This window comes from Aphelocoma coerulescens, chromosome 1 (genome assembly GCF_041296385.1).
Source record: "Aphelocoma coerulescens isolate FSJ_1873_10779 chromosome 1, UR_Acoe_1.0, whole genome shotgun sequence".
Classification (NCBI taxonomy): domain Eukaryota; kingdom Metazoa; phylum Chordata; class Aves; order Passeriformes; family Corvidae; genus Aphelocoma; species Aphelocoma coerulescens.
The window spans coordinates 1,503,879-1,573,357 of record NC_091013.1 but is presented as its reverse complement, the minus strand read 5'-3'; the positions used below and the strand labels follow the sequence as shown (position 1 = coordinate 1,573,357).

At 50.3% G+C, this 69,479-nt stretch overlaps 2 protein-coding genes across 3 annotated transcripts; both read left to right on the top strand.

The window, feature by feature from the left end:
• The first annotated feature begins 24,920 nt into the window (after nt 1-24,920).
• SLC5A3 (solute carrier family 5 member 3) lies at nt 24,921-46,074 on the top strand. 2 transcript variants are annotated; one of them, XM_069007757.1, is made up of 2 exons: nt 24,921-25,008; nt 38,420-46,074. In XM_069007757.1, the coding sequence occupies exon 2, from the start codon at nt 38,714-38,716 to the stop codon at nt 40,853-40,855; it is 2,142 nt and encodes a 713-aa protein (XP_068863858.1). In that variant the 5' UTR covers nt 24,921-25,008; nt 38,420-38,713; the 3' UTR covers nt 40,856-46,074. The 2 variants fall into 2 exon arrangements, with proteins under 2 accessions (XP_068863858.1, XP_068863938.1); XM_069007837.1 differs by lacking the exon at nt 24,921-25,008 and adding an exon at nt 32,960-33,677.
• MRPS6 (mitochondrial ribosomal protein S6) lies at nt 24,925-68,155 on the top strand. The gene is made up of 3 exons (XM_069007971.1): nt 24,925-25,008; nt 54,972-55,111; nt 67,537-68,155. The coding sequence occupies exons 1-3, from the start codon at nt 24,964-24,966 to the stop codon at nt 67,715-67,717; spliced, it is 366 nt and encodes a 121-aa protein (XP_068864072.1). The 5' UTR covers nt 24,925-24,963; the 3' UTR covers nt 67,718-68,155.
• Nucleotides 68,156-69,479: the final 1,324 nt, after the last annotated feature.

The following is a 69,479-nucleotide window of genomic DNA, read 5'->3' as shown; positions in this document are numbered from 1 at the left end:
CTGTGCCCGTGCATGAGGGGCATCAGGAATTTCTGTCCTTAGAGCTCTTAAACCTGAGCATAATTCTGCATCCATGGAGGGCCTGTGTGTTTTCCCAGCCCCAGAGGCTCTTGCTATATGAAAGCATCATTGTTTCTCCAAATGTTATGGCAAAAGCATGACTGGAATTGCAGCATTTCTAAATATTTTGCCTAATTAGTCTGTTGGGAAGAATTTGAACTCCACTTGTCCTGGATGTGAATGTGAAGTGTTGACTAAAACCCCACACATGTTTGCTGGCCAGCAGGGTCAGTATCCCCAGACAGCTGCAAATCCCAAGGGACGCTTTTCAGGGATCCTTCCTTCCCAGCCTTTACATCTTGGTGGGGTTTTTGGACTCTGAACCAGGAGTGACTCGAATTCCAAGCCCAGGGCTTCCTCCCCTGGCTTAGAAGCAAAACTGAAGGCATTTCCATATTCAATAACCAAGGGAAGGATTATATCCTGAAAACCCAGCTGTTCCCTCTGCTGGCTCTGTCAGAGGAGCATCCCCTGACAGAGGGGTTTATAAGGTGTTATTCCTCACCTTTTTCAACCCAAAATTTACTTTCTGTGGTAGAAAAAGCAGCTGCTTTCCACAGGAGAGAAGGGCTGGAGCAAGGGGCTCTGCCTGCCATTCCACAGGGATTACTGGGAGGGCTGGAAACGGTGGAGCAAGGGGGTATCAAAGGGTTTTGTCACTGTGCTGGTCTTTAAGGTCGCCTCCAACCCAAGCCATTCCCCTTCTGCCCAGAATTGTCCTGGTCAGCTGAGACAGGGGCTTCTGCTCTGTGAGATCCTCACAGAGCTCTGGGCACCAAAACCTTTCCAGGTCCCCCTTCTGGGTGACTTTGGTTGCCTGTTACACCACACCTGGATTGTGCTCACCTGCAGATGAATCCCGCCCAGCTCGGGCAGCTGATCCAGGCACTGATCCCTTCCAGAGCAAGGAAGGCCCAGAACTCGTCCCACAATTTCCTGTCCATGGGTTAAATTCCTGTGAAAGCTAAAATTCCCAGTGCTGAGGTGTGTGGGTATGCAGTGAGCACAGGATCATGGAATCATGGAGTGGTTTGGGTGGGAAGGGACCTTAAAGCTCATCTTGTTCCATCCCCTGCCATGGGCAGGGACACCTTCCACTGTGCCAGGCTGCTCCAAGCCCCAATGTCCAGCCTGGCCTTGGGCACTGCCAGGGATCCAGGGGCAGCCCCAGCTGCTCTGGGCACCCTGTGCCAGGGCCTGCCCACCCTGCCAGGGAACAATTCCTGCCCAATCTCCCATCCAGCCCTGCCCTCTGGCACTGGGAAGCCATTCCCTGGCTCCTGGCCCTCCATGCCCAAACCCATGGGCTGAGCTGCTGTCACCTGGTGAATGAATTAACAAATTCCTAATAAATTCTGTTCCCATTAGGTTCACTCCTGCCTCCCACTGCTGTTCCCTCCTCCTGTTGCTCCCAGCCAGCCTGACCCCCCTTTGCCTCTCTCTGTCTCAACCCTTTCCCACCTGAGGAACACAAAATCCCAGCCTCCCGCCTCCTGCTTCCCGTTTTGCCCTCATCCCTCACCACGAGGGTCCCACTCTCCGGAAGCAGGACCTGCTGCTGGCTGTGTCCCTCTGGAAAAGCTGGGACAGGGCAGAGTTATCTCACTGATAGCGGGGGACAAGGTCACCTGGAAATCTCAGCTTCAATGAGCAGAGGAAGCCACAGGACCTCACTGGGCCCACAGGAAGTTTTCCAGCTCCAGGGTTATCTTCTGCTCCCATTTTCACACCTGGATATGGATGGACTGGCAGGGCAGTGACGATTCTTCCAAGCCACCTTTTTATGAGTCTCTGGAAACACTTGGGGACAGAGGAAATGGGCCTGCCTGGCTCCCAACTCGGAAGCCACAGCATTTTTACCTCAACAGCCAGCACTAATTCCAGTCCCACAGCCCAGCTCTAATTCCAGTCCCACAGATGTGGGGAGGGAAAAGGAGACAATGGGAGCTGCTGCTCCAGAGGGGAGAAGGAAGAGCTCGCAAGAGCGCGAAGGGCCTGGTTTGTAATTCCAGCTCTGGATACCCCTCCTGCCCCCACTGGCAAACCAGAGCCATTCCCAGCTGCTTTCACCCTCAGTGAACTTTGGCACCAGCCTTGGGCCACATCAGTCGGTCACAAGTTGTTACCTTGTTCTAGAAAGGTCCAGAATCCCGGGATGGGTCAGGCTGGAAGGGCCCACAGTGGCCACCTGCTCCCACCTCTGGGCCATCCCAGAGCCCAGGGCCCAGGAGTGTGGATATTCTGGAATATCCCCAGGGAGGAGGCTCCAGCCCCTCTCTGGGCTCTGTTCCAGCCCGGGCCCTGCCCAGGGCAGCAGTTCTGCCTCCTGTGCAGGGCAATTGCCGGGCTCAGGCCCTGCCCGTGGCTCTGGTGCCGCTGCCGGGCCCCGGAGCAGAGCCCGGGCCCTGCCCTGAGCCCTCCCTGCAGCCAGGGACACCCAGGGCTGAGGGCCCCTCTCAGCTGGGGCTCCTCTCGAGGCTGAGCAGCCCCGGCTCCCTCAGCCTGTGCTGGGCATTCCAAGAGCCAAACTCCTGTAATCCATGCTGGGGGTGTTTGGAATCCTGTACACCGTGACGATGGATTGGTCGGTCACACACAAATAAATAAATACCTTGGGAATCAGCGTGTGGGAAATCCAGAAAAAGGAGAGTGAGGCGTCAAAATTAGCAAGGAACTAAAACTGGGGGAAATTCCTCCTTAAGGGGGAAAACCAGCCAAGAAATCATGCATTAGTGCAGCTTGTTAAATCAGCAACCTGTTGTGCCTGATCTTGTAAGGCTAGGAGCAGCTTTCCCACTTCCCTGGGCTCCCCTGGGCTTGTTAACACAAGCTTTGCCATTCCTTTTCCAAGGAATTTTAATGCATTAATTTCTTCTTCATTTTACTGTGGTCAGGGTTAATTCTCTGAGAAGAGGGTGCTGCAGGTAAAGCATCTTTTAGCCCCATCAGGGAATTTTATCCATAAAACATCCCTGGGTTTTACGCTTGGAGTAGGAAATAACCATGAGCTCTCCGAGGTCTCCGGGAGGTGCTGCTTAACAAACGCAGGAGAATTTCTGCCTTCAGAACCTCTTCTCCTCGAGTCAATAAAGCACTGAGCGGTCTCATTTCTGCACAGAGCTCATGTTTGTGGTCAATTATTCTTTGGTTATGTTCTCATGTGCCCCAAGGCTCCTACCCAGGAGCTGCAACAGGCTCTTTTCTTTCAGGAAGTTTCCAGAGAGGGTTGTAGCAAATGACCCGTGGCAACTGCTCCTGCTAATCTTTCACACGCTCCAGAACTTTGGGTTAAAGGGAGGACAAATCCCTTCCTCATGTAATTGATAAGTTCCTCCTTTCAATTCCCCAAACTTTCTTCATAAAAACCAGAATTTGGCCATTCTGCACAGCTTTGTTACAGCTGTTGGTGGCCTTGCTGTGGTCAGTGCCACCGGGTCTGTGTGAGTCTCATCCTTCGCGACAACACTCACCAGTTTCTGCTCCCCATGTTCTTCAGGATTCCTCAGCCTGGGATTGTCTTTCCAAGAGCGAACTGGGGTTTAGGATGCCTCATTTCTGAGGGGTTGTGTGGAGGTAGAGGATGGAATGGATGGAGGATGGAAAATGGACAATGTGATGGAAACGATTCATCCAGTGATTCCCAGACAGCTCAAACTCCAACAGAAATCCTGGAGGGACAGGACACAGGAAATGGTTTTAAACTACCAGAGGGTGGGAATAGATGGGATTTTGGGCAGGAATTGTTCCCTGGGAGGGTGGGCAGGCCCTGGCACAGGGTGCCCAGAGCAGCTGGGGCTGCCCCTGGATCCCTGGCAGTGCCCAAGGCCAGGCTGGACACTGGGGCTTGGAGCAGCCTGGGACAGTGGGAGGTGTCCCTGCCCATGGCAGGGGTGGCACTGGATGGGCTTTAAGGTCCCTTCCATCCCAAACCCTTCCATGGGTCTCTGAGATACCTGGGATTTTAATTTTGGACCAGAGGAGTCCTCAGATCTGCCCAGCAGAAATCCAGGCTGAAGTGAACCGTGCTTGTAGGGCTGCAGAGTGGGTGCTTATCCTGAAACTTCTCACTTCCTTCTGGCTTTTCTTCTTGGAAATCACTGCAAATATCGATACATCTCATCAGGGAAGTGGCACTTGGGGACAAGGTTCAGGGTGATGCTGGTGGTGCTGGGGTGACAGTGGGACTGGATGAGCCTGAAGGGCTCTTCCCACCCTGATGTCTCTGGGATTGTGTCAGATCATTTGGCTGATCGTGGTTTAGTCTCCTTGGGGTGTTTCTGTTTGATAGGCAAGGTGCCTGAGAGTGGCAAACTTCAGCAAATTTACATTTTCTTACTCAGTACCAGCCTGGCTGTGAGTTCAGAGGGGCTCTTCCAACTCCTTGGATGTGCACCTGAGTTCTGGAGCACCTGCCTACAAGCTGGGAACAGGGAACACAAATAGACAGCAAGGGGAGGCATTGATTCATGTTAATTTGTAAAACAGAGGCTTTAACGAGTCTTTGATAGCAGTGATTCCTGGGACCGAGTCCATCTGGGATGATGAACTCATAAATAACATTTGGGGTCTAAATTAAGAGCTGGATTGTGGCGTTGGCTGCCCCTGAGTAAGAGGGCAGGGCAGCACAGATGGTGGAGATGCTGAGTGAGAAGTGGTGACCCTTCCTGCAGCCTCAGAGCCCAGCTGGACTCTGCTCCTCCCTGCGAGATCCTGCTGGGAGCAGACTGTGCTCTGAGGCAGCTCTTGGCACCTAAAAAAGAGCCAGTGGGGCATTTCTGGTGTTAGATGTGTGTCCTCAGCAGGGCAGGGATTGTCCCTCTGTGCTGGGCACTGAGAGGCCCCTCGAGGGCTGTGCCCAGTTCTGGCTCCTGCAGGAGAGCCCTGGAGGGGCTGGAGCATGTCCAGGGCAGGGAAGGGAGCTGGGAAGGGGCTGGAGCCCCAGGAGCGGCTGAGGGAGCTGGGAAAGGGGCTCAGCCTGGAGCAAAGGAGGCTCAGGGGGGACCTTGTGGCTCTGCACAAGTCCCTGACAGGAGGGGGCAGCCGGGGGGGTCGGGCTCTGCTGCCAGGGAACAGGGACAGGAGGAGAGGGAACGGCCTCAGGCTGGGCCAGGGGAGGCTCAGGGTGGACAGCAGCAGGAATTTCCCCATGGAAAGGGAGCTCAGGCCTTGGCAGAGGCTGCCCAGGGAGGTCTGGAGTGCCCATCCCTGGAGGGACAGTGCAGGCAGCTGAGTGTCCTCGCAGGGCAGGGCTTCCCCAAAGTGGGAATGAACAGGAGGGAAGGAATATGTGACCTTCCAGCCTGAAGCTCTTGTGCCATGGGGCTGGTGGGAGGCTTTAGCAAGGCTCCACTGTCCAGGGCTGTGGGTGTCTTTAGGAACGCTGGGAACAGAAGCCAGTGGGCCAGACAGGCACCAAAATCCACATTAACACTTCTCCAACAGCAGGGAAAACACGGGAAGTGACTGCTCTGCAGAAGTTCTGTGTGGAAGCCGGGCTGGGAGTGGAGGGATTTGGGGCCACGGTGACATAAAGCACACCAGGGAGGGGCAGAGTGTGCAGGGGCTGTGCACAAGCCAGCCTTGGGTGGGCTTAAGCTCGGCCTAAAATAAAAGTACAGCTCATCTCACTTCTTATTCTGGGAGCAGGGGAAACAGAGCGAGCTCAGCAGCAGCCTCAGCGTGGCCCAAGCGTATGAGGATTCCTCCCACTCCCCTCCCGGCCATTCCTCCCCTCCTGGCAGCTCCCAGGGCTGGGAGAGGCAGAGTTTGGGAATGCAGGGACAGCGTGGTCAGGGCTTGCTTTGCACCCTTGTTGCTGCTGGGGTTCCAGCTGCACCTCAGGACAGCTCCTGGGGGTGCAAATTCCTTGTGCTGGGGAAGAGAAGGGTGAATTTATTGGCTGAAGGCCTTGATCCAAGCTTAGAATCCTGCAATCTCCTGAGCTGGAAGGACCCGCAGGGATCATTGATCCAAGCCCTGGCCCTGCACAGACACTCCAACAATCCCAGCCTGGGCATCCCTGGCAGCGCTGTCCAAACTTTCCCCATCCTCGTGTCTCTCCTTTGGACACTCTCCAGGAGCTTCAGACCTGTTTTATATTGAGGTGCCCAAAACTCCTGACAGTTCTGGGCACCGAATCCAGCTGGAATCTCTCTGGGGGTGCCACAGCCCAGGTGTTCCAACCCTGGAGACGGCAAATCCCGAGTGGAAAACCCGTGTGATGCTCACCCAGCAAAGCTCCAGCCTCCCTCCCCTCTCCCAGTGCCCCCATTCTCTTCCACAGACAAGCTGGTGGAGAGGAGAAAAAATAAATATTTTGGGCTAAGGCTGCTGAGTCATTAACCATGTGATGGAAACAATTCCTGCAGTTCTCACCCGCCAGCTCCACCTCCAGCCTCCCAGGAGCTGGGGGCTGCTGCAGTGCTGTCCCTCCACCTCCTCCTCCTCCTCCTCCTCCTCCTCCTCTTCCTCCTCCCAGCCTTTTGTGTTCCAAGTGCTCTGTCCACAGGCAGGACTGGGATTCTGCTCCATGACTCATCCCCTGGGCACTGCAGTCCCTCTGATAACGCTCCCTGCTCAGACCTTTCACATCTAACACAGTTGGGAGGGTCTGAAATAAGGGTTAGGGGCAGGGGAGAGAGATTAACTCCCAATGCCTTCTCTTTTAGACATTTCAGTCTATAAAAATATAAATATAAAAGATGTATTTAAATGAGGAGCTGGAAACTAACTTGAAAAGGGACCTCAGCTTGGCCTCTACAATTGCAAATCTGGATCTTCCATCTCTCCCTGCCCTTGCACCATCCTGGATGGAGGTGTGGACATCCTGCAGAGGTGGTTTGCATGGAGAAAAGCTGTTTGTGCACTTCAGGAGGTGCAGGAAGAGCTTTTGTGCATGCAAACCACCAGCTCCATTTGGCAAATGTGTCATTAAGTGGTGGTTTGTCACAGCTTTTTTGCCTTCCTCCCTTCCAAACGCCTGTGTACACAGGATTGGAATGCTCTGGGAGCTGCTGGGTGCAACAGGATTTTCAGATGCTTCAGTAATTTATATTTACTGCCATCTAACAATGAAAATGCCTTACAGTGCACAACTTCCAGCCTACTATGGATTAAAATGCATTTTGGAAATCTCCCCAGATTCCTGGCACATTTATTACGACAACTCCAAAGTACAGAGCGTTTGGGATCTTTAATCTTCCCATTCCTGTAATAAGAAAAGTTGTATAATCCATCTCTGAAGGACAAATCCTTGTGAAAATACTGCGAGTGTATCCTGAGAGCAGGATTTCTCCCTTTGAAATCCCTCATCCATATTCAGCCAGGAAAAGCCTCTCATTTTCTCCCATTATCACATTTGCTTGTTTGTTGAAAAGCACTCACGGAACTCAGCAGCCTCTTCCAGGTCCATTTTCCCTTTCCACAGCCCTTTTTCCTCCCAGCAGCTGCTTTGGGGTGGGCAAAGATGGGACCAGCGTGGTGCCCACAGGAATGAGGAGCTGGTGCTCCCCAGAGCAGCTGGGGCTGCCCCTGGATCCCTGGCAGTGCCCAAGGCCAGGCTGGACACTGGGGCTTGGAGCAGCCTGGGACAGTGGAAGGTGTCCCTGCCATGGCAGGGGTGGCACTGGATGGGCTTTGAGGTCCCTCCCAACCCAAACCAGTCTGGGATTCTGGGATTCTGTGAAAATGCCATTAAACTTCAGCACTTCAGAAGTTTGGGACGGAAATGGCCCCTAAGGCCTCTGCCAGAGAAAGGTTCCTCCTTCTGGGACCTCAATAAGTTCAGCAAACAGGGAAGAGGAGGAAGCTCCACTCTCTAACCCTGCCTTTCCACCTGCTTGTCCATCCCTGGGCTTCAGCTCTCTTCCCTCTCCCAGGTCGTAGAATCATGGAATGGTTTGGGTTGAGAGGGACCTCAAAGCCCATCCAGTGCCACCCCTGCCATGGGCAGGGACACCTTCCACTGTTCCAGGCTGCTCCAAGCCCCAATGTCCAGCCTGGCCTTGGGCACTGCCAGGGATCCAGGGGCAGCCCCAGCTGCTCTGGGCACCCTGTGCCAGGGCCTGCCCACCCTCCCAGGGAACAATTCCTGCCCAATCTCCCATCCAGCCCTGCCCTCTGGCACTGGGAAGCCATTCCCTGGCTCCTGGCCCTCCATGCCTTGTCCCCAGTCCCTCTGCAGCTCTCCTGGAGCCCCTTTAGGCCCTGCCAGGGGCTCTGAGCTCTCCCTGGATCCTTTTCCTCTCCAGGTGAGCACCCCCAGCTCTCCCAGCCTGGCTCCAGAGGGACGCCGGCCCTGGAGCAGCTCTGTGGCTTCCTCTGGACTGGCTCCAGCAGCTCCACACCTTCCTGGGTGGGCCCCAGGGCTGGAGGCTCCACAGGCGGGGTCTCCCAGGGCAGAATCCCCTCCCTCGACCTGACCCAGCCCAGGATCCCTCACCCAGCCCGGCCCTCCAGGGCTGTGAGATTTTATTGCCTCTTTTCCAGCTCACCTCCAAGAACTTGGCCCCTGCAGATCCAACATATCCATGGAGGAAAATTCCACTGAACAAAGGGGGTTTCACTTTCCCCTCCTTCCCAAACTCCACTCTCAGAGCAGGTGGTGCCAGGTTACATAATTGTAGATATTGGTCCTCCTTCTCCCATTCTTGGGTCCTGCACTAAAGGCACTTGTGGTCTGGAAGGGCAGCTGGAGAGCAAGAAACTCATGGATCATTCTCCAGAGGGGAGAACAGCTGAGCTGGGCTGCGGACAAAGACCTAGGAGGAGAAGCCAGGATTTCCTGGAAAGCTGAGTTGTTCCAGGATCATCCACAGGGGGATCTTTGGATGGGACACAACATAAAAAGTCCCACTTGGATTCTCCCAGGCTTCAGCCATTGTGTGTTGCCCACTGAAATTGAGAAACCAACAGGAATCTGCTGAAAGTGGAACAGTTTCCCCTGGGTGAGGTGACATTATGGAAAAAACTGGGATTGAGCCTCCCAGGACTTCAAAACTTGGAGTGCCCTTTGCTGTGTGATATTTGTGTTCATAGTTTTATCTCGAGATAGAGCCAGAGCTGTTTCTCTCCCTGCCAAAGGGAACCATAAGATATAAATCATCCACCAAAAAGTGAGGCCTGGGGCCGTTGTTGATGTGATATGGAACAATTTCATTATTGATAATTATTTATTTTGGTAGGGCTACAAAGTGGTAAGAGCCTTCTACTTTTTTTTTTTTTTTGAAGACGGGAAAGAAAGCAAACTTAAAGCATTCCAGTTTCTTTGGCATTTTCATGCTGGTCAGTGTTCAGATTTCATGTGAAGAGCACAGGAATGGAAGTTAAAAAAGGTAAATTTTGCCTTACCCCTCTGCTAAAGGGCATTTGTTTGGTCCTGTGGATTTCTAAGGGTAATTTTCCTGCTGTTTCCAGTGGGGCTGTCAGAAGCCATCACCAAACAGGGCAGAGCTGCTGGTTCTAACAGGAAATGAAATTCTGCTTTGTTTTCTCTGTTGCTGTTGCACTGTGTGCTCATCCCCAACCCACACTCACCTTGCAGCAGGTGGAACGTGGCTCCACCTCAGTTAAAGCCACCAAAACCCCAAATCCCAGGGGTGCTGGTGTTGCAGTCCACAGGTGACGCTGGTGCTGCCACCAAAGCCGTGGTGGCTCCTGGTCTGTGCTGCTTCTCCTTCACCCCCTGTTCATTCCGCCCATCTCTGCTTGCAGTGCCAGCACTGAGTGGTCCTGAAAATTAAATAAGGCCCAGAAATCCTCCATGAGCACAGAACCATGGAATATGCTCTGCTGGAAGGGACCCACAAGGATCACCCAGTCCCAGCCCTGGCCCTGCCCAGACCCCCCAGCAATCCCAGCCTGGGCATCCCTGGCAGCGCTGTCCAAACGCTCCTGGAGCTCTGGCAGCCTTGGGGCCGTGCCCATTCCCTGGGGAGCCTGGGCAGTGCCCAGCAGCCTCTGGGGGAAGAACCTTTCCCTGCTCTCCAGCCTGAGCCTGCCCTGGCCCAGCTCCAGCCGCTCCCTGGGTGCTGTCCCTGTCCCAGGAGCAGAGATGGGAGCTGCAGTCCCTGATGAGTCTCTCTCAGCCCCCTGTGCTCCAGCTGGACATTCCAAGCACCCTCAGCTGCTCCTTGGTTGGCTCTTCCAGGCCCTTCCCCACCTTTGTGGCCTCCTCCAAGAGCTCTCCCTGTTCCCAAAGCACACACGTGCGCCCACACCTGCCTCGGGAATGACAGCACAGGTCCCCCCACGGGCTGTAGCCCCGGGTCATCCATCCGCAAATCGCCTGGGCTTTGTCTCGTTCCCTCTTCCCAGAGCGCCTGGCACACACAAAGCTCCAGACAAACAACGGCATTGCCATGGAAATGCCCGCAGCCAGCCCTGCGCATCGCTGGCACTCGCATCTCCCGACGCCTCCCGATCCTTGTGCCGGGACCAGGGACGTGGGAATGTGTCACCGCCCCACGTGTGAGCACGGGAGCCTCAGGAAGGCTTCGGGGTGAGGGCTCCGTGCAGCACAGACAGCAAATCCTGAGTGCGGGTTGTGCCACGGGTGGCACTGCGGGGACATCGCCCGGTGCCCGTCCCTGTCCCCTGGCCCGGGCGCAGCACGGGACGGGTTTGGTGTGGCCGCTGCTGCCGCTCCTAAATCGCTGAGGAAACAAAGCGGGCATGCTGTGGGCTCCCTGTGCTAATTCCACACCGGGGGCTGAGGGGTTGGTGGTGCCAAGGGAAAGGTGCCAGCACTGCCAGCTGCTGCCTCGCTGCAGGGGATGCTCGGGGTTTGATTCTGTGCTTTGCTGCCCCACGAACGGGAGGGAGGCATTGAGGACCTTCTGTTTTATCTGGGATTGCCATGAGAACTTGGGAATGGGGCACGTTAGGGAGGCATCAGCAAAAGAAGTGATCCCGGGAACTGCTGATTGTGTTGGATCCTCCAGTTTCGGACAAGGAGGGAACTGTGCAGATTCCGCTGCTCCAAACCCAGCGAAGGAGTTGCTGTTACTCGCTGAGTTCTGCTGAGAAGGGCACGAGTTGTTCTGCCTGGCAGCCTTGGAACATCTTCTTACACAACACACAGGGTTCCACATCCCGTAAAGCAACGCCACAAGTCATTGTTTCACTTTTTTGTATCTCATTTCAACATGGGAATTGCTAAAATACTCTCTTTTTTTGGTGTATCAGCATTCACAACATCTCTGCAAGGGGCTCTTTGGCTTCCCGCTTCCCTGCAACCATTGCTGTATTTTCCACAGGTTGTTTTCCAGATGTATTTGCTGCGGGAATTGTTCTGTTGGGAATATTTGGGACATAAATCCCTACATTTTGCTGATACAACACACAAAGTTCTGTTCTGCTTCATCTCACTCTCAGTAGCATCAAGACCATAATTGCCCTGCACTCATTGCAATTCCCACTGTCAGGTGGATCAGCTTCCACTAAAAAAAAGGGTTGGATATATCCCAGAGAGGAGAGAGAGGCAGGGGAGAGGCAGGGAGAGAGGCAGGCCAGTGACAGAGTCCAAAAGTAATTGTAACACAGTGTAGATTATAGGGAATACAAGATAAAATGAGAGAGATACAAAGTGAGATTAGATGGGATTTTGGGCAGGAATTATTCCCTGGGAGGGTGGGCAGGCCCTGGCACAGGGTGTCCAGAGCAGCTGGGGCTGCCCCTGGATCCCTGGCAGTGTCCAAGGCCAAGTGGGATGTGGAACCTCGTGGAAGGTTCGCTGTCCATTGCAGGGGGTGGGGCTGAATGAGCTTTAAGATCCCTCCAACCCAAACCATTCCATGATTCCATGGTGAGGGAACAGCTCTAAATGCAGGAGCAGGCAGAGGGAGACTCTGGGAGAAGCTGCAGAGCCACCACCTTTGGTTCCTGTGTCCCATCTTCAGGCCACAACTTGATTAAATCCCAATCAGTGGCTCATTAACCCTCCAGGGTGAGCAAACTGGGGACAGGAATAAAAGCAGAAGCCTATCAGAGTGAAAACAAATAAAATCAATATAATTAGCAATGGAAAGAGAACGTTCCAGGAAGGTGGGGCTGTCCTTTAGGAGTCAGAGCAAGACATCGGTGGAAAACTGATCTGTTCTTCCACAGGGCTGGCAGGATGGGAAGAGGTGACACAGGGAATACCAAAATGATTGATGGCTTTTCCCCTCACTCCTCAGCAAGGAGAATGAACAATGGTCCATTGAGTAACCACCAAGAACAGAAAGAGCAGAGCACAGCATTTCGGTGAGTTGGGGCTTTTCCAGTCAGCCAGAGCTGGCAGAAGCCAACTGAGAGGATGTGGAGGACTGGCTGAATCCTAGAGGAATCCACAAGGAATCCTTTGCCACACCTGGGGAGGGAAGAGCAGGGACAGGTGCTGCCAATCCCCTGTAAAACAAAGCAGCTTGGGGAATGGCAGGGGAGAAAACAGCCCGACTTGAATTCCTGGAAATTTCTGGAAACAAATAATGAAACAAAGTTTTCTTTTGTGCATGGAAAATCATGAAATGATAAGTGGAGGCCAAGAATGATTTGCCAGGAACAAATCCTGCTGAGCCAGGCTCATTTCCTCCCCTGACAAGTAGCAGCTCTTATGGACAATAGATATTGCATATCTTGACTGGAGCGAGGCTTTCAGCACAGCCTCCTGCAAGGGAACTGAAATGAAACCATTGTAGGGTGGACTCAGCTGTTTGAAACATCAAAAACCCTCCAAGAGGGTTTGATGTTGGTGTGGAAAAATGATGGAAAGCATTTTTACTGATGGCCTGTCCGGGGTTTGTGCCATTCCCTGTTTTCCTTGTGTTTTGGAGGATGGTGGATCGAGTGGGAAAGTTCTACCAGGATTAACATCTTGATCCTTGAAGAAATGGTGTGAAAACAGCAGGATTCAGTGCAGGTGTAAACTCAGTTTTAGATAAGAATAAACCCCACAGTGGAAGGAGCCAACAAGGCAAAAAACCTGGACAAAAATCCGTGGGGATTTTGGAAGGAGCTCCCTGAGAATTAACAACGGTGTGGGAAAGCAAGGATTGTCCTGGAATGTCTAAATGGGCTGGTTGGGATGTGTGGAATAATTTCTGCCCTCCCACTCAGCCCTGGGGAGGTCTGAAAGTGAAAAATGAACGATTCCCTTTGGTCCCTGAACTCGAGAAACCCCATCATGGTCTCCAACTTCCTCATGAGGCCAATTAGAGAAAGTCCTGGGAGCACAAAAAGGTGCTAAAAGTCTTTAAAAATGCTGTCCGTGGAGGGAAATCTCAAAGAACTGAGTTTGGTTGTTTTGATCTAGAGAAAATAGGACAGAGAAGAAACATGATGAGAGTCTTCAAATGTGTAACAGGTAGAAGGCAGCAGGAAACTCCCAATGCTTAGAGGGGAGCAGGCAACTTAAACAACATCCAGAATTACAAATTCTGCTGGATATGAGGAAAAACTTCCTAGTTAGGGAGTTAAGGAAGCCTTGGGATCTGTGGAGGGCTTTGAGGGGGTTATGTGCAGCTGGAAAAAGCATCACTGATTATTGGTGTCTTGGGAAGCCCCAAGGGAAGAAATTTTGAGGCAAATGTACCTGAAAAAGTTGCATAAATGGATTTGGAAGGCTCAGGTGACATCTGGAGCTGGAGACATCGTGAGGGTGCTGTCCATGGGTGAAGCATCTCTCAGCTCCCAGGAAATTCTTGCAAGCAACCTCAAAGCAGGAAAAAAACCGAAAAATCATCTCTGACATGCAAACACTGAAAGGTTTCTGAGCCCCAGATCATTTCTTGAGATCCCTTTGTGCCTTCAGTGATTGTAAACAGACACAGAATGGCTGAATTTCTGCTTTGGTGGCTTCCTGCCACAGATGGAAAAAAGGATGTTCAGCTTCGTTGGTATCTTATGCAAAATAAATAAATAAACCACAGAAATAAATTAATAAATCCAGGCAGGCTGCATCCTGTGCATTTCTGGCAAGAGCAGCCTGAAATCCCATCACCTGGGAGACAACCAGGGACTGGCCCTGCTGCTTTGTCAGGGGAAGGACAGGTTTTGTCAGGGGCCTGAGGGATGGGATTGCTTGGATTGCTCTGCAAACATCTGGGAGGCAACAGCCCTTGGCCTTGGCCTTGTCCCAGAGCCAAGGCAGGAAAATGAGAAGCAGCAGAGGTACAAAGAGCAGGGAAGGGACTGGAGCACCAGGAGAGGCTGAAGGAGCTGGGAAAGGGGCTCAGCCTGGAGAAAAGGAGGCTCAGGGGGGACCTTCTCAGTGACAGGGACAGGACACCCAAGAGGAAACAAAACGTGTTTATGGCTGATTGTTCTTTTCTATGGAAAGGGGAGGAAGGGGCATCTTCCTGCTGTTTATCCTGATGTCCCAAAAGTGTCCTGCCCACTGAAAACCTAAACCCAGGATGGTCAGGAAAGTTGTTGTGACTCCCCTGCCCCTCTCACCCTTCTCCTGAGTTTTAATGGCTCTGCCAGGTGGGACCAGGAGTCTCCAAAATTCCTGACAGGAGGGGGCAGCCGGGGGGGGTCGGGCTCTGCTGCCAGGGAACAGGGACAGGAGGAGAGGGAACGGCCTCAGGCTGGGCCAGGGGAGGCTCAGGGTGGGCAGCAGCAGGAATTTCCCCATGGAAAGGGAGCTCAGGCCTTGGCAAGAGCTGCCCAGGGAGGTTTGGAGTGCCCATCCCTGGAGGTGTCCCAGGAAGGGCTGGAGGTGGCAGTCAGTGCTCTGGGCTGGGGACAAGGTGGGCATCGGGCACAGCTGGGCCTGGCTGGGCTGGGAGGGCTTTTCCAGCCTCAGGGATCCTGGGATTCTCTAATCCAGGGAAAATGGCTGAGTTGCCACTTCAGCTCCTTCCAGAGGGTTCTGAGGTTGTGCTGATCAATCCTCCCTGTGTTGGGGGAGTGATCATGGAATTCCATGCAATTAAAATGACACCTCCCCCACGAAGCCTCTCCCTGCTTTTCCAGCTGTTTGTCCTCTTCTCTGGGCAGGAGCTGGCTGCTAATAAACTGTGTTGTACAAATAGAATATCATGAACCAACTGATCCAATTTAATCCGATTTAAACCCACATTTTTTCCGAGGAATCCCTAACCCAGATTAATTTAGGGGAGTGATGAGGTTTGATCCCTTTACCCTTAGAAATCACACATGCAAAAGCCATGTTGCTGTTCACAGTGCTGATATTCTGCAGAAAGGCTCAGAATCTGGTAAATACATGAGAAAAGCAAAAAAAAAACCCAAGGAAATGGATTTCTCCCTTGTTCCAGTGGAGCCCACCTGTCTCCTGCTTCCTGATCGTGGTGGCTCTTCCCAAATTCTAGTTTAATAAAGTGAAGAATGTTCAGCCAGGCTCTGTCTCTCCCTTTCCTACAGAGACCATTTCTGCACCAGGTTTCCCTGGACGTTCATTCCTTTTCCATTCAAAATTCCTTTTTACATACAAAAAGTGTGTCTGGGCAGAAAATGCAGATTTCAGACATTTCTTCAGCATCTTCAGGTCTCAGAGAACCCAACTGGAATTGTGACTTCGCTCCAACTCTCATGGAGCTGTTGCCCACCTGCAGGTCCCTCTGTGCTCTAGGCACAGCAAACCTGGTGCTTCCAAGGGTAGATTCCTTGTGCAGGACTTCTGATGGAACAGGAAATGTTTGGATTTCCATTTGGAGGCCGACTCCATCTAAAGATTCCACAATCCAGAACATGCACAGGTGGTTTTGTCCAAGAAATCCCCAGGAAAAAAACAAAAAGCCTCCGTAGGTCACTGTGGAGATGTTGGAAATATTCAATAAATGAGAAATCCTGGAAACACAGGGTTGGAAGAGACCTTCAGGATCACCCAGTCCACCCAGCACCACCCACTTGGAGAAGCGTTGCAGATCCCACATCATTCATTCCACAAGATTCAGGAATTCTCTCTTGGAATGGCACAGAGAGGATTCATCAAACACCTTCTTTGTTTCCCCCTTGTGCTGCCAGGTGGAGAAAAATCATCCTGGGGACAACAAAAGGCCTTGCTCTTGGTCTTGCTTTCTGCATTACAGAGTGATCATTTAAAATTCAACATTTAAAATGCTAAACAGGATCCCGTGGTTTTCCCAAAATTGGTGCTCGCTGGAGCCACACTCCAAATGAATTTAGTCCTTGCTACAATATATTAAGGATTCGGTGCCATGTGAATAATTTCAAATCTTTTGGATAATCCACTTATTCCTGCACGTGCTGCCTGCAGCAGACATCATAAAATATAATCAGAAGCCTCCAGTTCAGTTTGTGCTGATGATTAATGCAGGTGTTAATTCCTCCGATTACCATTTGTGCAAAGTTACTCTGCCTGACAAAGATCAGGAGCTTACAGGTGTTGGATGCCACTGATATCATCGACCTGGGGGTTTAAATCGCCTGGGAATTCAGGAGGCTTTAAGAACTGAATCACAGTTTTTCTCAGACGGTTCTGAAATTTCTGGGAATTGGTGTTCCTGCCTGGATGGGAATTCAGCAGTGAAATGTCTTTGAGAGGCCTTCAAGCCCCCCCCTCCACCCCCCAGGCTTCCAAATTGAACGTAAATGCCAGGAGATTTGGCTGAACCTCCCCAGATGTGGAAGGTTTGGGGGTTCAGGACTGAGCTCAGAGCTCACCACGGGCTGCAGCTCCTTCCCAGGGGCAGCTCCAATCTCTGGGAGCAGGGACAGTGCCTTGATGGCACCTGAGCTTTTCCATGAATTTCCAGGAAGTTTCCTCAGGGCAGTGCAGGAACCAGCTCCAGCTCATCTGGAAGAGGGAGAAAGCTCCAGCTCAGCTTGTGCAGTGTGGGGTTTTTATTCACTGGGAAGCAACAAAGGAAAGGCCTTGGAAGAAAACCCTGCAGGCAGGAAAATCTGAATGCCTAAAAATCAGCGTCTCGGAATCACAGAACAGTTTGGGTTGGGAGGATCCTAAAGCCCATCCAGTGCCACCCCTGCCATGGCAGGGACACCTTCCACTGTCCCAGGCTGCTCCAAGCCCCAATGTCCAGCCTGGCCTTGGGCACTGCCAGGGATCCAGGGGCAGCCCCAGCTGCTCTGGGCACCCTGTGCCAGGGCCAGAGGCTCAGCTCTTTCTGCCACACGTTGAATAAAAGCTCAGAAACCTCTCTCAGGCTCTCAACCTCAAAAAATCCCCCCAAAATCATACAGCCAACAAGGGAGAGCTCAGAGCCCCTTGCAGGGCCTAAAGGGGCTCCAGGAGAGCTGCAGAGGGACTGGGGACAAGGCATGGAGGGCCAGGAGCCAGGGAATGGCTTCCCAGTGCCAGAGGGCAGGGCTGGATGGGAGATTGGGCAGGAATTGTTCCCTGGGAGGGTGGGCAGGCCCTGGCACAGGGTGCCCAGAGCAGCTGGGGCTGCCCCTGGATCCCTGGCAGTGCCCAAGGCCAGGCTGGACATTGGGGCTGGGAGCAGCCTGGGACAGTGGGAGGTGTCCCTGCCATGGCAGGGCTGGCACTGGGTGGGCTTTGAGGATCCTTGCAAACCCAAACCATTCCATGATTGTACAGTTCCGACAGATGAAAACAATTTCCAGCATCATTTCTTATTGACACCAACCTGTGTCCAGAACCTCTCACTTCTTACCTTCCAAGAAAATCAGGATTCCCTTTCCATTTGCAGCCCTGCTGGCTTTGCTGTGCCATTTAACACCCAATTTCCCAGCCCAGCAGGAGCAGGAGCTGCTGAGCCTGAGTTCCCAAGCTCAGCAAGTCAGGGCAGGCACAGCCTAGCAGCAAAGCCCAGCTCTGCCAGGCGTGTCCTTGTGTGTCCCTGTGCCCAAACACTCCCACTCCATTGCCCAGCAAGGGACAGTGGAAGGGGACTGTCCCTCAGCAGGCACAGGGGGGATTGTTGGGGTGTCTGTGCAGGGCCGGATGATCCTGTGGGTCCCTTCCAGGACACTCTTGCTCCTCTGATTCTGTTTGTGAGGTACCACAATGATCCTCAGCAGTGCATCCTGGTAAAAATCGGATTTTCCAACTTGTTTCAGCAGCTATAGTGTCACTATAGCTGTCACTGGCCTGCCTCTCTCCCAGTTTAAAGCTTTGCTTAGTTCAGCCATGTCTCTCTCTTTTTTCTCCAGGCTCTCCTGGCACTCAGTGGTTTGGGATAACCCAACTGAGCCCCCCTGGTGACTGCACCTCTCAAACCACACCTCAATTCCCAGTGTGCCAGAGCTTTCTCTGCAAGAACTGGGCCCTGTCAGAGCCCTGGATCCCTCCACAGTCATTCCCACCATCACCCACCTGTATTTCCCTGGATCCCTGAGGCTGGAAAAGCCCTCCCAGCCCAGCCAGGCCCAGCTGTGCCCGATGCCCACCTTGTCCCCAGCCCAGAGCACTGAGTGCCACCTCCAGCCCTTCCTGGGACACCTCCAGGGATGGGCACTCCAAACCTCCCTGGGCAGCCCCTGCCAAGGCCTGAGCTCCCTTTCCATGGGGAAATTCCTGCTGCTGTCCACCCTGAGCCTCCCCTGGCCCAGCCTGAGGCCGTTCCCTCTCCTCCTGTCCCTGTTCCCTGGCAGCAGAGCCCGACCCCCCCCGGCTGCCCCCTCCTGTCAGGAATTTTGGAGACTCCTGGTCCCACCTGGCAGAGCCATTAAAACTCAGGAGAAGGGTGAGAGGGGCAGGGGAGTCACAACAACTTTCCTGACCATCCTGGGTTTAGGTTTTCAGTGGGCAGGACACTTTTGGGACATCAGGATAAACAGCAGGAAGATGCCCCTTCCTTCCCTTTCCATAGAAAAGAACAATCAGCCATAAACACGTTTTGTTTCCTCTTGGGTGTGAGGGGTTTGGGATGGGCTGGAATTACCTGCAGATGAAGGTTCTTTAGATTCTGGTTCCTCAGATTGAGACAGCCAAGAGTTCAAGTGAACATTTCAAGAAGTTGCTGCTTTCCTTGTTCAGAGCACTTCACATGTGTAGCACCAATTGAATTCATTCCATCTGGGATCATTCAGCACTTCTGCAAATGAGACCACAAAATGTCAATTCAGGCACTCAGAAACTGGGAGGGTGAAATTCACGGCCACCTGCAAGAAGTGTGGTTTAACTGACTTGTGCAGCCTCACCCATGTAGGGAAGGAGGGATTCAATCCCTTCCTAAGGCACATCCCAGCTGGTTTAAACCCAAGAGCTCATCCTTTTCCTCATGAGATCCCGTGCAAATTTCCTGCTCATCTTCTGTCTGCTGAAACAAATGTGGAAAAACTTCTGGAGACAGCAGCCTCCTCCACTATGTCATCCTGACACAGCTCCAGAGTGGCTCCACCCTGAAAAATAAATGTGGCACAGAGCCCATGGAAAAGAAAAGTAGGCAATTATCTACTTTGCATATGCAGATGCGAAGGAGAGGAAGGAGAAATAACGCTCCTCATTATGTGGTATTGATTTTGCAACCTAGTCCTCATTTAAAGCAGATTGGATGTGTGCAATTATGCAGCTTTTTAACAAGTAAACAGTGAAAAGAATCAAACTCCTTCCATCATGTCCAGCATCCCATTGTGGCAGATGGACCTGGAGCTGCTGGAGAGAGGCCAGAGGAGGCTCCAGGATGAGCAGAGGGATGGAGCAGCTCTGCTGGGAGGAAAGGCTGCCAGAGCTGGGATTGTTCCGCCTGGAGAGGAGAAGCTTTGGGGTGACCTAAAGGAAGTGCCTGAAGGGAGCCGACAAGAAAGATCCCAGATCCATGGAATGGTTTGAGTTTGGGAAAGGACCTTAAAGCCCATCCTGTTCCCACTCCTGCCATGGGCAGGGACACCTCCCACTGTGCCAGGCTGCTCCAAGCCCCAATGTCCAGCCTGGCCTTGGACACCGCCAGGGATCCAGGGGCAGCCCCAGCTGCTCTGGGCACCCTGTGCCAGGGCCTGCCCACCCTGCCAGGGAACAATTCCTGCCCAATCTCCCATCCAGCCCTGCCCTCTGGCACTGGGAAGCCATTCCCTGGCTCCTGGCCCTCCAGCCCTTGGCAATTGTCTTTCTCCAGCTTTCCTGCAGCTCCTTCAGGCCCTGCAAGGCCACACTGAGCTCACCCCAAAGCTTCTCCTCTCCAGGCTGAACAATCCCAGCTCTGGCAGCCTTTCCTCCCAGCAGAGCTGCTCCATCCCTCTGCTCATCCTGGTCCCTCCTCTGGACACATAAATCCATGATTTTTCATGTTCTCTTTCAGCTCATTCATCTCCCATCTTTCCCTGTCCTAATCTTCAAATCTACCCTTTCTTCATCTCAATCTTTTTCCACCTATTCTCCTTCCTTTCCTTTTTTCCCCTCTTTTACATCCTCTCATTAGATCCTAGTCCTAAATCCTAAACCCACCTGAAATGTGTGGTGTTCAGGGACAAACCTCCTGGAGAAGTGAGGAAATAGCAGGGAGAACAGGCCTGGACCTGTCCTACACTTCTGCCCATACCCAGGCAAACAAAACCTCACCTGGCAGGGCAATTCCTCTTTCCACAGGCAATCCCTCTTTTCTACCGACACCTCCAGAAATCCCTCGTGATCTGGAGCTGGAGATAACAAATATCCCAGTCCTAAACCTGGGATAAATTTTGATTTCATTTTGATATTGAGTGACGTGTCATAGGTAGAAATTAAAGTTTTTAATAAGAGAATTGGCTCTTCTGTGGTGCACACAGGACCTGGTGCAAAACGAGGTTTAGTCCAGCCTAACCAAGAGATTACTGAAACCCAAAATTGCTGTGGTTAGAGAGGCTCTGAATGGTGATTTTGAGCTTTTAATAGTGCCATTTTTTTTCTTTCATTTTCCTCCTTAACCCTGCCATGCTGGGCCAGCTTCTTTGTCAGGAGTCTATGAGATATTGCAGGGTATTTTTTCATAGAATCCCAGAATTATTGAGGTTGGAAAAGCCCTCCCAGATCATCGAGTCCAACCTGTGACCCCCTTCCAGTGCCTGACCACCCTTTCCAGGGAGAAATCCCTCCTGGTGTCCAACTGACCCTCCCCTGGCACAGCCTGAGGCCATTTCCCCTTGTCCTGTCCCTGTTCCCTGGGGACAGAGCCCCACTTTGTTACAACCCTCAAACATTCCAACATCTTTTCCAAAGAAAACCTGTATTTGCATACAAAAAGGGAATGCATGAGGACATATTTTTATCTTGTGCTAAATTACAAAGGGTGATTTATTAAGGGTGAAGTTATTCATCCATGCTCTCTGTGCTGCTCTCTGGGATAGGGATGGATGGGAGAGACAGCAGGATGTAGAGAGGATGGTTTGCCCAAATTCCAGCATGAAAAAGTCAGGACATTTTACATGACACTTATTACCTAAATACAGTAAATAAAATCTCTGCTAGGGGAGTTTTTATTTCCTTAATGAGGGCATGGCCACCACTTACTGTTCAGACCTTCTTCTCCAACCCTCTGCTTTTAAATATTAAATATCCTACAGTCTTTGGATGCTTTTGGAGGAAAAACCAAGCTTGTGAGTTCAAGGTAGCTTGGACTTGGTGGACACCTTACATCAGTGGTGAAAGATTTGGGGATCATCCTGAGCTTCCACAAAGGGATGGACAGGGCAGTAGAGGGCGGGGCTGGCAGGGCTGGAGTGTGTCCAGGGCAGGGAAGGGAGCTGGGAAGGGGCTGGAGCCCCAGGAGCGGCTGAGGGAGCTGGGAAAGGGGCTCAGGCTGGAGCAAAGGAGGCTCAGGGGGGACCTTGTGGCTCCCCACAAGTCCCTGCCAGGAGGGGCAGTGAGGGGGGGTCGGGCTCTGCTGCCGTGTCCCAAGGGAAAGGAGGAGAGGAAATGGCCTCAAATGGCACCAGGGGAGGCTCAGGTTGGAGATTGGAGAATTTTTTTTGGAATGAGCTGCCCATGGAGTCACTGTCTCTGGGAGTGCTCAGGAGGAGTCTGGGTGTGGCCCTTGGGGACAGGCTTTGGGGTGATGCTGGTGGGACTGGGGTGGGACTGGGTGATCCTGAAGGGCTTTTCCCACCCTGATGACTCTGGGATTCTGGGATGCTCCATGAGATGCCCACACACGTGTGACACTCAGACAGGTGTAGTCACTACCCGCATTGCTGACATGCAGGAGAGACCCTCAGGCACCCAGATGTCATTCCAGGGATATCAAACATCCACCTGGGAATGGGTTTATGAGGTCTCAGGATCAAGTGTTTCTGCCTGGAGCAAATCCCATCACAGACAAAAGTGGACTCGAGCTCAGCCTGATGTCTGGGAGGTCTTGAGACAGCCTTAAATACAGCTGGGGGGTGGGGGATTCCCAAAAAGGCAGGCGGGGGAGTTGGCCACATGCAGATAGATGTGGATTTAGGGAGATTCCATGTGGAACGGAGTCAGAAGTGAGAATGAACAGTGACTGTAAATTTATATGCAGCTGGGAATCCAATACTGGCATTTGAAAGCAGCCCTGGGAAGACAACAGGGACAGGGATTGAACGTTTCCTTTTCTTCTGCCAGAGGAGTGTTTGAAGGAGGCAGAGCACTGGGAGAACTGGGAATCAGAGCTGTCCCCACTCCTTTCTGCCCCTGGCCACAATGTGACAGCTCCAGATGTGACAAAGAGAACATCACGGGTCACCTGTGGCTGTGCAAGGAGCAGCTGGAGAGTGGGAATGCCTGAGGTGGGTATGGCAGGGATACCCGGCCATTCCCACTTCACCTGGATTTCCTCCTGAACTTGCCAGGCACACGTTCAGAACAAGGAAGAAGCTCAGGCCAGACAACACTGTATTAGAAACCAAACAGGGAAGCAAAGTAAAGGGAAGCAAACCCAGGGAGAGTTTGCATTGTGAGCACCAACAGGCAGTAAATTATCCCTGTCAGCTGCCTGGCAATTACTGCCTGAGCACGGAGGGGTGGGAGCTTGGGAATACCTGTAAACACTTCTGCACAGGCAATTTGTCTTGTAGCAGTACCCGAAACAGCTCCCAGGACTGCCACAGCCCTCGTGCCTGGAGGGCACAGGATGTGTTGGGAACCACAGGGAGCTCACACCTGCCTGAGACGAGGCAGGCCCACAGCAGTACCGGGGCTGGCTGAGCTGCAAGTCCTGCTGGAAAGTGCTGGGAGTTGTTTTCCATTTCCATTCCTGCCCTCAGGATCCGTGGCACCGACTGTGGCAGCCTCCCCGTGCAGGCAGAGCAAAGGCAAACGACCCTGGCTATGGAAAGGGCATGGCTGGAGCTCACAGGGAAGGTGCTGAGGCCTCTCTGGCTGGGCTGGGGCTGGGATTCCAGTGATATTTCATTCAAGTTGATTAATTTCGAGATCTGCCACTTTCTCTGCTTCCCCTCGAGCCTCGGGCATGGCGGGGCTGCTCTCTCATCCCTCTGTCCTGAGGATGGGACCAAGCAATCAGGGCTTCAACAGCTTGGGCAGAAACCTGTCTCTCCTCAAAGCCACATTGTTGGGCACCAGTGTGAGGGAAGGGAGGGACAAGTCTCTGCTGTGGACAAGAGACTGAGTGTTCAAACAAGCCCCCAGGCCCCTCAAACGCCTTCTTTAGTGGGAGCAGTGGTTCAGCTTCCAGCAGAGCGCAGCCGGACGCTGGTGTCGGATGTGCTGCAGCCGGAGGTATCTGTGTCACTGACCTTGGTGGCTGCACGTGAGCGCCACGCCAGGGGTGCGTGCCAGGCTGGGAAACGAAATGCGTGTCCAGAATCTCCCTCACCAGGGAGGACTCGGGCACCAAGGCCAGACACGCAGCTCTACCTCCATCCTGCTGCTCCTCGGGCCTCCAGAGCTGGGCACGGCCACCCGAGAGCTGGTCACCCCATGGCTGTGACTGCGGGTGCTCTGAGGGTGGGGAAGGTCCTGGGGGTGCACTGGAGAGCTCTCAGGATGGGGAAGTTCTGGGGGTGCGCTGAGGATGGGGAAAGACCCGGGGGTGCATTGAGGTGCCCTGAGGATGGGGAAGGTCCTTGGTGAGCACTGAGACGCGCTGAGAATGAGGAATGTCCTGGCTGTGCATCGGGGAGTTCTGAGGATGGAGAAGTCCTCGGGGTGCCCTGAGGGTGGGGAAGGTCCTGGGCCTGCACCGGGGTGCTCTGAGGACAGAGAAGTTCTGGGCGCACACTGAAGCACTCTGAAGATGGGGAAGGTCCTGGGTGGACGCTGAGAAGCTCTGAGAACGGCCAACTCCTCGGGGTGCACTGAGCGGTCCTGAGGATGAGGAAGGTTCTGGAAGGGGCCAGCTTGGACGGGGCTCGAAGCAACCCGGCGCCGTGGGAGGTGTCCGTGCCCACGGCAGGGCGCTGACCGGGATGACTCCCGGCTCCCTGGGCACCCAGGCGGCCCGGCGGCTCGGTGACACGGGCGGGGTGCCCCACACGCGCGGCGCGGCCCGAGCCGCCCCCGCCACGCGCGGGCCACACGCGAGCCCCGGCCCCCCCTCGCGCTCCGTGCGCGGCCCCGGCCGGCTGCGAGCGCGGCGGGGGGAGCGAGGGGCGGCGCAGTGGAAATTTCCACTCCCTGCAGCGGCGGCGGCGGCGGCGGCGGCTCGGGCGGATCGGGCGGCTCGGCGGGGCCGGGGGCGGTGCCGGCCGCGGGGGCAGCGAGGGGGGGGGGGGGGCGGGGAGTGCCGGCTCGGCGCGGCCGTGCCCGCGCGGGGGTCCCGGCCCTCAGGCCGCGGTGCGGGGCAGCCCCGGCCCGGCGGGGGCGGCGCTTGGCGCGGGCAGGGCCAGCCCGGTCGAGCGTGCGCAGCTCCTGCGCCCTTTAAGCCGCGCCGCCCCTGGCCGCACGGGCGTCTGAGCCGCGGGAGCCGCGCGGGAAGGAGCCGCCACAGCGCCGGGACGCGCCTTCCTCCTCCTTCTCCTCCTCCTCCTGTCCCCCCTGCTCCTCCTCTCCGGCCTCGCCGCAGCCCCCTCCTCCCCGCCCCGTGCCCCGCTCCTCCCGCCACTGCCAGCTCTAAGATGCCCCGCTATGAACTGGCTTTGATCCTGAAAGCCATGCAGAGGGTGAGTGAGGGAGAGGAGACGGGAGGAGGGGAGGGAGGTAGGTGGGACTCGCAGACCCCCCCCCCTTTGCCCCGTGGTGTCCCCTCGGTGTCCCCTCGGTGTCCCCTCGGTGTCCCCTCGGTGTCCCCTCGGTGTCCCCTCGGTGCCCGCTGTCCCCGCCGCACCGCGTGGCCCGGCCGGCCCTGTCGCCCGCAGTGTCGCAGCGTGTCCCGGGCTCCGCGGGGCTTCCTCCGCGCTCCGGCCCCTCGCCCATCGCCCCTTCCCTGCCCGCGCCCTCGGAGACTTGTCTGAGTTGCTCCCCCCGAGCCGCAGTCCCCTCTCCCCCTCCCCTCTGGTCCGCAGGTAAGCAGATCCCACGCTTTCTGGGCGACAGAGATGCGGTTTTCCTTGCCGATCCCCTCCCTCCGTGCCTGGAGCAGGTGAACCCGGCCCTTCCCATGCCCCTGCCAGCGCATCCCCCTCTCCCTCTGCAGCACCAGCGCTTTCCATCCCCCTCCCCGCACCTGCGCTGGCATCACTGGGCACCTCCTCGGGTCCCCTCGGCTCCGGGAAGCCTTGGGGCTGGGGAAAAGGGGAAAAGCAAGGATTCGCTCCAGCCAGCTCCCAACTGCGGGGTGCCACCTAATCCCCCCGTGTGCCAGGGCAGTGCCGAGGATGGGGTTTTGCCCGCACCAGTTGAGCGGGGCCGATAGGCTGGGCCGTATCGCCCCCGGGAAGGGGCGCTGGGGGTGGCAGCAGCCGTTGCCGTTGTTTTTTGGCAGCGCGGTGATAACAGAGCTCGGTTAAATGATGCTCTTCCCATTCGGCAGGAGCTGAGTCAATACGTGGGGGAAGGAGGGAGAATGGGGGATGTGTGTGCGTAAAAATAATAATAAAATAGGGACATCTCCGTGTGGATGGGAGGTTTATTTGGTAAATAACAGCTGATACTGGCCCTTCGCTAGTACCTTCTATAGCCTTTGTTTATGTGCTATTTTCCAGCAGTGCTGGTGTTGGAATGTAGCAGCACTTGTGCTAGGCTGGAGCCCTCTGATCCAGCCCGGCGTGGATACTCTGGGATTTACCCTTCATTCCAACCAGCACAATTTCCCACGGAGCAGCAGCAGCTCAGCAGCGTGGCCGTGGTTTTTTGGGAATTACGGGAGCACGTCTGGTGTGCCGCATGCACTAGTACATTTCCATTCATTTTACATGGACCATCCACATGTCGGGGCTGGCTGGCTGCTTTTTTTTTTTTTTTTTTTTTTTTTTTAATATATTTTTCCCCGTGGTTTAGCTGCAGAAGCTGTAGTAGAGACATCTCACCTGGGTCCTCTAGTGGAGAAGCACAGCAGCAGGGAGAAAGCCGGGTGACATTGCTGCACCAGCTCACCCGGGCAAAAAACGCTGCTTTTCCACTTGCTTGTCAACATATGATTTTTTTCCGAATTTTTTGTTCCTTTCCCTGTGGGTGGATGAGGCAGAGATGCTTTTTGTAGCCGTGCTGGTGATGTGGGAGATGCTTTAAGCCGGGCAAGCACTCGGAATGCAGGGCAGGACAGCAAGCGTAGCAAATCTGCCATAATACTGAGGCAGGAATAAACTGACTTCTCTGAAAGGATGCCATGGAGTGCTCTCTGCTGGAAAGGCTCTCTGGTTTCTAGGATGTGAGCACGGAGATTCAGGGATAAGCTTTTAGCTGGTAGATGCTTCTAATGAGCATCAGTGCACTCGGGATTTAACATCTGCAACCTTTGCCTCTTTGAAGTTGGACTCTCCAGCATGTTCTTTCCAGATGGATGTACCTTTAAGGGTGTTTTTTTTTTTTTTTTTTAGCTCTGTGATTATGTCCAAACATTTCAGTTTGTGCTGATGTTTTTAACCCACCCTTGTTGTAAGTCTAAAATTTAGAGTCTGTCTGTCTGCTTCTATTTTTATGCTGTTTTCAGCACACCAGATCTGGGTGCTTTTTCGTGTCCCAATATTTGGCTGCTCCTGCCTTTCTTGTGCCATGAGAACACTTGGAAATGTTTTCTGTAGTGGTTTTATGCTCTGTGGTGCTGCTGGATCTTGCCTGGGGGGTTGCTCTAATGACCCCTGTAAGCTGTGTATAATCCTGGCTGTAATACTGAATTGAATGAGGCAAAATATGGGGCTAATAAAGCCACTCTGAAGTACTGGAGTGACTCTACCACTCCTTCCTGTAGAAGAATAAATGGTATTGCTTTTCCACACCGGTGACAGCTCCTGGGCAGGTGCTCCCTGTCCTGCCCCATCAGTCCCTCTGTGGTGGCTGTGTGTCCTGGTGCTGTCTGAGCAAGTGCTGACTCTTCTCTTGGTGTCTGTGATGTCCTTCCTCACCTGTGGCAGCTCCCTTGTCCTCCAAAAAAAAAAAAAAAAAGCAAACCCTTGTCACTTGGCTTTCCTGTGCTTTAGGGCTTGTCCTGAACTTCTCGGAACTCCCTGGCAGCTTGGTGCAAACCTCAGCCTGGAGGACTTTGCTGACTCTCTTCAGAGGCAAACTTGGTGCTTCTGTGGGGTTTTCCCCACCCACAACTTTCTTTTCATAGTTCCCTTGGCATTCTCAGAGATCCAGGCAGAAAAAGTCCCTCCAGTTCGTTTTTGTTACTTTAAACCCTGTTGCTCCCCAGCCCTGCTCGTGTCCAAGTCAGGGATCCTTTCCCATTCTTTCCCTGTGTGTGGCTTCTCTTTGGAGTCTGTTGGGAGGGTCCCAGAGCCAGCACATCCCATCCATCCTGCCCGATGCTCTCCTCAGGCTTGGCAGACTCCAGAGCCTCTTCAGCTCTCCTTTTGTGCCTTAAAAACACAATGCCCAAGAGCTTTGGTAATGGCAGGAGCACGAGGGAAAACTTTCACTTCGCACTGGTTTCACTTTCCAGCCTTTGTCACTGGTTGTCTACAAAACGTCACAGACACAAAAAGTCCACACAAAAAGTCAGGATTTTATTCTGAAATCAAAGCTGAGCAGTCCTTCTCTGTCCTGTTTTGTGAGAGGTAATGGACTGGGACTAAAACCACTGTATATTTTTAATATACTAAAACATGGGATATTTTATACTCTCTGTATATAAACAGACAGCTTTTCATCAGCAGAGCCCCCAGTTGGGAAAACAATAATAAAAGCCCTAAAAGCACCCCCAAAATAAATAACCCCCCACTACTCTGTGGTGTGTTTGGAAGGTGAGGGACTTGTGTTGCTGTGTGGTGTGAGCACAGTGAGGTGAAATGATTCATTTTGCCCATTGTGTTGCTTTCCACACTGCAGCATGGAAGGAACAAATGCTGAGGGGAGCTGGGTTTGTTATCAGATTTGTTATCAGCAGTGTCCAGGTGTTTGCAAACCAAGCCTTGCCTGCCCTCAGCAGCCCCAGCCAAGCCCTGCAGCTGTGCTGGAGGTGAAGGTGCAAAATGCAAACACAGCTGTCCATGGCCTGAATTCCCTGCTCGTGACAAAAGCTGAGTTTCTAAGGATTCCCGATTTTCTCCCAGGAGAGTCGCCTTTGGCTCTGAGTGGAGGGATCGTGGCAGGGCAGGACTTTCAGCAGGGAATCCACAGGAGTGAATCCACAGGAATTCTCGCTGGCTGGGAGAGCAGAGCTCTGCAGGGAGGCTTCCCCTTCCTGCTGAAACTCGCTGGGAGCCTGGGGAAGGAAGTGAGGGGGAAAGGGAAGGAAGGAAGAGCTGGAAATGGCTTCCTGCTGCTCTGGGGCCGTTGTGCAGAGTGGCCGTGGGGTGGCAATGCCAGACCTCCGAGGGCACTGGGCACAGTGTGGGAATCCCAGAGTCCCTGTGCTTGGAAAAGACCTCCAGGATCGAGTCCAGCCTGTGACTGATCCCCACCTTGCCACTGAGAGCAGAGCACGGGGACACCTGTCCTCAGCAGCACCACTTAGTAACTGGAACTGACTGGGCACTTTGTAAATACCTCCAAGTATTTCAGTAAAAATGAGGAAATTTATCCATATTTTATTAGCAGTGTGCTCATCTTCACCTCTGACAAAGTTCAAATACACAGTGTCATAATCTAAAACCTAATCACCTTTTTCTCAGCATATACCTGGACTAGGAGACCCATCCATCCACCCATCTCTGGAATCCCAGAATGGTTTGGGTTGGAAGGGATCTTAAAAATCACCTTGTTCCACATGGCAGAGACACCTTCCACTACCCCAAGTTGCTCCAAACCCTGTCCAAGCCGGCCTTGGGCACCTCCAAATAATAACAATAATAATCCTGCAGTGAATGTGGGCTCTCATTTCTCCAGCCATGTTCTCACAACACAACTTGTCTTCAGCAGCTGTTTGTTGCTTTTGGAGTGGGTTGCCGTGTTTCCAAAATTCCCTACCTGCTGTGTGGAGATTGTTGGCTATTTTGGGAAAGCCAAAGTAAATGGGCAGTAGTGTTGCTTGACATCTTGACTATTCCCCTTAATTGCTGTGTAGGCAGCTGCAGCAATTGGGCTTTTGATGTCTCAGTTGCCAGGAAGGAAGGGGGAGAACGAAGCAGGAAGATCCTGGGTTTATTTTATTTCCTTTCCTTTCTGGTGAACCACCTGCTCTTCCAGTGCAATTGTGCACCTTCCTCACCCCTCTTCCCAACTGAGCAGGTTGAAATTACACCAAAGTTTTTTTCCTCTGTTCCCACTGGAGGTTTTAGGAGGCTGGAACCGGCTCTTCAGCCTGGCAGGGAGGGATCCTGGAGTCGGGGGTGGTGCTGGAAAGGAGACCAAAGCCTTGGAACTAAAAGGCAGGATCAGAAAACAACAAGATCCAGCACTGACTCTCCTCTGGAGGAGTCACCTTTTTGTTTGTGCCTTGAGCATTCCATAGGAAGAACTGGATTTTGAAGGGTGTGACGCACACAGCATTTGGGAACGATACCCTCTTGCCTGATATTTGACATTTTCAGTCTTGGAAGAGCCAGAATTTTTGCCAAGTGTGGGATACGTGCCTGGGTCTGAGGGGACATAGAGGACTATTCTCTTTTACAAAATAATTTAAGCCTAGTTTCAGTTCCTTGCAGGCCCCTGGTGGGATTTTAGTGGGATTTGGCCAGTCCTTCTTCAGGGGACAGCAGTGGAGGTTAACCTTTGAGTTGAAACTCTGGCTGGTTGGCTTTTGTTCCTGATGTGTTCTCTGTGCCTGTGAACAGGGAGGTGTTTTTAAACTTCAGCATGGAGCAGATTCTGTCCCTTAACTCTTGGGAAAGAAGGCAGGAGAACCTGCTGTGTTGAAGCAGCATTGCTGCTCTCCATTGTTGGAAACCCCTGGAACGTGACTGACTCCTGTAAGAGTTGTCCATTGTAACACTGAGGAGAAGCTGCTCCTTCACCTCATGTGGGTTTGTGCTTTCTGTCTCCTGATCTTCATACATTCCATACTTTGGAATGATGGAAGCTCTGGTTTTCTCTGTGTGTTCTTTCAGGAGCTGATTTCTCCAGTTCCCTTGTCCCAGAACCAAAATTGCCACACAAAAATTGCTTTGGGAGTCATTAAGCTGTTGCTCGAATAATTTATCTTCCTTTTTGTTTTTCTTTGCTCAGAGAAGCTGTGGCTGCCCCATCCCTGGAGGTGTCCAAGGCCAGCTTGGAGCAGCCTGGGACAGTGGGAGGTGTCCCTGCCCATGGCAGGGGTTGGCACTGGCTGGGCTTTAAGGTCCTTTCCAACCCAAACCATTCCATGGTCCTGTGATCTGTCAGGCTCCATCCATGGCAGGCTGGTAATTCCTGGAGCCACAGCCACCCACACCTCCCCAGCTGCAAATCTGGGATGATGGAAGAGCAGTTTGTGGGGAAGCAGTTACTTGGTAGAGCTTCATATCCCACCCTCTGTGTCCCTTACCTGAGGGCAGCAGGAACTTCTGGGCACCAGGTTATTCCCTAGAAAAATTCCTGCCCCTTGGAGCAGCAGGAATAGCCCCAGTGGAGCTGATAAAAATATGAAAGCAGGGAAAAATAAAAACAGAGATGCAAAATATAACTAATTATGGAGAAGTGGAACAGGAAAAACGGAAAGTAAATATGTGGAAAGTAAGGCAAGGGGCGAAGGACCTGTCCTCTGGGAGCACTGGTGCAAATATTGGTGCTAAAAATGAGATTCTAAAGAAAATTCATCAGCCCTGGTGAGGAGAAGAGCAGGAAGGAAGTGGATGGTGTAAAGCGAGGGTCACGAACCCAAGAAATAGGATTGAGGAACTGCATAAGAACTGTTGTTCTGCTATTTTTGAATCCTGGTTTGTGCACTTGCAAGCCAATCCTTGTGTTCAGCCCTGCACATATCTAAGGAATAATAAAAAGCCAGGTCCATGCAGAGGATGGATACAGGGAGGGAATGTGTTCAATGGAGTTGGTGTTTCAGAAAAAGAAATCAGTGTTTGGTAGCTTCTAATACAGATATTGTGCATCAAGCTGTGTAATTGGCATTAATTGTTTTATAACCAACAGAATTTTATTGAACTCTGGTTTTGGTGTCTTGAAATCTCCAAGAAGGATCAGAAGTCTTGCAACAGCACCCAGCTGACTGGGAAGCTTGGAGAGCCTCAAATTCTTGGATTGTGTATGATCCTGAGCTTCTGTGTCACCTATCAATAATCCTTGTGCTGCTTTATATTCTTCCAAAGATTGTGGGCAGCCATAAATGTGATGGGAATTTGGGGAAGTCCTAAAGAAGCTTAATGAGTCTGGTTTTATTTTCTTCTTATGTGCTTCCTAGAAATTTGAAGAAGAATTTCCACCTGGTGTCTTGCCCAGTTTCATGGGGACTGCCACTGCTTCTTTCTCATTTCCCAAGTAACTCCTGTACTCTCCCAGCCCAAATCCTCCTCAAATGGGATGAACCAGCCCATTTTTTAGGCTAGGATTATCCAGTTCCTGCTGCCTGGTGATCACCACCAGCTGGATCATGTCTTTGAACCTCCAGCTGTACTAAAGGGGCATCTTCAGTAGTGGCAGAAATTTTGTAGCGCTTCTGATCTTTGCTTCTAAAAAGGTGATAACTTTGTCCAGAGAACTGAAGTGGTCCCAAATCCACTCCAGAAATCAAATTCTTGGCTCTTTAGGCTTGTTTGCCCCATTCTCTTGCTGCTGTTCTGTCATCAAGTACTTCACCTCCTTCACTCCTGCCATGGCACTGAAATGTTTGTGCTGATGGATTTTGGGTTGCCGAAAGAAGGGATTTGAGCCTTGGGGCTCGGTGTCCTTCTGCACCTTCCAGTGCAGTGTGACCTGGCAGGGAAATCCTGCCTGGTGCTGTGTGATGCCAGAACCTTCCAGTTTTTGCCAGCCCCTTCCCACTTCCTTGTAAATGTCTGGTGTTCCCAGTTTGCCCTCTGGTGCCCTTGATTTTGCAGTTGACCACATGGCTGCTGGGTTGTCTCTGCCTCTTTTGCTTTCAGTTCCTGTGGAAAAGAACTGTGCCCTGTGGAGGGGTGAACGTCACCTCTCTGTGGTTTCCTTGCTCAGGGCTGGAGTCTGTGGTGACAAACTGAGCTCAGGAGGGCCCTGCTGGAGCTGCTGGTGAGGCAGGAAGGGTTCTGCTGATTGCCCAGGGAGCAGTGGCCCAGTTCCTTGGCAGTTTGTGCTCCCTTCACAGAATCCCAGGGTCCCCGAGGTTGGAAAAGCCCTCCCAGCCCATCAAGGCCCAGCTGTGCCCGATACCCACCTTGTCCCTTGCCCAGAGCACTGAGTGCCACCTCCAGGCCTTTCTTGGGGACTCCAAACCTCCCTGGGCAGCCCCTTCCAGTTCCTTTCCATGGAGAAATTCCTCCAGATATCATTTGTCATCCATGGAAACATAAGCCAATTCTTCAGGCTGACAAGGGGAAAAGGAAATTATTAACTCCTTATTTTCTTTAAATTGTTAATTGGTGGATTAATCTCAAGACCTGGATAAGATGCTACATCATGTCTAGGTAGGCCTGGAGAAGACAGAATTTCTTTCTGGTGTCTTTGTATTTTAACAGATAAAAAAGGACTTTCTGTCTCCTTCCCTCTGTCCCCAGCTCACCCCATTTCCCCCGCAGGTGTTTGGAGTTTTGGGAAGAACAGTGGAAGCAAATCAGTCCCTTATTGCTGCTGGAGTGCTGGGGACTGGCTCTTGGCAAAGGGAACCAGCCAAGTGTGAATGTCACAGGCAGTGGCATGAAGTGGCTCGGGGAGGGTGATGCAGATTCAGAAAACATCCATCTTTTCTTGCTTCCAAGGCTCTAGCTTCTCTTGTGTCCACGGAGTGCTGGAGTCTCCTACCTCTGCCTGCTCCCCCCTCCTTCATTTGTGACTTGGTGGGACACTGGAGTGGATGTATTTGCTTGAGATGAGGGGGGAAAATGGTTAAAAAACCCCAAAAATGACAAATAAATTATGTGTTGCTTTAACAGTGTCACTCCCAGTGCCCCTGAGCTCCCAGTGGCCTCACATCACTCCAGTTTCTGCTCTGGAATTGTCCACTGTACATCCCATTTCTGACTGGGAAATGCAGTGAGTTCTCTGTCTCTTGCTCTGGGGTCACTTATTTCTCTCATGTCTCCCTCAGCAGTTGTGTAAAAAAGAATCAAGAAGAATTTGTGCTGGAACAAGCTGCTTTTTTGTGATGCTGCAGTAAAACGAAGATCAGAGCTGGAGTGATTCCTGACCAAAACAAAAGTTCATGACGGGTTCCTAACAGCTCCTTTGAGTGAGTGACTTGATCCTTGCACCTCAGATTGGATTTTTTTGGTAGTGGTGGTTTTTGGAGTTGGCTCCTGTGTTCTCCAGGCCAGCAGGAGGTTGATGTGGGGACCATGCAGAGCGTGACCAACAGGTTCAGTCAGGTTGGCTCAGGTACCGTGGAAATGTGGCCCTGTCCTGCTGCAGCCTCTTGAGTTCAGGTCTGGCCTGGCATCCCCAGCAGCTCAAGCTATTTATTGGATGCTTCAGGTCAACTTCTGCCTTCCCTGTCTGTCCCAGGGGGGTTCCTGGCACATTCCTCTGCCCCAGCTCCTGGTTTTCAGGGAAAAGCCTGGAACTGCTGCCCTGGATGCTGAGGATAGCCAAGGATAGCCCCTGCTTCCTCAAGGGCATGTGCTACATAATTTATGTATCACTTACTCCATGAAGAGCTTCAGTGCTCCTTTTTTGTGTTCTGGAGTGCTGCAGTAAATGGAACAGAGCTTTTCCTCCTTTTTTTTTTTTTGTCCTGAGAGGTTTTTTCCCTGAGGCTGCCGTGTGTTTACTGTGGAGCAGTGGACAGGTAGGAATTCACTGGTGTGTCCGTGGCAGGAGGGCAAGGAGTCTGGAAACACACTCAGGGGGTTGGACATGGTACAGACCCCACTCAAGGCACGAGACTTCTGTTATTTATTACTTTTTTTGGTGGCAGGGAGTTAATATTTTCCATGGTCCTGGCAGTCTGGACAGTTTTCTTCCACACAACAGAGCTGTTCAGTAGGGAAAGTGCTGCAGGTCTGAGTTCAAAAATACTCCTGCTTGAAGGTGGAGAGGGAAAATGTTATTTCCAAGAAATAATCTGTGAACAAAGTACTTAATTTGCTAACAGCAGACACTCCTGTGGGATAGGTGGGCATCTGCACTCCCAAATTAACCCTTAAAACATTGGGATTGGTGAAAAGGGAAGTCAGCTCAGAAACTTTCCATCTGCCGAAAACCCAGCGGAGCTGAGAACAAACAGTGGCTTCAGAGCTGGAGCAGTTGGACTCTGGCATGTTTTAAACACCCATTTTATTAGAAAAGCACTGTGGAGAAAGTTTTCCTTTAGAACAATCGTACAAATTTCTCCTCAAAATCCCACCCTGGGTCTGCTTCACATTATGAAATTTCTCTTCAGGGACTTGCTTGGGATTTTTTTTCCCCTTAAGGAACAGGCTGGGTGTTGGAGAGACATATGCATTGTTTCACCAGAGCTGCAGCCTCTATCTCCAGACAAGAGGGAAGCACATTGTTTTGTGTCTTTGATACGATCCAGCCAGAAAACAGCCTCAGGGAAGAAAATTCCCAGTCCTTGGCAGCAGCACTTTCTTTCTGCCTTTTTTTTCTTTTTTTTTTTTTCCCTCTGTTAGTGCCACAATGTTCACTGTTCTAATAACTCAGGATTAAACTCACATGGGGCATCTCCAAAGTCCTTTGTAAGACTTGAGGTCAGAACTTGCTGAAAGTTCAGAGGGACGAGTCTCATTTTCCTAATGAAGAAAAGTTCCAGGGTTATTTTGGAATTAGGTCTAAGAAACTGGTACAAGAAGCTACTTCAGTGCTGTAATTTAGTGACAGTGCAGCAAATTTGTGGTGGCTGCTGAAAACTTTCCACCAGCTCAGGCAAACTGAGCCTGGCGAAGAAACCTCGGGTGTTGGTGACAAAGGGCAGGGTTCAGCTCTCTGCAATTTGATTATTTCAGGTGCATGGTCTGGCTGTATCTTCCTATGGAAAACACTCCAGGAAATTCACATGGTGTTTATTTTGGTTGGAATGAGCTCCTTGGAGCTGAAGTGACTTAATCGAGGAATGTCACAATTTATTTGAGGGCAGCTGCATCTAATACTGACACACTTGTCAGAAAGTCTGGATCCTGGAATTACAGGAGGTTTGGATTCCCAGGGACCTTAAAGCCAATCCATCCCACCCCCAGGGCAGGGACACCTTCCACCATCCCAGGCTGCTCCAAGCCCTGTCCAGCCTGGCCTTGGACACTGCCAGGGATCCAGGGGCAGCCACAGCTTCCCTGTTTATAGAAACACTCTGAGCTGGATACTTCTGGTATCAAATAGAATTCGTTTTAACAGCTATTTTTGTGATTTCTCCATATTGCTCTAGAGGATACTTCTGACAGGTCACCAATGAACCTGCAGGGAAGATGGTGGGGGGTGAACTCAAGTTCAAATCAAACATTTTTCAGTAATGAGAAGGACAACAGAGCATTAAAAATATTAATTATTGCCATTTCTTTATCTTGCTCTTCTTCTGGGTTTTTGTGTAGTAGTTTTTCTTTTTATCATATCTCAGTAAAATCTCTTCTTCCCTTTCCCTTCAAATATTTATAGTTTTGGTATAAACATAATATAGTTGAAAATTTAGCTGAATATAGCAAAAGACACAACACTATTAAAGTGTTGCTCCAAAGTGCTTAAAACTAAGAATAGTCCATTAAACTTGGCTCTGATTGCGTCATCTGATGTGAAGTGTTTATAATTTTGGGTTGGATTAAGCTATTAGACCATTTAACTCTCCTGTATTTGCGGGTGGGGAGAAATGTGAATTCTTCTGTGGAAGAATTGAAAATACATCTGTGGTTTGAGGCTTCTGAGGAATGATAAATTTAGCCCAGTGCTGTAATCAGTCCATTTTGTGCCATGGCTCCTTAGTCTCTCATTATTGGCTGTAATTCCAGCAGAAGGAATATCTCTATTCTCAAGTGGGTTCGTGGTGCTGGGGGGGAACCCTTATTACTTTTTTTTTAAATTATTTTTCTCCTGAAAAACAACTGGATCATACAAATGACACGATGGTGGATTTCTCCTTAAGGCTGAAGTTGTGGTTTTCTGGTAGCTATTTTTAAAATCTGTGAGGAGTTGCACGTTTTTACCTCAGCATCATTGCTGCCTTCAACACAACATGTGCATTTTCAACCTTAACTCTCCTGGAACTTGAAATGGTTTTATTGACCCTTTAAACAAACCCAGTATATGGCAGGGATGCTAAACAAGAAACCAGCCAAATATTAGAATATGTTTCAGGCTGTATTAATCATTAATTAATGGAATGGGAGCTTCAGCCTCATGCCAGAGAATGAACTGGAAGGGGATGCCTGGAGCTGATGCTTGTAGGACTTGTGAGACTTTATGGTCAGCAAAAAGACAAAGTGTTGGGTTTTTTATGCCTTTTCCAGTGGGTGGGAAAGGGGAGTGGAGTCAGACCTCATTCCTCACCTTCTGTAATAATCTCATTATTGCTGAAGGTTTGTGTGCTGCTCTTCAGAATAAATCTGTTCTTTGCTTTGGTCTTCCCTTCCCATGGCCACTGGGTGTAGGAAATAGAAGAATCCCGTGTCCAGCACTCTCTAAACCCATTAGAAGGTTTTGGGTTGGTAGAGGGTGGGCAGGCCCTGGCACAGGGTGCCCAGAGCAGCTGGGGCTGCCCCTGGATCCCTGGCAGTGCCCAAGGCCAGGCTGGACACTGGGGCTTGGAGCAGCCTGGGACAGTGGGAGGTGTCCCTGCCATGGCAGGGGTGGCACTGGATGGGCTTTGAGATCCCTCCATCCCAAATCATTCTATGATTCTGTGGTACCTCCCAAGGCATAAACAGAGACAGGAGCACATCCCAAATCCATGAGGGAGCCCCATGCAGCTCCTCAGTGCCCCTTCCTCTCTCACCTCCCTGCCACCAAGTCTACTGTCCCCTTCCCTCTACTTCCAGTGCTTCAGTCCTGCTTGCCAAAATGAGTTTTATTTCCTGACATGCCTTGGGAGAGTGTCAGGTGGGATTGGGAATTTGGGAAGAGAGCAGCAGGGAAAGCTTTGCCTCCATACCTTCCACCTCTCCCTGCTGGGATGGGAATGGATGCTGGGAACGGCGCTTCCTGGCATCCTCCCAGCTGTGACTGCTGCCAGAATCCACCCAGTGTTCCCTCCTGTGTCTCTGGTGCTCCCCCAAAACCCCAGGTGTGGGTATCCAGAGGCACTGGCCCTAAAATGGGATGTCAGGCGGAGTTTTGCTTCTGCCACTTGCTGGAACGAGATGTTTTCTCCCCTTGGATCATATGGATGTGTATGGAGAGCTTTCCAAGTAAAAAATAACCCTGTGATTATCTGTATCCCAGACAGAAGCAAACTCACCTCAAAACGTGCAGAGTAACCTTGATCCTCCAGCTGATTTGAAATGGATGTTGGTTTTTGACAGCGCTGTGACCTCACTTTGGTTTTTCTAGCAGCCAGCTGGTGTCTCAAGTGCAATCCTGTGGTGCCAGGATCTCCCAGGATTTAGGGGGTGCAGTGCAGGAAATGCTGAGCCAAGTTCAGGCTCTGTAGTGGTTGTTATTTGAGTTACTTTAATTTTATTTTCCTAACATTGCCTGAAAGAGGAAGATCTGGTTAGTGGCTTGAGAAGGAGACTTGTGAGACACCAGAGTAAAGGAAAAGAAAATGTATTTTTGTTGCTTGCCGTGTTCTGGGGAATTTGGGTCGCTCAATCCTCCCGAATTGCTGCGTCTCTGAAGGTACCTGTAACCACTGAAGTTGACTCCTAAAAGGCTTTTACCACTTAGCCCTACAAATATTTAATGATGTCTGTTATGGATTGCAGGAAATACCAAGGGGGAAAAATCTGTGGTGTTCAGTGATTTGTTTTACTACACTTCAAATTTTTTCTCATTACTTCATGAAATTCCTCTCTAATTCAATCTTTGTCTTTTGTCTTTGCTGCCTTGCAGGGTTGGTACAGTAGGCCTCACTAAACTTAGCTGCAACTAAGAATTTCTCCTACATCAACTGAGTTAAGGCTGATGCTCTTGTGGAATGTGGATTAAAAGTGCGTGCTAAGTTCCCAAATTTGAGAAGCGGAGAAAAGTAAATGTACCACTGCCACCAGCATCAGGACAGCAAACCAAGGGACAAAGAATTTGACCCGCTGTGTTGATTTTGGTTAAAACTGGTTCACGTGGTGCTTAAGAGACGTTGGCTGGGGGGCGAGAAGTGGACGTCAGCGAAGGCTTTTTGGTTACAAAATGAGGGCTGCTTTGGAGCCAGCAGACATTGCCATTGTGGCCCTGTACTTCGTGCTTGTAATGTGCATAGGTTTCTTTGCCATGTGGAAAAACAATCGGAGCACCGTGAGTGGCTACTTTTTGGCAGGGCGTTCTATGACCTGGGTAGCTATCGGGGCCTCGTTGTTTGTGAGCAATATTGGAAGTGAACATTTCATTGGGCTCGCAGGATCTGGAGCGGCGAGCGGATTCGCCGTAGGCGCGTGGGAGTTCAACGCCTTAATGCTTTTGCAGCTTTTGGGATGGGTCTTCGTGCCAGTCTACATCCGGTCGGGAGTGTACACCATGCCCGAATACTTGTCCAAGCGGTTCGGAGGGCATAGGATTCAAATCTATTTTGCAGCGTTGTCTCTACTTCTTTATATCTTCACCAAACTCTCGGTTGACTTGTATTCAGGGGCGCTTTTTATCCAAGAGTCCCTAGGGTGGAACCTCTACCTGTCGGTGATCCTGCTGATCGGAATGACGGCGCTGCTGACTGTGACCGGAGGGCTGGTGGCCGTCATCTACACAGACACCCTCCAAGCCCTCCTTATGATCATCGGGGCCCTCACACTCATGATCATAAGCCTCACGGAGGTCGGTGGGTTTGAAGAAGTGAAAAGGAGGTACATGTTGGCGACACCAAATATCACCTCCATCCTCCTAACCTACAACATCTCCAACACCAACTCCTGCAACGTCAACCCAAAGCCCGACTCTCTTAAAATGCTGCGTGAGCCGATGGACGAAGACATTCCCTGGCCTGGATTTCTGCTGGGACAGACCCCGGCCTCAGTGTGGTACTGGTGCGCTGACCAAGTCATAGTGCAGAGAGTTCTGGCCGCCAAAAACATCGCTAATGCCAAAGGCTCCACCCTCATGGCCGGCTTCTTGAAGCTGCTGCCCATGTTCATCATCGTGGTGCCGGGGATGATCTCCCGCATCCTGTTTGTGGATGACATCGCCTGCATCAACCCGGAGCACTGCTTCCAGGTGTGCGGGAGCAGGGCCGGCTGCTCCAACATCGCCTACCCGCGCCTGGTGATGAATCTGGTGCCCGTGGGGCTGCGCGGGCTCATGATGGCCGTGATGATCGCCGCCCTGATGAGCGACCTGGACTCCATCTTCAACAGCGCCAGCACCATCTTCACGCTCGACGTTTACAAACTCATCCGGAAGAGCGCGACCTCCCGGGAGCTCATGGTCGTGGGCAGGGTCTTCGTGGCCTTCATGGTGGTGATCAGCATCGCCTGGGTGCCCATCATCGTGGAGATGCAGGGCGGGCAGATGTACCTGTACATCCAGGAGGTCGCAGACTACCTGACCCCGCCGGTGGCCGCCCTGTTCCTCATGGCCATCTTCTGGAAGCGTTGCAACGAGCAGGGCGCTTTCTACGGCGGCATGGCCGGGTTTGTCCTGGGGGCCATCCGGCTGATCCTGGCCTTCTTCTACCGCGCTCCCGAGTGCAACCAGCCAGACACCAGGCCCGGCTTCATCAAGGACATCCATTACATGTACGTGGCCACGGGCCTGTTCTGGATCACCGGGTTCGTGACGGTCGTGGTGAGCCTGCTCACGCCACCGCCCACCAAGGAGCAGGTCCGGACCACCACGTTCTGGGCCCTGATGAAGCGGAAAGTGCCGGAGAGCGATGGCAAGGGGGAGCTGTACCAGGCCCGGGAGAAGAGCGTCCTCAAGTGCAACGAGAACGCCAACCACATCATTCCCAACGGGAAGTCGGAGGAGAACATTAAAAACGTGAAGCCGGAGGACATCAACCTCCTGGTCACGTGCAGGGATGACAGCAACCCGGTGATCTCGGTGAGCCACTCCGAGGTGGAGACGCCCGTGGATTGTTATTCCAACGGACAGGCGGCCCTGATGGGGGAGAAAAAGCATGAGGAGGAGACTGACGACAGGGAGAGACGTTTGAAATTCATAGATTGGTTCTGTGGCTTTAAAAGTAAAAACATAAACAAGAGAGTGGTTCGGGAGGTCGAGGAAGAGACTGTTTGTTTACAAATGCTGGAAGAGACTCCAAAAGTTAAACTATTACTAAATACTGGACTGGTCTGTGTCTGTTCTCTTGGAATCTTCATGTTTGTCTACTTCTCTTTGTGAGTGAATAGTGAACTTTTAAGGGTATGGCTTAAACATACAGAAGTTGATACAGGTCTCTGGAGATTTTTGGTTTTTCTTTTCTTTTCAAACGACATAACCACAACCCAGGCATTGTTTACGCTATAATTGTAAGATCAACTCAGCTTTAGCCTATTTCGAGACCATTTGAGATGTGTTGTCCTCCCTCTGCTGAAAGCAGAACCTGTCCTGTGGTGGCTTTTTCGTTTTTTCCCTTTTGTGTTGTTTTTTTTTTGGTGGGTTGTTTTTTTTTTCCATTTGCAGCACTAACCTTTTGTTTTTCTGTGTATAAATATACCAAAGGCAGGCAGGTGGCTGTGTTTGAAGTCAGGCAGTTACAGCTCAGTCAGCACTAAGTGCAGATAACAGGTAATCAGTTACCAGTGTGTAAAATCTGAGTGATTAAAGCTGTGTCAAAAGATTTTTAAATGCAGAGCTGTGATGCACATTTATAAAATAACTATATTACCTTGGCCAACTTAGCACTTTTTAATTACACTCACTGCTTTTTTTTCCTTTTTTTTTTTTTTTCCCAGTTTCTCATTTCACTTCTGGCAACAACAGGAAGCTGTTTTGTCTCATTTTATAGCACTTAAAACATGATAGCTCTTAGCAGCTTTCTGCCTTTTTTCTTTTTATTATTGTTTGTAAGGAAATTTTTGTCTTTTGATTTTTATCCACTGTAAATTCCAGTACTGAAAAGTTTCTGTATTTAAAAAAAAAAAAAAAAAGAGAAAAAAACCAAAACGAAATCAAAAATAAGCCTGGAGATGATAAACTGTCAGTGGAGGAGGAAGAAAAAGAAATATTCTTTCTGTGGGGTTTGTAGTATATTGAAGAATCCCAGAGTTTTTAGGGTGGGTTTGTGATGTCCCTGGGCAGCTGTTTCAGGGCTCTGCCACCTCCATGGAAAGAATTTTTTCCTCAGGTTTGGGTGGAGCTTCTTGAGTTTCAGTAAATGGCCAAAAAGATTCATTCAGCCTCTCCAGCCTCCAAACCTTTAGGACATTGTTAGGATGAGCTTCTTTTTAGGGAAAAATCTGTTTGTAGGTTCTACCACGTGGGAAGAAGAGAAACATGAGGCTTTGCATGTCTTGAAAAACTGTTTTCCACCCTGCAGAAGGGTTTTCCTCTGCTGTGCCTGGGAGGAATCCCTGCAGCCCCGATGCTGCAGGGGCAGAACAACTGGGCAGGCAAGGAAGGGGAAATGGGGGAGAGAGGTGAAAGTGCTCCTTGTTTTCCACAGTCCTTTTGCCTCAGGTCTTCTCCCACTTCCCCTTTCACCCTGTCAAACCTTTTTGTTTTTTTGAGGAATCCCAGAATCCCTGAGCCTGGAAAAGCCCTCCCAGGTCACTGAGTTCCAGCTTTGCCCAATCCCCACCTTGTCACCCAGCCCAGAGTGCCACCTCCAGGGGTGGGCACTCCACCCCCTCCCTGGGCAGCCCGTTCCCATGAGTGACCTTTCTGGGAAGAAATTCCCTCCCTCCTCAGAACGATGCGGAGGCATTCAGTGTCAGGAGCCAGGGAGCGCGTGCAGCCACAATCTGTGTCGCCAATTGAGGTCTGTCCTGTCCTCGGGATTTGTCCAAAAAACGTTCATTCCTCCCAGGCAGTCACAGCTATTTGTAGGTCTCCAGATCCAGAGGATCTTCTCTCCCAAAGGATAGATGCCCAGGCAGGGATGAGCAGTTCCAAGGTGTGGAGGATGTGTGTGCAGCACGTTGGTGCTCTCACCCTTCCCCAAGCCAAGCTGGGTCCTGGTTTTGGGAGCAGAGCCTGGCGTGGCTGCACTTCCACTTAAACTCCTTCCCTCTCCAGGACAGAGTGGTCATATCCAGGCTTTCCATGGAAACAATTCCTCCAGTTGTCTTTGCTCCTGAGCTCGTCTCAGGGGAGCACGAACTGGCTGGGCCAAAATGGAGCAGAGGGACCATTGTGACAGTTCACCAAAACCAGTTCAGGGGTCCAGCAACATTCCCTTGGTGCATAGACAAGAACCAATTCCTGTGGGGGAAATGGTTTTATAGAGATGAAATTTGGGTCAATCCTGCCTTTGACTGCTGGAGAAAGTTTGTTTTTCCAGTGGTGCCATCCACATGGCTTTTAGTGGCCATTTACAATACATGTTTTCAGATAAAAGGATTCACTTCTATTTTTGGGGTGTTTTTGTTTGTTTTGGTGGTGTTTTTACATCAGTTGAATCTCATTCATTCCAAAACTTTCACCAGAGGCTGAGCTGCCCCACTTTCTCCACTTGGTTTAGTTGTTGCTGCTGGGAAGTAGAACTACTCCAAAGTGGAAAACTTGGAGTGGTGTTGCAATATTTGTAGAGAGGAGTCGCCATACCTGGTGTTGATGTTGCTACCAATGGGACGAGACACATTTTCTTCTGGTTTGTGTGGCCACAGCTTGGTTTGGGAAAATATTTTAAATCCTATTCAAGGGTGAAATCCTGGTGTGGGAAATAATGGCATCTCAAGTTGCTTCATTAGCGGGCTGAGCTGTGAGGGATGGTTTGATGTCCAATGTAGGGAGTTGTTTCCATACAGGATAAAATAATTTAGGGCAACATTTGATGGAGTGGGATGAAAAATGACGACTTGTAGAGGGTAAAGATAATTCTCAGTCCAACAATATCCTCTTGAGAAGGCTGGGATGTGGCTCAAATGCCTGATTTGGCCCAGGGAAGGAGACTCGTGTCCCTTTGGAACTCGGCACGACTTCAGAGCAGCGGCTGGCCCTGGGATTTTCCAGGCTGCTCCTCCTTGCCCTCAATGTCCAGCGCTTTGCCACCACCTGGGAAGCCAGGTCAGCTCAGGGACCCTTTGGCTTGGCTCCATCGCCCCCCTGTGCTGTTCCCCAGGGTGCCTTACGTGGGCGGGCAGCTGAAGGCACGGCTGGAGGAGGCGCTTCCAGTGCTTCCAGCGGCTTCTTCCTGCTCCTTTCATCCCTCTGCCCTTCCCTGAGTCATTTGCTCCTCAAAGAGGACACTTGGAGGAGTTAATAGGCAGAATTCCAGTGTCCTGCTCAGTCAGATCCATGGGGAAATCGTCCTTGGCTGTGGAAGGGAGTCAAGTCCTTCACGAATGCACTGTGGAGCCCGACACGCTCCATCTCCCAGTTCATTTATTCTCCCTTTTGCTACACTAACGAGCTGCCACGTTAATCACACTGATAACTGGCAGGCAGGATCATCATTAATTACTAATCTGCCTCCCTACCCCATCTTTGGACCTGGTATTGTGAAGCTTTGAAGCAAATTCTTTCTCCAGTGCTTTTTCTCATCAGGTGTTTCCGAGGTGTTTTGTGTGCTCCTCTTCAGCCTCGTTGTGTCATAGAGGTCCTGGAAGTTGCTGATGTTCTTTGCTGCATAAAACCACTTAATAAAAGGCCTTCATTATTAAATAGAGATGTTTCTGAGGTTCCAAGCAAGCTGCCTGCTGGTGAGAAGGACCTTAGGTAGGAGAAGGGATTTTTTTATAGCGTAAACAAGCCTTTGCTGAGGGGGAAAGTTGATGAATTTGGGGTTAAACACCCAATTTTTTGGTCCAGCAGAACCACAAAGTGTTTCCCACGATGGACAATCAGCTCCATGAATTTTGTTGCCTGGCCTCCTCCCTCTGGGTGGGGCTGGTTGTGCTTCTGTCTTGCAGCAATGGGTTTATTTATTATTGCCTTGATCTTAGGATGACAAGTCCTGGAAAACTGAGTTTGGAATGACAGCTGTTTTTCTTCTTGTTATATCCCTTAACTTATTTTTCTGGTAAGATATTTGAATTTTTCTCCTGGAAATAGTAGAAGCCTTTTATTTAAAAAAAAAGAAAAAAAAAAGAAAAAAAAATTTAAAAAAAATTAGAAAGAAGAGGCTTCTTGAGAGTTTAATACATTTTGGGAGACTGTTTTTATTTAAGTTTTTTTTAATGGTGATTTGATGCTATTCTCTGCCAAAGTTTAGAGGTTTTTTTTGTTGTTTTTTTGTTTTTTAAAAATAATTTTTCCTGTTTAGCTTTTAGGGAAAGGAAACAGTGCGAGATTGTAAGAAATTAAAATGGCCTTCAGTATATTCCTTATATTGTGTATTTTTTACTTCTCCACTTGTGTGTTCCCTGATCCCAGAAGGGCCAGGATGAGACTTCTGATGAGAGTCATGAGCCCTGTAACCGAGGAGAGAAAAGGATTTATTTCCACGAGGTTGCAGTGGAGGGGGCAGAGCCACCCAGGGAGCTCTGCCAGCACTTAGAAGATGCTTACAACTTTAAAACAGCTTTATTTTTTTTATATATCTATTTTTTTAAATCCTGAGATAGAGGAGGTGTTGGGAATTGCTCCCTTTCAGAGAACAGGAGACATGGAAGAAGCTGGAGTTGCCAAGCTCCAGCTTTCTCGAGGAAATCTTTGGATTTAGCATGTACAGAGAAGCAAAATTACTCATCTGTTAATTTGGTATTCTGTATGTTCTGTGCCCTTAAATGTAATTGTTTTGAAAATAAAACTAACCTTGTTATGTGATGTTAAAAGCAGACTTCTGTGCAATGTTTTAATTTTTTTTTGTTGTTGTTTTTTTTAAAGAAAATGTTTGTATATAATTAAATGGTTTAATGTGCTTTAATTGGCCTAAGGTAAAGAGTAGTCCTAGAATGTAAAACATATATAATTAGAATTTCTGATTTCACTGTGAGATCTCTGAACTCTTGGTTTTTTGGGTTTTTGATTTTTGTTTTGTTTTGTTTTGCAAAGTGGTTTTGTTTTGTTTACAAAACACTTTCTCTTTGATTTCTTTCCTGGTGTTGGTTTCAAGGCATTTGCTTCACTTCTGTTCCAATCTTGAACTCATGGTATAGTGACATCTGGTGACACTTGGCATTCTCAGTTCCACTGTGTAAAGTCAGACACTTTGAGCAAAACCGGCGGTGAAATGACAATTCTGTGTCTAGGAATACACGTTTTTAAAATGAGGTGGTTATAAAAATAGTTGCTGTGCAAAATGTTAGTAGTCTTCTTCAAGAAGAAAGCAAAATTTTCTAATCTCACTCGAGCAGTCTCTTCATTCATCATCTTGTTTTCTAAAGCACAGTGTCAAAGTGATGCTGCTTTACCTTGTATCTCTGAGAAAATGTTTTTTTAGATATCTGTGAAGTATTTTTGGGTTTTGTTGCTGTTGTATTTTTCTGCAGATTTTATATAAAATACCAGTTAATGAACTGCCTTTTTTCTGTTGGTTTTTTTTTTAACTCTCGAAAATACATTTCAGACCAAAACCAAATGATATCATATAGCATTTGAAACCTGCCTTTTTCCTTGTCCCTTGGTTGTTTTTTTGGAAATAAGCCAAATGGGCATGTAGATAAGATCACTATAATGGATCCAGGTCTCTTTTGGTAAAGTGTTATTTAAAGGTCTTTTAAGATCTTATAAGACAATATATTGAAAAAAAACCAAACCCTTTACTGTAGTAGGAATATAGATTTAGAAGTGTTAATGAGATTAATACAGCTTAATTATATTGTAAGTTGCTACTGTCCTTAATGACAAGCTTTTTGTCATAGAAACGATGTATGATAAATTAATTTTGGTCTAGTGTATAGAATTATCATATTGCTATCAATCTTTGAAGTAAATCTGATGCAAAATTTTCATAGTTAGCATTGCTGGCCCTGTGTATACTGTTCTTTGTATACTGTATGCATATTATTTTGCCTCCTGCATTAGTCTTCAAACTAAAACTCTTATTAGAGAGTATTTGGATACTTCAGACTGTGTTTCTTGCAGTTTACATTCCTTTACCATGGCATTTTTGTCCTGTCTCAAAGTATTGTATGGAAATGTTTCAAAACTTCTGTACAAAGTTTCAATAAAAATAGAGAAGAAAAAAAGAAAAAAAAGCAAACCAAACCGACCAAGCCACCAGAACAGAGATTTGTGGAGCTGATTTGGAGTATTTTACTTTCTGTAAGCCCTGCGTCCCTGTAGGTAAAGATAATTCCCGTTTTTCCTGGTTATTCCAAAGGCAAAGCCTTTTGGGTTCTTTAAAAGTGCAAGGAGAACTTCAGGATCCCAAATGCTGCGAGCTTGGCCACTGGTGTTGGGAGGTGGGACTGGGGTGGACTGGGCTGGGCTCAGGGCACAAAACAGGAGTGGAGCCCCCTTTAGCTGTGGAATCTGCTTGGAAATTGTGCACAATTCCATCTTTTTTTGGTTTTTCTCTTTAAATATCCCGTTCAGCTGCTGCTTCAGCAGTTCTTGAGTATGACAAGCACCTTCTTACTGATTTTGGGGTTAACACATCAGCGCAGTTCTGTGAGCAGAGCCCAAGCCTGGATCTCCCCCTTCCTTCTGCTCATCCCTGTCCCCCAAAAGGACATGAGGAACTTGGGAATCATGGTGGGAATGACGATTTCCTTGTCCAGTGTTGGTGGTTCAGCAAGGAGAGGTGTTAAATTGGGGATTCCTGTTCTTTTGGAGATGGGATGTTGGCAATAACGGTGGCAAGGCTGCTAAAACCAGATTTTCAGCTGCAGAGAAAATTAATTAACCAAAATTATTCCTTTATTCTCTTCTTTTGCTGCTGTGTTGTATAAAAAATACGGAAGTTTTGCTGTTGTTTGTTTAAAGGGGTGGATAAGAAACATTTTTGGAGAGGAAGCTTTGGATTTGGGATGAGAAATAAGCATTTTCCTGCCTGCAAACTCAGTTTGGATTTGTGATTTCCAGGAGGGAGCGTTTTCATGAGTTAACTATTAATTAACCGGTTCCCTAATTAGTTTATTAGGTGTTTATTCAGTGAGCAGCTTTCCAGGTCAGCGATTCTCAAAGAGGTTCAAGGAGCCTCTTTTTCCCCAGCTGGTTCTGTTTGTGTTGGCCAAGTCTCACTCCCCAGTTTCCTGCTCTTTGGGATTGAAGGTTTCTCTGGGTGTGGGGGCCTGGCTCAGGTGGGTTCTGGGCAGGTTCACTCAATGCTGCAGCAACTCTGATTTGTGTGGAAAATCCCACGGAGGGAGGTGGTGGCAATGAGACCTTTTTCCTGCAGGGAATTCCCCTCCTGGGATGTGGCTGTCCTGGTTTCCCTGTGGATGTTCTGCTGTTGGGAAGGGGAACAAGGCAGGAGGTTTCACCTCTAGGCCTTCTCTGTTCGCTTTAATCAGGTTGTACTCAGGGATTTGCTTTTTGGGTGTTTTGGGCTTTATTTTTGAGGTGGTGGTGGAGTGATAGAGGATCATTCAGCTTTATGATGTTTATAACCCTTTGTCAGCGGTGATTTTTAATATTTACCTGAAGCCTGTTTGTGAGGTAGCTTTGTGTGTCCCAGGATTAATCTGGCAGAATTTGAGCAAGGAATTGCCAAGGTTCCTTCTTCACTTGGTGAAAACATTGTGACTTCCACCTTAAACCTTCTTCTGCTCCAGAGCCAAGAATGGTTGTGTTCTGCAAAAGTGGGAGGATGTAAAAACTCTGGTTGCGGTGCTCAAAATGTGCTGTGGAAAGCTTTTTACTCACCACGTTCAGCTTTGTCTTTGTCCTGACTCGTTGTCCTTGGGTAGCAGTGAGAATGTGCAGGATGGGTGTGAGAGCTGCCTGTCCAGAGCCAGATCTGATCCATGAAAATTCCTCTCATGGAAGGTGGAGATGGCTTAGACCAGTCTGGGTGGGGCAAGAGGCCACTGGCCCCTGGGCTGGATGAGGAATTGTGTGTCCAGCAGGAGCAGGGCAGGGATTGTCCCTCTGTGCTGGGCACTGAGAGGCCCCTCGAGGGCTGTGCCCAGTTCTGGCTCCTGCAGGAGAGCCCTGGAGGGGCTGGAGCGTGTCCAGGGCAGGGAAGGGAGCTGGGAAGGGGCTGGAGCCCCAGGAGCGGCTGAGGGAGCTGGGAAAGGGGCTCAGCCTGGAGCAAAGGAGGCTCAGGGGGGACCTTGTGGCTCTGCACAAGTCCCTGACAGGAGGGGGCAGCCGGGGGGGTCGGGCTCTGCTGCCAGGGAACAGGGACAGGAGGAGAGGGAACGGCCTCAGGCTGGGCCAGGGGAGGTTTAGATTGGATATTTGGAAAAATTTCCTCATGGAAAGGGAGCTCAGGCCTTGGCAGGGGCTGCCCAGGGAGGTTTGGAGTGCCCATCCCTGGAGGTGTCCCAGGAAGGGCTGGAGGTGGCACTCAGTGCTCTGGGCTGGGGACAAGGTGGGCATCGGGCACAGCTGGGCACAGCTGGGCTGGGAGGGCTTTTCCAGCCTCAGGGATCCTGGAAATTCTCTAATTCTGGGAAATCGCCTGAGTTGCCACTGCAGCTCTTTCCAGAGCTGGGACAGGGACCCCAACTGACCAGGGGACCTCCCTGTCCCCCTGTGGTGTCCTGCTCTGTGTATAAAGCTGGGGAAGGAGGAGGAAGAAGGGGGGATGTTCCCTCCATGCCTTCTTTGTTTGGGTGTAATTATTTTTCCTTTCCACTCCTAATTATTTAACCTTAAAGAACATACAAAGTAGACTTGATGAAATGTATTCACATCAAAAAGTCATGGCAGGAACACAACTTGGAGTTCCTGGGGAGCTCTTTCTCAGCAAGTTTCTGATCAGTAGGATTTTGCAGTGTTACACTGAAGCCCTTATTAGAATTTATTGTGGTTGGAAAAAGAGAGTTTCTGAAGTTTTGAGGAAGGTGTTTAATTAATTTTAAGGTTTAATTGATTCTGAATTGATTCTTCCTGGAATGCTGAGGACTCCCCATCCCTGGAAGTGTCGCTTGGACAGGGCTTGGAGCAACCTGGGACAGTGGAAGGGGGTCCCTGTCTGTGGCAGGGGGTGGCACTGGATGAGCCTTAAAATCCTGCCAACCCAAACCCTTCTGTGAAGTTGTGGCCAATTGTTACTTCAGCTGTTTCTAGTAATAAACCCTTGAAATGACCCTAAATCATGGGGGATTTGGCTGCTGTTTATTTCAGATTTAAAAGACACCTTTTAGGCTTTTTTTTAGAAACTCTCAAGACGCTCAGCTCTCTAAAATGAATTAAATTCAGTGTTGGGACTGATGCTTTAATTTAGCTGTGACTTGGTATTAACAGAGTACTTGAATTCCTTGGATTGTAGTTTAATTTCTTCTAGAATTTCCTTTGATCTTAAATACTGAGTTAAAAATAAAAAAGATCCATCGTAGAATTTCATTTCTTTGAAGAAGAAAGGTGGATTTTGGAACAGAAGAGTTCGAGCATCACTTTGAGTTTAAAAGTTGCTGCTTCCTCTGCATCCAGGTCCCTGGCCTTGGTATTCACATCTGGGTCTTTGGCTTACACCCCATTTAAATGCTAAATGAAGATCTGTTTGAAGGACGGGGTGTTAATTTTAATTCAGAGGTAATTTTGATCACTTCCCCCTGAGTTATTTTTGGTGATGTGCCTGCTGCAAATTCTATTTGCCAAATCCACTTCTGGAATAGTCTCTCCTGCCTTCGTGTTCACTCAGTGTTGGGTGGGAACGTGGAAAGGTTCTCATGGTCAGGAGAACCTGGGGGTTTCCCATTTGTCCCTTGTTCTGTCTTGGGAAAATTGTTCTGTTGTGGTTACAGAAACCTCTGTCCCTGCATCCAGCTGTCCCTAAATTGATCCCGGTCTGGGGCTCCAACACAAGAAAGGTGTCGGAATGTTGGAATGAGTCCAGTGGAGCCAGGCTGGAAGAGCTGGGGGTGTTCACCTGCAGAAGAGGAGGATCCAGGGAGAGCTCAGAGCCCCTGGCAGGGCCTAAAGGGGCTCCAGGAGAGCTGCAGAGGGACTGGGGACAAGGGCTGGAGGGCCAGGAGCCAGGGAATGGCTTCCCAGTGCCAGAGGGCAGGGCTGGATGGGAGATTGGGCAGGAATTGTTCCCTGGGAGGGTGGGCAGGCCCTGGCACAGGGTGCCCAGAGCAGCTGGGGCTGCCCCTGGATCCCTGGCAGTGTCCAAGGCCAGGCTGGACATTGGGGCTTGGAGCAGCCTGGCACAGTGGGAGGTGTCCCTGCCATGGCAGGGGTGGCACTGGGTGGGCTTTAAGGTCCCTCCATCCCAAAGCAGTCTAGGATCCCTCCATACCCCTGAACTTCCAGGCAGGTGTTGAGAGTCCTCCCATTCCCACTGCTCAATTTCCAGCCCAGCCTGTTTATCCCAGGGGTTCAGCACAGCTCCTACATCTTCTTTTTCCTTGGAATGCTGCATTTCTCTGGATTTTGATCTTTCCTGACTGCCCTGAGGGGTTGTACCCACCCTGGGGCTGCTGCTCTGGGTTGTTGTACAGTAACACAGAGGTTTCAATCATTTTCACTAATAATTTCTAGTGTTTTATTAAGCAGTAAATGACAGCAAGGAGTTGTTTTCCCACTTCGTTTTGCTGCTTGGAATTGCAGCTTCCTTCTAAACATGGATTTTGCCTTCTTTGATTTCCACCTCAGTAAATAATCCCAGACCAACCTTTTGTAACTGCTGAGCAACCAAAAAAAGACCTAATTTTATCCTGCTGTTGCTACATTGAAGGGATAATCAAGTAATTGGGATGGAGTTATTCCTGTTTATAATTTGGGATGTGCCCACTGACTTTAAATGTTTCCTGTTGGACTGAGCAAGTGGCCAGAAGAACTTGAGAACTGTCCTAGCCCTAAAACTATTGAGGATTTGGTGTTTGCTTCCTTTTCTCTCTCCAAGGACTCTTCTTGGAGGAGTTTTTGGTGGTTGACAAAGCTCTTTTTGTAGCCAGTGCTGGATTTTCTACTCCTTGGACTTTTCTTGGGGAAATGAGATGGAAAAAGGAGTGGTGGAGCCGAGTCCTTTCACGTGGCTCTGGTTCCAGGTGGGTGGCTCCTCGTTTTTTAGGAGGCATCAGCATTCCAAAGGGTTTATTTCCACATTTGGTTTGTCTCCAAGCTGTTCTTTGAGCTTTATGGCTGACGCTCATGCCTGAGGGCACTTTTCCACCAGAGTATTCCCTTTTTTTCCAGTTCCCGTGTCTTTATGCACTTCCTGGTTGCCAGGTGAGTCCTGTGGGACTGATAAAACCCATGGGAGCATTTTTATTCCCGCTGATAACACAACATTCCCTTGGGACGGGGTGGTTGGTGCTGCTTTGATGGTTCTTATGGGACATTGGTGGCTTTAATCCTGATGGGAATGGATGGGGCACCCCCAGTTGGGCATGGAAGAGTTTCCTGCTCTTGGGTGGGGTTGTGCTGAGCTGATAGACCGGTGAGGAGAGAGGGAGAGGCCAAAATCACAGAATTGCTGAGGGTGGAGAAGACCTTTAGTCCAACCATGGACCAGCAGCAGGGCATGCTCACCTTTAATCTACGTCCTCAGGGGGCACAACCCCACATTTCTGAGACACCTCCAGGGATGGGCACTCCAAACCTCCCTGGGCAGCTCTTGCCAAGGCCTGAGCTCCCTTTCCATGGGGAAATTCCTGCTGCTGTCCACCCTGAGCCTCCCCTGGCCCAGCCTGAGGCCGTTCCCTCTCCTCCTGTCCCTGTTCCCTGGCAGCAGAGCCCGACCCCCCCGGCTGCCCCCTCCTGTCAGGGACTTGTGCAGAGCCACAAGGTCCCCCCTGAGCCTCCTTTGCTCCAGGCTGAGCCCCTTTCCCAGCTCCCTCAGCCGCTCCTGGGGCTCCAGCCCCTTCCCAGCTCCCTTCCCTGCCCTGGACACGCTCCAGCCCCTCCAGGGCTCTCTTGCCATGGGGGCCCAGAACTGGGCACAGGGTTCAAGGTGGGGCCAACCAGAGGTGGGGACAAAGTGCTCAGGGTGTGGCCCTCAGCTGTGGCTGCTGTGACACCGGGCGCTGCATTGGACTTGGTGGGAATTGTGGAGTTAACAGGTTTCTTCTGGGCAGCTCTCAATATAGAATAGGGAATGAAGGAGTGGGGAATTTGCTTCTGAAGACAAAAGTCCTTTGGTTCCTTCTTCCGGGGCCCTCAGCCCTGGGTGTCCCTGGCTGCAGGGAGGGCTCAGGGCAGGGCCCGGGCTCTGCTCCGGGGCCCGGCAGCGGCACCAGAGCCACGGGCAGGGCCTGAGCCCGGCAATTGCCCTGCACAGGAGGCAGAACTGCTGCCCTGGGCAGGGCCCGGGCTGGAACAGAGCCCAGAGAGGGGCTGGAGCCTCCTCCCTGGGGATATTCCAGAATATCCACACTCCTGGGCCCTGGGCTCTGGGATGGCCCAGAGGTGGGAGCAGGTGGCCACTGTGGGCCCTTCCAGCCTGACCCATCCCGGGATTCTGGACCTTTCTAGAACAAGGTAACAACTTGTGACCGACTGATGTGGCCCAAGGCCACTGCCAAAGTTCACTGAGGGTGAAAGCAGCTGGGAATGGCTCTGGTTTGCCAGTGGGGGCAGGAGGGGTATCCAGAGCTGGAATTACAAACCAGGCCCTTCGCGCTCTTGTGAGCTCTTCCTTCTCCCCTCTGGAGCAGCAGCTCCCATTGTCTCCTTTTCCCTCCCCACATCTGTGGGACTGGAATTAGAGCTGGGCTGTGGGACTGGAATTAGTGCTGGCTGTTGAGGAAAAAATGTTGTGGCTCCCGAGTTGGGAGCCAGGCAGGCCCATTTCCTCTGTCCCCAAGTGGGCTGGCTCTGGGGCAAACCAAGGAACCTGTGTCTGTGGATCTCTTGGTTAGCAGAGTTCAGCCTATTTTTAGTTTGGGTGATGGCTTTAGGCAAGCCAAGGTAAAACCATGGCATTTTTGGGAGAGGGAGAATGAGAGGGGTTACAGTGACAAGCTTTCCAACCCAACAATTAGTTGATGTTTTCAGAGTATGGCCACAAGTGGGGAAGGTTGCAAATTTTACAATCCTGAATGTAGAAATCTGTGGCTTTCTTTTCTTGTTCTTTCTCTCTGGTTTTGTTTTTAAATACACAGGGCTTGAATCTTTGGCTTCGTTGTGTTTAGAAACTGCACCTCACGTTGGCCTTGCAGCCACTCGGGGAATGTGCTGAGTGGAAAAGAGACAAAAAGCTTCTGTGTCATTTGGGGGGAGAGGCATGGAGGGCAGGGAGTTTACCCAACAATATTTAATTTAATTTAATTTAAATCTGCATGGAGGTTAAGGAGGGTTTGTCAGGGGGGACCTCACTGCTCTCCACAACTCCCTGAAATGAGGTTGTGGAATGGGCATGGCCTGGAGGCTGCCAGAGCTCCGGGAGCCTTTGGACACTGCTGCCAGGGACACAATGGGATTGGTGGGGTGTCTGTGCTGAGCTTCCAGCTGAGCTCCTGAAGAAGGTGCAGGTTTTCAGCAAAGGGATTTACTGCAGAAATAACTTTGGTTATTGAGGTATCAGTGGGGAGCCACGTTCTGCTTCCTGCAGGGGGTGGTGGCTGTTTCCTTAGGGATGTCAGGAGAGCTGTGGGGACACCGAGGGGTTCCCTGGGGATCTGAGACCTGGGACAGGGACAGCACCCAGGGAGCAGCTGGGGCTGGGCCAGGGCAGGCTCAGGCTGGAGAGCAGGGAAAGGTTCTTCCCCCAGAGGCTGCTGGGCACTGCCCAGGCTCCCCAGGGAATGGGCACGGCCCCGAGGCTGCCAGAGCTCCAGGAGCGTTTGGACAGCGCTGCCAGGGATGCCCAGGCTGGGATTGCTGGGGGGTCTGGGCAGGGCCAGGGGCTGGATCAGTGATCCTGTGGGTCTCTTCCAGCTCAGGACATTCCAGGATTCTCCAAGTGTTCCACACGTGCAGTGTAAATAACAAGATAAATGAATGTGTGCTAATTGTTGTCTCCATATCAAGGATTTATGTTTTCCCCAGACTGTTCACTTTAAATATTAATGAACAATTAATATTTAAAGGACCAAGGACCCCAAAACTGTTGCCAATCCATCATTTTCCTTTGCTAGGATTATTTACTTGTGCAAGACTCAAACCTAGTGATTCCAGGTGAGTTCAATCCAGGAACCATTTCCTTTTTGCTGGGGCCCGACTTGGAAATGGCAGGAAATTTTGCTGAGCGATTGCCTGCTCCTAAAAATTCTCTCCCTTAATGCTTCCACTTTGTCTTCCTGGGTTGCAGCACCACCTCTCCAAGTGCTGAGCTGGGCAAGTAAAGGTGTCCCTTCTACCCTATAAAATAACCAGATTTCTATGAGTTTCTCACTTTTCTTTCTTTCTTTTCCAGCCTGAGACAGCTGCCGTGCTCAAACGCACCGTGGAGGCTCTGATGGAGAGAGGAGCCATCGTGAGGAACCTGGAGAACCTGGGGGAAAGGTCTCTGCCTTACAAAATCTCCAAGCACAAGGAGCGCCACAAGAGAGGCGGGTACGTGGTGATGCCTTTTCCTTAAATCCTTTCAGTGCTGCTCCCGGAAAATGGACATCAGGAACAGCCATTTGGTCTTCCTCGTGCTTTTTGGGGGTGCAGGTGGGACCTGGGAGGTCTCAGCAAGGCGATGTGGGGTTGTTGGGGGTGTGTGTCCTGCTTTGGAGTGTTTTGTGTGTTTTGCTCTGGGTTTGTGTTGGTTTTCAGTGGTGTTTTTGTAGCCCCAGGTCTGCAGGACTTTCCCCAACATAAACAATATTAGTATTTTTTAAAATAACTATTTTTAGGCTGTTTACTGATAAGAGCTGAACTTGAATTTGCTGGTTGCTGTTCAGCAGGATGGGTTCTTTTACTCCAATGTTAATTATCAGTTGTAGGTGCCCTGTAAGACTTGGTTGTGTTTCTAGTACAGTTTTTGGGTTTGATAAGGTCCAGAATCATGGAATGGTTTGGGTTGGGAGGGATTTTAAGGCTCAACTTGTTCCAACCTGGCCTTGGACACTGCCAGGGATCCAGGGACAGCCACAGCTGCTCTGGGCACCCTGTGCCAGGGCCTGCCCACCCTCCCAAGGAACAATTCCTTCCCCATATCTCACCTAAATTTCCCCTGTTTCAGTGTGAACCCATTCCCCCTTGTCCTGTCCCTCCATGCCTTGTCCCCAGTCCCTCTCCAGCTCTCCTGGAGCCCCTTTAGGCCTTGCAAGGGGCTCTGAGCTCTCCCTGGAGCTTCTCCTCTCCAGGTGAGCACCCCCAGCTCTCCCAGCCCCTCACTTAAGGCTGTTTCAGGTAATCCCATGTTTTATGGAAACACAATAAATGGGAATTACCACTGGGCCTCCCCACAGGGCAGAGGGAGGTGCTGTGGGTTCCATCCCCTGCCCAGGGTGGTTTTGTTCCTTGAGGCCACCTCTGAAATGGCTGCTGCCTCTCCCAAGGCCTGGGAGATGTTGCTAAGCAACCCCCACTGCTGGGGCTGCCTCATCCAAATAACAATTAACGAGCTCCTCCCGATCCTGCAGCGATGCCTCTGAGTGGAACAGGAGCTTGGCCAACCCTGCTCTTCCTTGAAGAAGAAGCTGAGGGGACTCCAGAGCTGCAAAGTCCTTCTTGGATCACCTTCCTGGAGGTGACTCCTGGTTTCACTCCCTCTTCTGAGGTCCTTGTGGTGCTCCTGCAGGGTGGGGATGGTGAGAGCTGCCAGGGGAAGGAGACTGGGAGAAAGGATGAGGGGAATGTCCACCATGCTCCTGTTCCATCAGCCTGGGAAGAGAAACTTCAGGGAGACCTCAGAGCCCTTTCAAAACCTTAAGGAACCCTATAAAAAGGAAGAAAGGGGGACTTTCTCTAAGAATATGCAGTGACAGATGGGGGGAATGGGTTCCCACTGCCAGAGGGCAGGGTTAGGTGGGATACTGGGGAAGAATTCCTGTTTGTGGAGGTGGGGAGGTCCAGGCACAGACCCCCTGGAGAAATGGCTTCTCTTCATCTCTGCTCCATAGTTCTGGAAATCCTGTTTCCCGTCTTCTCTTTGCCTGTTGAAGAACCCACAATCTGGCCTGCAGAAGTGCTGCTGCCCAAGCCAAAATCTGTCATGCAAACTCTCCACTTCAGCACCCAAAATCAGTGGAACTTCATCCCTCTGCCTTAGCTCCCCACTGGTACAAGGAGAGTAACACCAGCTCCTGGTTCTGCCCTTGGAAAAGGCTTTAATGTTTATAAAATGCTTCTGCTCCAACAGCAGGATGAGGTAATCACTAATTCTGTCTTGAGACAAGAATTTCTCAGCTCCCAGGGGCATGCAACAGGATTTCATCCCACATTGCAAAACTGGCAGGGTCAAGGCGTGTTTTGAAAAAAAAACCCACGGAGCAGGAGAGCAAAACAGGCAGGGGCACAATGGCAGTGCCTGAAGTGGAGTCCTGGCCTGGCTTGGGTTTAGAGGGACCTCAAAGCCCATCCAGTGCCACCCCTGCCATGGGCAGGGACACCTCCCACTGTGCCAGGCTGCTCCAAGCCCCAATGTCCAGCCTGGCCTTGGGCACTGCCAGGGATCCAGGGGCAGCCCCAGCTGCTCTGGGCACCCTGTGCCAGGGCCTGCCCACCTTCCCAGGGAACAATTCCTGCCCAATCTCCCATCCAGCCCTGCCCTCTGGCACTGGGAAGCCATTCCCTGGCTCCTGCCCCTCCAGCCCTTGGCAATTGTCTCTCTCCAGCTTTCCTGCAGCTCCTTCAGGCCCTGCAAGGCCACCCTGAGCTCACCCCAAAGCTTCTCCTCTCCAGGCTGAACAATCCCAGCTCTGGCAGCCTTTCCTCCCAGCAGAGCTGCTCCATCCCTCTGCTCATCCTGGAGCCTCCTCTGGCCTCTCTCCAGCAGCTCCACGTCCTCCCTGTGCTGGGCCCCAGGGCTGGGGCAGCTCTGCAGGTGGGCTCTCACCTGGGCACAGGGGCACCATCCCAATCCCTTCCCTGCTGCCCACCCTGGGGCTCAGCCCTGGGCTCGGGGGGCTCTGGGATGGGGCAGGTCCAGCTCTCATCCACCAATTCCCCAGATCCTCCCGGGAATCTGTGAGCAAACCCCTCCTGTGTGCAGGGCCCTCAGAGCAGGTGTATTTTGTGTGCTGAGGAGAACGAGGTTTCAGTAACCAGTAATTGCATCCTTCAAGCAGGAAACCATCAGATCAAAGCCTCCTCCTCTGCTCCTCCTCCCCCTCCCAGGTCAGGTGTCCCCAAATATTCCTCAGTCCCTCTCCCTGCCCTGCAGCACGTGGATCCCTGTCCTTGGATGTGCGAGAAACCTCCCCCAGATTTCCTGGTTTGTTCAAAGGGAGAAGGGATTCAGAGAGGTACTACAGGGTACTACAGGAAATGGTTTGTGTGCATGTATTTGGGATCTCAGATTCCAGAGCCACGGGATCCTACAGGGGGAAGCAGCTGGCAGTGTCAGTACCTGGGAATTCCAGAGGATTGTATTCCTGGAGATTTTCCTGGGGACTTTGCAGCTCCGTGGGCAGGCGGGGTGGATTCCTGGTGGCCCATCCAGTATTTTGTAGTGGAGAATAAAACATGCAGGATATCAAACATCATCCATCAATAGGAAATGAAAAGTCAGCTCTTGATGTGCCTTATCAAATCAGCCAGTTCTACTTGATAGCAGCTGTAAAAAAGAATCTTGTTTTTTTCAATAGGACAAAGTTAAAAAGAAAATAAACAGCTTTTCCAGGTACCTCCCGAAGCTCCTGGACTTACCATGAAATCCTGGAATCTCTTCTCCCCCTCAGCCAATTTCTACTTCTCCTATGTTCCTTTGGGAGTGGGACATTGAATAATCCAGAATATTTCACTTTTCCTTAGTCTGGGCTTGTTCTGAATTAATTTAAGAGGCTTCTGTGAGAATTCAAATGTGTGTTGGAGGGGAGAGTCTTGCATCTTCCAAAGCTTTTAATTTGTGCCTTGTTTGGGGTTTTAATTTTTTTTTTTTTTTAATTTTTCTGACTCTTAGAGCTTTAAGTAGTTTGTTTTCCTATAGCATGTAGATAGTTGGACATTTGGGATGGACACTCAACCCATTATTTCCTTGGACCTCCTGGCTGGGGAATTATATGAAAATTAACCTAATACAATTATATAAAAATTAAAGGAATGGGGCTGGGACTAACCTGGCCTGGTGGAAAGTTCCTTTAACTTCCCTCCCAACCCAAACCATTCCATAATTTTCAGGGCAAAGCTTGTGCAGGTTTTGGTGGTGATTTTAGAGATAAGGAAAGAGCTAAACTGCAAAACACAAATTCATAAATCAGCAGGAGGGATGGCCTGTCCTTAAAAAAGGGCTTTTTTCCCTGAGTTCTGCAGTGCTCCAGCATCTTCTGGGCTACAGTGGATACAGAGGATAAAGTGCATTACAGGCACCTTACAAACTTAACAATATCCAAGAGACTTCGCAGAGAAAGGGAATTTTCTGGCAATTGATGTGTAAAACAGATTTTTCCAAGGCTGCCATGGGGGATTGCAGCCCTCAGCTGTCACTGGCAGGAGCAGCTTTACTCTCCTGAAGACCTCAGATCCTACAAACAATGGGATTATTCCTTCTCAGGAAATTCTGGTCACTGGGGGGGAGGGGGTGTTAAAATTTAGGTTTTTCTCTTAAAAGCATCTCTTCAGGCATCCTCCTCCTTTTGTTTTAGATTTCTAGAGACCTACTATTGACAGGTTTTGCCTTTAGGTCGTTATGAAAACAGAGTTCTGGGAATTGTGTGGATACAGCTATAGAATCAAAGTTTTCAATCCTGATTTACTGATCTTTAAACTGAATTAGCCACTCATTCACATTTATTTTATTCATAGTAGAATGTGAATCTTTTGGTTTTCGAGTATTTCAGAGCACGATCTGAGCAGCAAAATTGTAACAATTCACCTTGTGGGTGAATAAAATGTGACAAGGACCAGGCTCCAGGTATGGAAATTTAGGTGAGACTTCGAGCCTGACTTGCCCATGGCCCCTGCTGTGAAAAACCAGGGGAAGAATGTATTTAAATAAAGATTCCCAACCTTTCCCTCCTGCTGGGTGACAGATTTGTGCCAAATATTTGTTTTACTCGCCACTACTTGTTATTAATGAGCTGCATTTAAATTGCTTTTAAGGTGCTTTGTGTTGTTTTGGTCCCAGGGGTGTTTTCTGTCTGGCACAAACAAAAGCAAACTGATTTAAATAAGGTGTGTGCCAGCCTTTGAATCGAAGGAATGTTCAACTCTGGCTTTGTTTGCTGTTTGGGATGCTCCAGAACCACTGAATCCTCTCCAATCCCTCTCCAGGCTGGGGCTGGCTGAGGACAGCAGAGCAGATTTGGTCAGGGCTGAGCTGGAGCAGATTCCAACTGGTTGTAAAGTGATAGTAGCACACTGGGGGTTGCACTTTGTGGTTGCCTGTTTGCTTTGGCCCTGCCTCAGTCCCACCCTTGTGGCTCTCCCTGGCTCGGGGCAGTGCTGAGGGGATGCTTTGGGGACCAGGCTTGGTGTGGGGGAGATTTTCACTGCACGGGAGATGGTCCAAAGGCAGCTCCAAAACAGACCTGGGAAAAAAAATAAAATAGGATTCACACATTCCTTTGGGAAGGTCATGGCTCCAAGGATTTGCAGATCAGGAATCTGTGAAACTGCAGGAGCTGGGATGGGGGCTGGGAGGAGAGGGAAGCACCCAGGTGGAACTTGGAATGCTGAGGGTTGGAATTGGAGAGGTTTTAGTGGTTTTTAGCCCCTCCCCAATGTTGCTTCCATTCTCATTTTTGGTCTCTGGAGCAAAGGTGATGGAACTCAGCCTGCTCAGGGTTTGGGAATTGATGGAGCACCAGGGCCTTTCCTTCTCCTTGGTTTTGGGATGGGTGGGAATCTCTCTGTTAAATCTACCTGTAATACAGGAGTGGTTTACACCTTCCTCCCCACATTTTTATCATTTCATTCACTTCATTTTATTGATTTGCATATTTATTTCTGTGGCAGTGTCCAAGGCCAGGCTGGATATTGGGGCTTGGAGCAGCCTGGCACAGTGGGAGGTGTCCCTGCCATGGCAGGGGTGGGATGAGATGAGCTTCAAGTTCCCTTCCAACCCAAACCATTCCATGATTTATGAGTTCTCCAGTGAAACTCTGATTATCCATAACAATTTCCATGTTCTATTTGCCAGTTTTTCATTGCCTTGTTGTGTTTTTTTTCCCCCTTTCAAATTGGATTTTGAAAAGATGGCAATTTTCTTTTGTGATTTGCTTGCTTTGCCTCTTCATCTTCTTGTTTTGCTCTTCACTCCCAGTTGTCTCCTCAGCCCCCGTGTTCTCTGAAATAGCAAACTCAGGGCTTGCTTTTGTTCTTGCTGAACTGCATTTTGGGAGTTCATCAGGAATTATCATGCAGGAATTGCATTTGGGGAGTTAATCAGAATTACCATCCAGGAATTGCATTTTGGGGAGTTCATCAGGGATTATCATCCAGGAATTCCATTCTGGGGAGTTCATCAGGAATTACCATCCAGGAATTGCATTTTGGGAGTTGATCAGGAATTACCATCCAGGAATTGCATTTTGGGGAGTTCTTTAGGAATTATCAGCCAGGGATTCCATTTGGAAGTTTATGTTCACACATGCCCGGGGGGTTTTCTGTAGGAGGTGAATTCCAGGGTTCCTGAGGAACAAGGGATACACAACAGCATCCAAGGGTGTCAGGAGGCAGAAATTCCAGGTGGCTTTGCCAAAGCACCTGCCCAGGAAAGGCTTTTGTTTCCAGGCCCTAAACCAGCAGGAATGGGTGGTTATTGAGAGGAATAATTCCATAATTGAGCATGGAAGCATGGAATGGGTTGGGTTGGAAGGGATCTTGAAGATCATTTAATTCCAACCCTTCAGGGACACCTTCCACCATCCCAGGTTTCTCCAATCCCCATCCAACCTGGACATTTCCAGGCATGAGGAATCCCCAACCTCTCTGCACACTCTGTTTAAGGCATTTGACTCTTGTGGAAACACTTCCATGTAAACTTTTGTTACATGTCCAGGCTTTGCCTCTTGCCACAAAGCAGCTGAGCTTAGGAACTTGCACAATTCCTTTTCAAACCTTCTGCTCGTGGCAGGATGAAATTTTCCACGTGGCCAGGAGAGGTTGAAGTGCCCTCTGATCATCCCCACTGCCCGGGAACAATTCAACTGCCTTGATTTCTACACTGAAATAATGGTTACCTGTCAGAATTGTTCTCTGGAGCGTTTACAGGTTTGAACAACCCTCTCCCCACCCTTTATTGAACACAAATTATGCAGAGTTAAAGGACTTTATTCTCCAGACGTGTTTGGCATCACTCAAGTCGAGCCTCTTGATGCTTTTCATGGCTCTTGAACACCAAAGAGGGGAAAACAAAAAACAAATGAAAGGAGCTGCAATTTTTTCCTTTCTTAATCCCCCCCAAATAAATTTAAACCGAATGCCCAACCCAGGTTCTTGTTGCTGCTTGGATTTTAGAACATCTTGAGCTGTTTGGGCAAAAAGGTGTCCTGGCTCTGCAGTGTGCTTGGATGGGAACAAAAGCAGCTGGAATATTTGTGGATTTATGCACATTGGAAGTGTTTTCTGCTCAATTGATTGTCTTCTTCCACTAGATGGGGCTTTCTTCATTGATGAGTTGAGCCATTAGTTTTCCTTCAAATTCTTTTCCCCATGAAAGTGTGGATGTGCCTCAAGGATCAAAGCCCTGAAATGTTTGGATGTTTTCTCCTTTTCACCTTACCTGTGGAAGAGAACTTTGGAATTTTGGTGCATTTTAGAGACCCTGAGCACAGCTGGTGATGTGGAGGCACCAGAATCCACCAAATCCTGGTACAGGCTCCTTGATTGAGTGTGGTGGCCACTGGGCTTGGTGGGGTGGGAATCAGCCAGCATTTGGGGGGGAATTGATTTTAATTTTAACCTTTTTTTTCTTAATTCTTTTTAATTTATTTTTAATTTAATTTTTTAATTTAATTGGTTTTTAGCACCATGCAGTGATACAGACTGGGGGCAGAGTGGCTGGGAAGGGGCCCAGTGGGAAAGGCCCCGGGGGTGCTGTGCCAGCGGCTGGACACGAGCCCAGGGGTGCCCAGGTGGGCAAGAGGCCACTGGCCCCTGGGCTGGATGAGGAATTGTGTGTCCAGCAGGAGCAGGGCAGGGATTGTCCCTCTGTGCTGGGCACTGAGAGGCCCCTCGAGGGCTGTGCCCAGTTCTGGCTCCTGCAGGAGAGCCCTGGAGGGGCTGGAGCGTGTCCAGGGCAGGGAAGGGAGCTGGGAAGGGGCTGGAGCCCCAGGAGCGGCTGAGGGAGCTGGGAAAGGGGCTCAGGCTGGAGCAAAGGAGGCTCAGGGGGGACCTTGTGGCTCTGCACAAGTCCCTGACAGGAGGGGGCAGCCGGGGGGGTCGGGCTCTGCTGCCAGGGAACAGGGACAGGAGGAGAGGGAACGGCCTCAGGCTGGGCCAGGGGAGGCTCAGGGTGGACAGCAGCAGGAATTTCCCCATGGAAAGGGAGGTCAGGCCTTGGCAAGAGCTGCCCAGGGAGGTTTGGAGTGCCCATCCCTGGAGGTGTCCCAGGAAGGGCTGGAGGTGGCACTCAGTGCTCTGGGCTGGGGACAAGGTGGGCATCAGGCACTGGACTCAATGGCCTTGAAGGTATTTTCCAGCCTCAATGATTCCATGAAAACATCTTTCCAGGATTTAATTAGCTGAACAACAGGTGCCTGTGGATGGAATTTGGGAAATGCCATTCCTGGCACTGTGGGTGTATCTCCCCCCAAGCCCTCTGTGGATCATTCCCATCATTGCTGTGGCACAGGTTGGTCACTAAAATCCGGCTTTTGGGTTTCATCTGGTCTTTCCCAGATTCTCGCAGAACTTCCACTGCCATATTTTTAAAAGCTAAAGGCAACACTTGTCCTGATCCTTCATGGTCATGAGCATGAACTCTACCCTGCTGAGGAAGGTTGGGTTGAAAAGCAAAGCAAATTCCCCCATTTCCGTGGTCCTAAAGATAAAATGAACATTCAGGTAGCAAAACAAAAATTCTTTTTATGGAATTACCTTCTTGATGACAACGTGGAGCTGCTCCAGCACTGCTGTGGTTTCCTCCAGGTGATTTCTGCTCCTTTCACCTCTGCCTGTTCCTCAGAACGTTTTCTTTCCTTTGGATCTTCCACCTTCACACAGGGAGACATTTTTGGGCCAAAACCATGGGACCACACAGCCTCTTCCAAGCCCACCATATCTTCACTGTTCCCTTTGGCTCAGAGTTGTATTCCAGGAGGATTTCAAAGGGAATTTTCATCCAGGTTCCTTGAACTCCTACCCTGGCCATCTGAAAGCAACAAACTTGAGCATCCTTAGGACTCAGGGTTCAAACAATTTCTGCCTTGAACATGGTAAAACTGAGAAATGAAACCTGGCTCTTTTCTTTCCCCTCTTTTCTTTTGATTTCCCTCATACGCGAAGGCACGTCCTCTTTTATTTGAGACCATCTCACATTTTAAATTTTTTTTTTTTGGAGTTAATGCATTGTTTTAATGTGTTCCAGCCTGCTCCCCTGCATTTAAATCATCCTTGTGTTTGCAGTCAAGCAGGAGGACAAAAATAACCGTGGGCTCATCGTGAATCAGTGGAATTTTCCTGCATTTCTCCCCTGGTGACTCCTAGAGAGCACAAATGCTTTTTGCATTTCTTTTTGCAAGAATGAGGTGGTTTCCCTGCTGCATTCTTGTATTTTTCCCTGCCTTTGTCCCACTGGGATTTGGGGTTGTTTACTCCACAAACAGCAGCGTTGTGGGGTCATAGATCACTGCCTGCAATGAAGGTTTGAGGGTTTAAAAACCCCCATGGCCTCCTGGCAGCTGATTTAAACGGGGAGATTTGAGGGGAAGGGGTTCAGATCTCCTCAGGGATTCCATTGTCCATTGTGTTGCTCATTGTTTTCCCAGCCCTTCTTTCTTTCCTGAAGAAATCCAATTTTTTTTCTTTATGCTGCTTCTTTTTCCCTTCTCTCTCTTTTCTTTTTCTTTTATTTTTTTTGTTGTTGTTGCTCACGTTGGAGAGAGGTGGTTGTTTTTGAAACCCCACATTGTTCCCAGTGCCTGCAGTTCCGTGTGCTCTGATAAAATACCTTTCCTGCGAGGAGTCAGAAAGATCTGCTGGAACAGCTCATCCTCCCTTCCCCCCCCTTCTCCTTGGCTTATCAACAGTGCGTCAGTGGAAATTTCCACCCTTTGCTAATGGCAGAGAAAGCACAAAGTTGCAAAGCAGCCTTCGGAGGGAAGGAAAAAAAGGAAACAAAAACCAACCCTCTCGCCGTCTGAGGAGCACAATGAAAAGCAGCAGCTGAGAGGCAGAAATGGAATTAAATTGTGGAGGGAAGAGTGGGGATGGCGATGGGATCGGTGCAAAGGGAAGGGGGCAGGAATCACCAGCTGGAATCGCTCCCCCCATGCTCCTCCCCGGTAGGTGAGAGGATTGGGAAGGCTGCTTCCCAAGGAGAAGAGTTCAAGTGTCATCTGCTGAACTCACAGCAGGTTTTAATGGCTTTACCAGAGCATCCCACGTTCCTGGGTTTTAGGGGGCTGCATCCTTCACATCCTGCTGGGCTGCACTTCCAACGAATTGTCCGGGCTGAAGGATGGTTCCTCTCCCTGAGCTGAGAACCAGCTGGCATCTCTGCACTCTGGAGCCCACAGAGCAGTGGGCAGCTGAGCTTCCCAAAAGCCAAATGTTGTTCCTGTGGGGATTTGCGAGGAGGAACGAGCCCACCAGAGCTCCTCCAAATCCCCGGGCCAAGCGATTCCTGTGGCACAGCACCCCGGAATGCAGAGCTGGCATGGGCTGGCACTGCTCCCTTGGGTTCAGGGACACCCAGGCACAGCCCATTCCAGCTGGGCACCTCTCCTGGAGGGCTCTGCCCCAGGATGGGCTGCAGGGAGGGAGTTTTACCCTCCTGCCCCTCCCATAAAGAATTCTGGACTTTCTGGAAAGGATTTGGGGATGAGTTGTGGCTGCTACGTGGATGCTGGTGTGACATTGGGCTGGTGGCTGAGGAAAAGTGGTGTTCCCATGATTTCCAGGGCTGGATTCCGCAATCCAGCAGCGCTGCCTGAGTCATTCCTGGCCCCCCGGGGCTCTTGGGGTGCAATATTTGGGATGTGACGCAAAAAATGAACCCAGTGCAGCCTGAAGGACATGAGCAGGGCTTGTTCAGGGTCCCACCTCCTGGATTTCCTGTTCAGATTCCCAGTTCCCTTCTGGGCTTGGGGACTTTCCCTCCAGGATCACCTTTGGGAATGTGGGATGCTCCTGCTGTAGTTGGCTTAGGAAGGATCCAAACTTCCTGCAGAGCAAAGTTCTCTCTATTGGGGGCAGTTTGGAAGTGAAACTGGGATGTTGGGTCCTGCTTGGATATTTAAGGGAAATCACTTTGGGGTAGTGTGGTGCTCCATGGGGAGGTGGGCTTAGAGAATTGTGGGATTCTGGAACGGTTTGGGTTGGGAGGGACCTCAAAGCCCATCCAGTGTCACCCCTGCCATGGGCAGGGACACCTCCCACTGTCCCAGGCTGCTCCAAGCCCCAATGTCCAGCCTGGCCTTGGGCACTGCCAGGGATGCAGGGGCAGCCCCAGCTGCTCTGGGCACCCTGTGCCAGGGCCTGCCCACCCTCCCAAGGAACAATTCCTGCCCAATCTCCCACCCTTTGCTCTCTCAGGTGTGCTGGAGCTGGAAAAATCTCCTGGAAAACTTCAGCTGAGCTCCTGAAGAAGGTGCAGGTCTTCAGCAAAGGGATTTACTGCAGAAATAACTTTGGTTATTGAGATATCAGTGGGGAGCCACGTTCTGCTTCCTGCAGGGGGTGGTGGCTGTTTCCTTAGGGATGTCAGGAGAGCTGTGGGGACACCGAGGGGTTCCCTGGGGATCTGAGACCTGGGACAGGGACAGCACCCAGGGAGCAGCTGGGGCTGGGCCAGGGCAGGCTCAGGCTGGAGAGCAGGGAAAGGTTCTTCCCCCAGAGGCTGCTGGGCACTGCCCAGGCTCCCCAGGGAATGGGCACGGCCCCGAGGCTGCCAGAGCTCCAGGAGCGTTTGGACAGCGCTGCCAGGGATGCCCAGGCTGGGATTGCTGGGGGGTCTGGGCAGGGCTGGAGGATCTCTGTGGGTCCCTTCCCATCAGGATATTCCCTGATTCAGTCCCACCAAGGTCAGCACTGCTGGGTGCTCATCAGGCTCCAACAGATTGGAGATTTAAGCCATGTTCACATCCAAGATGTGATTTGGGATAAATCCATCTCTTTGCTTTTTTTTTTTTTTCTTCATTTTTTCCATTTCCATTCAGCTCCAAGGCAGAGCTTTGCAGGGAGGAATCTCTGTGTGTGAATGGGCTTGGAGATGTTTCCCACTGGCATCTGTTCCCCAAAAACACGTCAGGAATTTGAGGAAGGGGCTGCTCCTGCCACCATACCTTGTCTTAAAAATGGTTCAAGGCAAGATGTGGGGATGAAAGGATGAGGAAGAAGCAAAGTCTAGAATCTTCTTGGGTCTGCAGTGCTGGACAGAGCTCCAGGAGTGTTGGGACAGCATTCCCAGGGACAGGTGGGATGTTTGGGGTTTCTGTGCAGGGCTTGGAGCTGCTCTGGGTGATCCCTGTGGGTCCCTTCCAGCTCAGGATATTCCATGATTCCAACGGAATTGACCTTTTCATAATTGAAATCAAGCCCATATGGAGCTTTTATTTCAAACAATCCAGGTACCAAAATGCAAGAAGAAAACTTAGCAATTCTCATTTAAAAATTCCCACAGGAGCAGAAAAAACTCAAGAATTCTCATTTCAGAAAGCCCCTAGAAGAGTTCCTTGGGTTGCAGCTCAGGAATTTTGCTTTATTTTGTGTGTTTCTCCTTGCAGGTATTTTCTGATAGACTTGGAGGCCCCACCTTCCATCGTGTCCCCCATGATGGATCATTTGGGACGGGACATTGATGTCATCAGAAGGGCTTTCATCAAACACCCCGTGGCCAAGGCAGAGGAATGCAGTGGCATCATCCCAGTGAGCCCTGAAGAGAAACTCACTGCCAGGAAAAACTGAAAATCCCAAATGTTTGAAACCTTTTTTAACCCGTTTTTTAATCGCTGCTGTGGAAAAGAATTGTGGTAACTCCTGTCCATCCAAAACTCTGGCTGTGGGATGTGTGTGGTCTATGCCAGAATCTTCATTATTGTAACAATTGAGGTTTCTTTTTGTTTAAAATGATGGGAATCATTTTAATCCGGGTGCTTATCTTGCTATTTGACAACTCTGCAAATTGATTTGCTTTTCTCTCAGAGCATTACATTGATAATGAAGATCTCTCCAGCAGCAAGATGCTATAAATAGCATTTTTTCCAGAGATTACTCCGGAATATGGATATTTACATAAGAGATTAAGAAGTCTGCAGTGTAAATATAGAAATCTAGGATGGGATTTGGTGGGGCTTTGTTTTTCGGGGGGAAAAAAGGCAATAAAAGTGTGGTTAAAAATAAAAACTGACCTTTTTAATTTTATTAAGTATGAAAAACAACTTTCACTGCCAAGAGCCACCTCATGGTCCTCAAGGTAAATAATCTTCAAAGCACAGGTAAAAAATCCTCTTTAGGTGAGGCCAGAAAATTCCAGGTGGGAATGAGAGACTCCCCAAGCTTCTGTAGGAGCAGGAGAATCAAAGATGCTTTGTTTTGCCATCGAGTGGACACCAGGAAAAACATCAGGACCAAAGTGTTCATGTGGCTTTTTTGTCTTTCTTTTGCTCAAAGCAGGAGGAAGACCAGTGACATTATTGTTATATATAAAGACCTGCTCTCTGATGTAAATCCAGTAGCTGGACCATTCCTGAGGGAGTTTTGTGCTCTTTTTTCCTTGGATGTGGAATTTTGGGGTGGAAAAGAAACCAGTTTTTCTGAATAGTTCTTTTTTTTTTTTTTTTTTTTTTTAATGCATTAAAAAAAAGAATTTTCTTTCTCTGCATCTTTCTTTAAGAGTTACGAATGTCTGGATTTGTGGGGTTTTGTTTGTTTGGGGGTATTTTCATGGTGGGTTTTATTTTAAATTTAAATTTGATTTTCTTTTCTCTTTTAAGTCTCTTTTTTCCTGGAAAAATCATTGGCATTATAGGGGGAATGCACTGCACGCTCCCTGAATCTGTATTAGAGGTGCTTTTGTTGTTGCAGTTGCTGCCTGCTCCAGGCAGAGCTTCCCTTATCCATGATTTTTCCTTGTGGGACAGACCTTCCTCCCACTCAGGGATGAGCCCAGCTGGGAGGACCTGTGGATTTGGGAATCTGTGCCCTGGGTTTGGCTCCCTGAGCTGCCCTTGCTGCTGAAAATTCACTTTTTTGGTGTAGAAAGTGCCAACTGCAAGAATGTGTCTCACTCAAGGGTTTCTCCAAAGGTTTTCTTAAATAGAACATGGATGGAAGGCCTGGGGTTTAAAGGGATTTTACCTCCAGCCTGGAATTTGGGCCTGGATTTGGATTGAGTAGGAAGGAGAATATCTAAGATCTCAACTCGTGAAGCTCAGCAGAAGCTGTAAATGTATAAATGTTGTTATTTGTCTCTTTTCAGTTTTCTTGGTATAGTTTTAAATTTTGCATTTAATTTGTCCCAATTTCAAGGTTGATCCCAGGATCCCTGAGGCTGGAAAAGCCCTCCCAGCCCAGCCAGGCCCAGCTGTGCCCGATGCCCACCTTGTCCCCAGCCCAGAGCACTGAGTGCCACCTCCAGCCCTTCCTGGGACACCTCCAGGGATGGGCACTCCAAACCTCCCTGGGCAGCTCTTGCCAAGGCCTGACCTCCCTTTCCATGGGGAAATTC

Excerpts from the sequence above, each read along its gene's own strand:
- SLC5A3 (XM_069007757.1), top strand. The coding sequence starts at position 38,714 with ATGAGGGCTGCTTTGGAGCCAGCAGACATTGCCATTGTGGCCCTGTAC.
- MRPS6 (XM_069007971.1), top strand. The coding sequence starts at position 24,964 with ATGCCCCGCTATGAACTGGCTTTGATCCTGAAAGCCATGCAGAGG. Across the intron at positions 25,009-54,971 it reads TCCTGAAAGCCATGCAGAGG|CCTGAGACAGCTGCCGTGCT; the intron begins GTGAGTGAGGGA and ends TTTCTTTTCCAG. Across the intron at positions 55,112-67,536 it reads GAGCGCCACAAGAGAGGCGG|GTATTTTCTGATAGACTTGG; the intron begins GTACGTGGTGAT and ends TTCTCCTTGCAG.